This window comes from Metopolophium dirhodum, chromosome 1 (genome assembly GCF_019925205.1).
Source record: "Metopolophium dirhodum isolate CAU chromosome 1, ASM1992520v1, whole genome shotgun sequence".
In the NCBI taxonomy this organism is placed as follows: Eukaryota; Metazoa; Arthropoda; class Insecta; order Hemiptera; family Aphididae; genus Metopolophium; species Metopolophium dirhodum.
In genome coordinates, this window is record NC_083560.1 from 3,613,424 (window position 1) to 3,685,512 (window position 72,089).

At 28.4% G+C, this 72,089-nt stretch overlaps 3 protein-coding genes and 1 pseudogene across 3 annotated transcripts; 2 read left to right on the forward strand and 2 right to left on the reverse strand.

The window, feature by feature from the left end:
- Positions 1 to 318: 318 nt before the first annotated feature.
- LOC132933834 (uncharacterized) lies at positions 319 to 869 on the reverse strand. The gene is made up of 2 exons (XM_061000105.1): positions 736 to 869; positions 319 to 546 (listed from the first exon to the last, which is right to left on the reverse strand). The coding sequence occupies exons 1-2, from the start codon at positions 867 to 869 to the stop codon at positions 375 to 377; spliced, it is 306 nt and encodes a 101-aa protein (XP_060856088.1). The 3' UTR covers positions 319 to 374.
- Positions 870 to 27,845: 26,976 nt separating this feature from the next.
- LOC132936202 (G2/M phase-specific E3 ubiquitin-protein ligase-like) lies at positions 27,846 to 42,221 on the reverse strand. Its single transcript, XM_061002924.1, has 11 exons — positions 42,021 to 42,221; positions 40,779 to 40,948; positions 40,614 to 40,715; positions 39,786 to 39,910; positions 39,443 to 39,718; positions 38,634 to 38,747; positions 37,996 to 38,111; positions 36,883 to 37,011; positions 30,186 to 30,235; positions 28,474 to 28,618; positions 27,846 to 27,880 (listed from the first exon to the last, which is right to left on the reverse strand). Exons 1-11 carry the CDS (start codon positions 42,040 to 42,042, stop codon positions 27,846 to 27,848), a joined length of 1,284 nt encoding a protein of 427 aa, XP_060858907.1. The 5' UTR covers positions 42,043 to 42,221.
- A 2,594-nt stretch (positions 42,222 to 44,815) lies between these two features.
- LOC132936295 (uncharacterized) lies at positions 44,816 to 45,881 on the forward strand (annotated as a pseudogene).
- Positions 45,882 to 48,929: 3,048 nt separating this feature from the next.
- Positions 48,930 to 52,873, forward strand: LOC132937527 (E3 ubiquitin-protein ligase Topors-like). Its single transcript, XM_061004346.1, has 6 exons — positions 48,930 to 49,070; positions 51,007 to 51,149; positions 51,415 to 51,539; positions 51,625 to 51,681; positions 52,059 to 52,128; positions 52,531 to 52,873. Exons 2-5 carry the CDS (start codon positions 51,021 to 51,023, stop codon positions 52,123 to 52,125), a joined length of 378 nt encoding a protein of 125 aa, XP_060860329.1. The 5' UTR covers positions 48,930 to 49,070; positions 51,007 to 51,020; the 3' UTR covers positions 52,126 to 52,128; positions 52,531 to 52,873.
- The last annotated feature ends 19,216 nt before the right edge of the window (positions 52,874 to 72,089 follow it).

The following is a 72,089-nucleotide window of genomic DNA, read 5'->3' on the forward strand; positions in this document are numbered from 1 at the left end:
CAACTGTATAAACTCATCGTAATTTCTTGACAATTTTATTTTTATACTTTGGCAGTTTCTATTCAAAAAGCTAGAAAACAATCGAGTAAAGATTAAATAACAATAATCATTTAATTTTGAATTTTCAGAGGACACAATTAAACGACTTGGAACATAAACAATTACCTTATTTTATAGTTAGGAATTTAAAACTTAAAGTACGTAGTGCAAAAACACAAGAGTACAAGTAGGTATGCAAAAAGTTGTATATACAATAAAAAAATATGTTAAATATAAGTAAACAATGTATCTTAGTTTACTATTATCAGGCAAAAAAAACATAAAACTAATTAAATAACAATAATACGAAATACTACAGCCAATAAAACATAAAATTATAAACGTAAACTCCTAACAAAATTATCGTCGTCTATAAGGTATGCAAATTTGAACGGATTGTAATCTCCGATTGCTTTATGTAAATTATTGTGTCTACTCCATTGCTCTTTGTTATCGAAGTATCTACCACATGTTGAACAGCGATATACATCTTCCTTTGGTTCAAATCTAGAAAAAAAAAATTATAGTTAAATTAACTAGGAATATTTTAATCATATTATAATTTAAATTTAAATTTTTTCTGAGTAGATGGAATTTAAATTGCTTGATGAATTGTTTGCAGTATTAAATAATTAAAATGAAATCATCGATATGGATAGTAAGATGGTTAGACTTATAAGATCAATTTATACTTACGCGGCCAATACTTGTTTGGTACATTTACGATGCAATTCTGCCGTCTCTCTCGACAACATGAAATGTTTGCAATTCTTGCACATGAAATAGTCTCCAATCGCGGGGTCGTTCATTTTTATAATGCATCTCCTCATGGTTACTCTGGGCATTTCGGACTAAAGAAAATTGATTTTTAGTTAATTATTATATAAACTTTATCATAAAGAGAATAATAATAATAAATCATTAAAAATATTTTCAAAATGCTATAGTTCATAGAAAATTAAATATAAACATTTAGTGAGATTTTCATGTATTTTCATGTATTTACAGTTATTTGTTTTTATATTACAACAAAATAATAAAATCGCTATATGAGAAATCTAGTGACTAACTAATGATGTAAAAATATGGGTAATCGGAAAAAAAGTCCCGAAAAAAATGAATGGAAATATATCAAAATTGAAGAGTAAATATTTTAAAATTGTATTGAAAAATACATTAAAGTTACATAAAAAATCATATAATATCATTAAAAATAGTGGGGAGTTTTCAAGTTCCTTAATGAAGATCATATTTTTGGCTTTTGCTATAATTTAGTAGTTTACTATTAAGTTTAAGTGAAATGATAAAATGGTATATATCAAATTGTATAGATAATAATATAAAATGTTTCATATTATAAATTATTCATCATAAATTGAAAGGTAATAAGCCGAGGTAATTTTTAAAAACATTTAGTTTGTTATAATGGGAATCCATTCTGGATAGTTCTTCGAATATAGTAGACTAATAAATATATACAAAATTACTATAGATACTTATAATTTGAACTTTGATTAAGAATATTACATAGAAACAAACGTTTTTTGGTATAACAATAGGTTAAATGTATACCTATAAACGGGCCTTTTTAATAGCCTCAAGTCATAACATAAGAAAGAATAATATTCAATAATCATAATATTACATTTTTATAGCATTATTATTATAATCTTATAGGTACTATATTACTTTAATTGTAATTATTATTGACTATTGTATTACATTTTATTATTTTAGACTTGTATAAAATTTTATTTTATTATATTTAATATGTGATTTAAGTAAGTTATTAACATTTTTTATGATATAATATGATTTTTTGTGTAACTTTAATTTTTTTTTAAATACAATTTTAACATAATTATACTTCAATTTTGATATTTTTCATTCATTTTTATCGGGATTTTTTTTTCCGTGATTCAAATACGCTATACGCTCATAAAAATGTGATTTGATTTTCTTATAGGCATTTTTATTTTTGATCGAAGAACATAAACTTATGAGATATCTTGTATTACATTTTAAAAACGAAAAAAATGAGTGAAAATATATCAAAATTGAAGTGTAAATATGTTAAAATTGTATTTTTCAATACATTAAAGTTACATAAAAAATCATATTACATTATAAAAAATAGATGGGAGCTTCCATAAAATAGTGTATAAATATTATATATATATTTAATTTTCAAGTTTTAGTGTAATGATAATATGGTATATATCAGATTGTATATATAAAAGAATTGTCATAAATTAAAAGCAGAGATAATTTTTAAAAACATTTAGTTTGTTTTAATAGGAATTCATTCAGGATGGTTTTTCAAATATAGTAGACTAATAAATACATACGAAATTACTATAGATACCTATAATTTGTACATTGATTAAGAACATTACATAAAAACAAACGTTTTTTGGTATAATAATAGGTTATATGTATACCTATAAACAGGCCTTTTTAACAGTCGTAAGTCATAACATAAATAATAGGTGTACCTAATTATAATATTAAATTATTATAGCATTATTATAATAATTATATAGACACTATATTACTATACTAAATTGTATTAATTAAGACTATTGTATTACATTTTATTATTTTAGACTTGTATAAAATTTAATTTAATTATATTTTAATATGTGATTTAAGTATTTATTATATGATATTATATGATTTTTTATGTGACTTTAATTTTTTTTTTGGATACAATTTTAACATAATTATACTTCAATTTTGATATTTTTCATTCATTTTTATCGGGATTTTTTTCCGTGATTCAAATACGCTATACGCTCATAAAAATGTGATTTGATTTTCTTATAGACATTTTTATTTTTGATCGAAGAAGACTAACTTATGAGGTATAATCTGGTATCACATTTTAAAAACTTAGATTTAAAAAATAACTTTTTATGAATTTCTAACTCTTAATAACTTGCACGTTTTTGTGATTGTCATTGTAACAATATAAGTAACAAAACAAAACCAATATTTTGAAAATTTTTTCGTGTATAGAAAATGCTAAAATAAATAAGCAGTGCAAATTCTACGGTCAAAGAGTTACACCGAAAACCAAAATTTATTTTGCGTAGAAATTACTGTTTTTTCTTAATCATTGTTTTGTTTTTCCTGTTTGTCCCGATTTAAGTAAAATAAAATTTGGCAATCAAGCATTTGAAATGTAGTCAATTAAATCATTCTGTATTATGTTTAGTGAGTTAGTAATTTTTACCAAAGTATTATTGCACGGTATAATGTCTAAAATAAAGCAAAATATACTTACGATAAATGTATTTTTCTTGAAATCAATAACAAAACTCTGTACTGCGAGTAACGTCCGCTTCGTTGTGTCCCGATAAATATCAGTTATTCTGCCGATGGTTGGGAGCCGGTTTGAATAATGCTGTATGTCATTAAAACTGTAAATTGTACAATAAATATTAGACGCCTGTGATAGTTGGTACATAATATTATTAAATATCCATATAGAAATATTAGATACCGAAACGCGAAAAAAGGATATGAATGCGCTATAATAAAAATCTTGTCCCATTCCGCTTCCTGTCTAAATTACGTGTTTGGTAGCAAATTTTGTGTTTACAATGTTATGTTTTATAATAATAACTAAAACTAATGCGATTCCCTACAATTCACAGCCCTTACATAATATAACAATACGCGTAAAAGTAAATTTTATTTGGCCGTACTCACCAGTCACTCGTTGAAATCTCCAGCTCGTTGGTGCATGTGCGGACGTCTTACAGTTAGCTCAGTGAAAAACGCAATGAGCCGACTGCCCTAACACGTAGGACACTTGAGCTGCCAGTGACTAAGAATTTACCCCCCACCTCTTACTCATCCATCGATAGTCTGTTTTGATAAAATGCGCCCACTCGGCGGCACGGCTGACGCCGTCTCGATCGGCTTTGAAATTGTGCCCTTTAGAACGTTAATTTCACGCACAATACAATGTGTACATACAGGTACGAAATCGTTATACCCAACTAACTCCCAAGCAATAAAACCAGTTTGGTATGTTCCTTTTAAAGGAAAACGGTTTTTTTGTATTCCGCAGTAAGCCAGGGACACTTAATACCTATAATATATTGTAACGTAATATGGGTCAAAAAAGGTAAAACTAATATCGGTCTTTGTGAATATTTGCTCTGGAGTTTCTATAGGCCATGTGCCAGCAGCCTGTATCTAAGACGTGTACCTGGACATTTTAATATAACAATATTGTGATTTTAACGTCTGAAGAAGTTAGCTGTTTCTTAAAATATAATATTATAGTATTCTATATTATAACAAGTGTGCCCAAATTTTCGATGTTTGCGCTGCCGGCTATTTACTGACATTTTGCCGGGCAACTAATAAAATAAAAAGGTGGTGTTTACAACTTTGGATGGGATAGGTGACTCAATATAAATATAAATAACAAAACGTATTAAATATTTTACGATAATATATTAAATAACACAACAAGTGTACCAAGGTTGGCCCGTGAAGACGTCTCTTACCGAGCGAAACTTAAAATAATAATAATTCAGCGGAGCCCGGCGTCTCACGGACCGGTTGCCAAATGTTATAATAAAAACGGCAGCATGTTTGAAATAGTCTATTTGGAAGTAAATTTAAAAAAAAACATATTATCGCATACATTTAGTGGGTGGATATAAAATTATATGAAATGCGGTATAAAAATCCCCATGAATAAACACTCGTCTCCGGAAAAAACCCATATAATATTACTCACAACCATATAAAAGTTATAGAACAAATATTTTTAAACGATATTATTAGTGTAATATTTTACCACATTATTTATATTTAAAAAACATTGTTCAAGTCAGTATATCAACTATAGCTCAACTAACCTTATAACTTATGCCCCTAGCACTAATTATAGGTTATATATTCAAAAATGTTTTCGCACCCAAGCTATTTATATTTCATATATTATATTTTATGTAATAAATTGTAATATAGCGACGCTATATCGGTTCATAATATTATATAACACAGGCAGGCATGAAATTGTTGTGGATTGAAACAGTTTGAATGCCCCAGCTGGGTAGTTATTATATTATATAGGTGGGTAAGTACCTACATAGTACATAATATATCGTAGCAAATATAAAATATTAGTCCCTCGTTAGTCTGTTTTGATAAAAGGCGGCCACCCGGTGGCACGGCTGACGCCGTCTCAATCGGCTTTGAAATTGTGCCTTTTAGAACGTTTATTTTACGCAGAATACAATGTGTACATACAGGTACGTAATCGTTAATCCCACCAACCTCCCAAGCAGTAAAACTAGTTTGATATGTTCGTTTTAAAGGAAAATGGTTTATTTGTATTCCGCAGTAAGCCAGAGGACACTAAATACCTATATTATATTGTAGTCCGTGGTGATATAACGTAATATGGGTCAAAAAAGTTATAACGAATATCGGTCTTTGTCAATTTTTGCTTCGGAGTTTCTATAGGTGGTGTGCCAGCAGCCTGTATCTAAAACGTGTACCTTGGACATTTTGATATAACCATATTGATGATTTTAACGTCCGAAGAAGTTAGCTGATTCTTAAAATAATTAGTTTTATAGCACCGCAAGATTATATTAAAACAAGTGTGCCCAAATTTTCGATGTTTGCGCTGCCGGCTATTTACTGACATTTTGCCGGGCAACTAATAAAATAAAAAGGTGGTGATTACAACTTTGGATGGGATAGGTGACTCAATATAAATATAAATAACAAAACTTATTAAATATTTGACGATAATATATTAAATAACACAACAAGTGTACCAAGGGTGACCCGTGAAGACGTCTCTTACCGAGCGAAACTTAAAATAATAATAATTCAGCGGAGCCCGGCGTCTCACGGACCGGTTGCCAAATGTTATAATAAAAACGGAGAGACCCGTGTGGCGCTCCTTTTGCGATTTTTTGTATTAGCGTAAGAGACGGCTCATAAAAAACTTAGATGGGCGGTCTCGTAGGTCTCCGGTTTGTAATATTATATTTCAGAAAAACAAGGTATTTTTACGAAGAACTTAGAGATTATAAGTTTGAAGATGAATAGAAAATATTATCAGAAAAAAAAAGGTATATTTACGAAGAACTTTGTATTTATATTTAAAGATTAAAGATAAAAACTTTTTTATATAAATAATTTAGTTTATGTATGAAGATATCAATTTTCCGTCTTCGTTCGGACCTTATTCGCGTTCTCCGCTAAATTTACAGGCCGCGCGCGGCCGTCCTTTGTTCCCGGTGGGTCCGCCGCGGCGGAGATAACGTGCAAACCGAGTGCCGCCGTCGCGCGTGTTTATCGATAATTTTTTAGAAAAGTCGAGTTTTACCGCACTTTACGTCGCGTAGGTATTACAGGCGTAAATGCATACGTCGAAAAGTTAGGTTTTTATTGATATATTTACAGGTCTTTTTTGATTTAATAAACTGCGTTATTATTATATTATTATATTTGACTGCCTTTTGTCATTTTGCCTACTCGATCTGTACGTAGGCACATGTATATATTATAATAAATAATAAATATTAATTATATAATAAAATATCCTAGCTCGAGTCGAGTCGACTATACTATAGGTATGTTTAATCATGTGCATAAAATCAAATTAATAACTTTACTAACCTATATGTATACTATATGACTTAATGAGGATATATTTATTTATTAATATATATTATATAGTAACTGTATAGCAGTATTTGTATAATACATAAATTTATTATGAATTACCAAAATAAGAAAGTGGCTATTTGATTACCTCAACCAGTTAACTCACCTGACAACTGTAATATTATATTGATATGTATGTATTTATTAGTTCATATATCAATATATCATAGGTAGGTATACAGTATACACAATATGTTTTTTTGGGTTGTGTAGTTTATCGTTTGCATTGTGTGTAGTTATATACTACGGCGAATGTCATTCGAGGTGACTGACCTGCTAGACACTTGAATAATTCGTTGGCTATATGATTTGCATGGACGTCCGAAAATTTTTAAATTTTTTTTTCTCGTAATTTATTACTTATTTTTGCTTTTTTAGTGACAGTAATGAACGTTGTCCGCGATCCGACGCAGTCGGATTGCATACCTGATGACGTGACCTGGCCGTCGCAAATTGTCCACCTATTACTTCTATTACTACCCCTATTACTACGGCGAATGTCATTCGAGGTGACTAACCTGCTAGACATCCAAAAAAATACTGCGGTTATATGATTTGCATGAACGCCCAAATTTTTTTTAATTTTTTTTCATGTAATGTCGCGTTTTTGGCGGCAGTAAAGAACGTTAAAAAAAACTCGCGGCGACTATATGATTATTTTACGGAATTTCGAATTTCCGGCGATATAACCCGGGCTACCACGTCGAACCGCGGTGGTCCTAACTGTATTAATGTTCTATTTACTATTATGTACTATATTATTATTTCTATTTACTTTTATTGTTTAATGTAAAAAAAAAAAAAATAATGTTATTTAAAAAGATTTTAAAAAGAGGATGATGTTATGATGTTATCATATTATTATTATTATTATTATTATTATGTTATGATGTTATCATATTATTATTATTATTATTATTATTATTATTATTATTATTATTATGTTATGATTATAGTCTAACCTAAAATTGTAATAAAGTCATTCCGCACTATGTAACGGTTGCGTACACATGTTTAATACATAACACTAACCTTATCACCTGACTCCTTATCACACACCAACCGGCTCGAGATCGACGACCAGACCAAAAGACCACTGCAGCTTCCGACATCGGTTAAAACTCTTCGCCAACTCGGGGGGTTTTGGGGTCTCTCCCAGCGACGCTCGAAGAGCTAGTATTATTATAAATCAAAGGTATTATAATGAATAATGTGTTTGCTATATTATAGTATATTGAATCACTGGTTGTCGTTTGCGCATCACTATTGTTAATACATTTTCACCTTTTTTTAATGACAATTTCGCATTTCAAGATTTTTAGGTTAAATATACATATAGTATGTGCACTGAAAATATAACTGAAATATAATTATTATACCCAAAGTCGCTAGTTTATAATCGCTGTTATTGTTTTAAAAAATATAAAATCTAAGATATTAGATCATTATACTAATGCTTGGCTAAATGTTGACAAAAAATAAAATTACAATAATTTCATATAATATTTTTTTAGTATCGTATATTATAAAAAAAAATTAAATGTAGTTTAAATAATTTAATGATATAATATATTATTCCAATAATCGCAAATAAATGATTAGTCTATAGGTTCTAGTACTACAATATTAAGTATTTTTTTTTCCGCATAGGAACTGACATTCAACGCCCCACGGACCCGCGATGCACACTTGCCTATAAGGCTATAACCAAATAATTATGATAATATAGCGCATTGTTGTCATGTACATGCTAATATAAATTTGGCGCATATAAATATAGCTGCCCTAAGTTCTCGCATTTTCCCAACTCAGTAATAAAATATTGTAAACAGATATGGAGCGACGGCTGTATCCTAGTAAAATTACAAACCTATTATATACATTCGTAATAATAATAATATAACAGCCCTTGCTATTGTACTTGCGATGTGTCGTTAATAAATTGTTATATTATATTGGAACCGCCACCGCCCCATGTGTTGACATCTACCGACTTGTGTACCATAAAACAACCTCTATAATAATAACTATTACTGAAACTGATAACATTTCATTCGGAATACGATTTAAGATAGTACTAGCTCACATCAGTATCTGTGCCTTAGATAATAATATTATACTTATGATATAATATAATATAATATACCTATGCTCTATGATCTATGAACTAATGTGACATCAATTTTTTTGGACACTAGTTTGTACCACCCCCCCGTCCAAGTAAAAAATAATAGTAGGGGTACGCAAAAGAAAAATAAAAATAGTAGGGGAGCTCCGTCTTCCTGCGCACCACCCCCCCCCCCCCCATTTAATTCGAGTTCTGCCCACCTATATAATATCATTACTACCAGCCAGAGACATTCAAACTGTTTTAATCCTCGACTCTTTTGTGCCCGCCTCTGTTATAAAATATTGTTAACTGATATAGCGCCGCTGTATAACAGTATATTAATAATTATTTTATTTAATAGCACATTAAATTATTTTTAAAAGACTACAATGAACACGAATTCCAATAATATATTATAACAACCTTCACTATTATACCAGAAGATGTATTGGTAATCGTAATCATGAAATTTAATATCGTGAAATATCCACGAAATATTTCAGTATTTTAATAAATGTAATTTTTAGTAAGTTAACTGTCATAAATTACCTTCTTAATAATTGTATGGTATATTTATACCTAACATTTTGTTCATTACTGTTTCTCTCTCTAATACCTTACTGTTGAGGCATAATAATTTTAATATTGGAATCTAAATAAAAAAAATAAAAAAATAACCTAACCTTTGGTATTAAACATTTAAAATGGTACCAGACATTTTTATATTGACGAAAAACATACAAAAATGTTTAAATGATATGAATATTATATACTATATTATGGTAATAATATGTCAACCAGGGCCTTCATCATATTCCATTCATTAATATCAATGATTGTACCTGGTACTCTTTAACTATATATAATTAATAATTGATAAATAATAAAACAACCATCATTAATATTTGTATCAACGGCAATTTCAAAGTTTCACATTTTTGTGAAATACTTCATTTTTCATATACAATAATAACATACATGGTTTTTATGATACAAATTTACAATATCATGAAATAATTAAACGAATTAAATTTAACAAAGCGAATAATTCGCGTTGGTAGCCCGGTAATAAATAGTACCTCTAGAACAATACTGCCACAACTCAAAATCCATTGACTGCTTTCGAATAATAAAAATGTAGTTCTATTAAACGCAAGAACGCCAACAGTGTTACAACAATTATTTATAGGTAGGTGCCTTATTTATTATTATACCATAATTTTATCGTAAGAAACTAAATGTAAAATAATATATACATACAGGTAGGTGCACCTACTTATTGGAGTAGACTGTTTACGGTAAACAGTGAAATATACTCAATTTTATTATTCCGTGATAATAACTACATTTCTGCTGTTATAACCATTTTGGTTATCGAGATGGGAAAAGGGGAAATATATTTTTGTATGTTGAAGATTATTATTTTAACAAAAACAATGAAGGAAATGTATGTGTTGATCTGCTTTCTACATTTTATTAATTATTTTGATATCATAGATACCACCTCAATAAGGTGGAACGTGTTGTAGTGTCGTACTACTGTCGTCTTTCGCAGTTATGCCGGCGTCAGCGTTCGGTATTATATTTTGAGGGCAATAACAAAAGTCTCGTTGCAATACGGCCGTGTCACAGTTACATTGGCATTATAAAATATTATAGTATTATTATTATTTATTTAATATTATATTAACAAGTAGCAATGTTTTTTGGAGTCGAACAACGGCTTTACTCATCTTTAGTCGTACCAGGCGGCGTGCGTTAGCCGCCGGCGATGACGTTCCGACGTATAAAATTGTGCCCATAGTTATAAACAATACGATTGCGATACATTGTGCAGAACGGTAATTTCAGAGGCAATTATTTCTGAGATTTTTCTTAATAAAGGGGTGGATATAGTAGCCGGTGGGTACCCAAGTAAATGTATCTAATCGTTTCTCGTAATATTATTATATTAATTTATACTATAGTGAGTGAGACGCGTATAACATGCGTTAAGTAAGTAGGTACGTTACATTTCAATATTGTCATTTCATCTATTCTTTCGTAATGGAATCCAAAAAAATCAATTCCGTGTAATATAATATATGTTACAGGCAAAAGTCGAAATCGGTCAAACCTCAGAAATGCCCGGGCAAAACGCGAACTGCCCATAACCCTTGGGCAAAATGACACATTTCGGCTTTTAACTGTGCAAACCTAGTTATGACCAACCTCATTTGGGCAAAACCGTATACTGACTTTTATCGTAATGGCAAAACCGTAGTGTCTTATAAACGTTATTTATTAAGTACTCATATAAAAATAAACAAATAATAATATTATGTACTCTTTTAATGTTAAAAATGTTAAAATAAATAACTAAAAAAATTAATACATAATAAACCTCATTTGGGCAAAACCAGCGTCTTAAATAACATCACTAATATTAAATACAAATAAATAAAATAAAATAAAATCATAAAATATTGTAGAAATATAATTGAATACACATAAACAATAATAAAAAAATAATATTTTTGTTTATTTGTTGCTACACATATTAGACCTATGGCATTTAGAACTACACAATTTTTTTATATTCTGAGCGAAGCGATGAATGTATTGATTTTACAATGTGTATTTTTTTTTTTTTTGTGTCTGTCATCACAGTAAAAATGCTTGGATTTTCTTCAACAGTAAATTTACTGAAAGGAAAGTGAATCTAGTTGGTACAAAACAAGGCTCCAAGTAAATAGGTTATATAAAAATTACTTTATTCACAATAATATCATCAAATATACTTGGTAATATCATAGGCTGACTGACTGTTTTCGCTCAGAATCGTTTTTCTTATACAATGATATTATATCATTGAATTCAAATTTAACACTATCCATTACAGTGACCCACTTGTAACCTACTGTACAGCAGAGCGACATCCACTTATCCACCTTTCAATCAATAATTTCATTTTTTTCGCTTGCGCCAATCCAATTATTTATAGAAAAAAAAATAAAAAAATTGAAAACCGACAATGTCCGCAAACAGCTCAAAAAGATTTAAAATATTTTCAAAATTGTATGGTGTATAGAAAATTCTAATATAAACATTTAGTGAAATTTTCAAGTATCTACAGTCATTCGTTTTTTAATTACAATAAAATAAGAAAATTGTTACATGAGAAAACATAAAACCTTTGAAAGTCGAATATACTTTGATGTACTGGCTAGAGCAATGGAATCAGTATATACTCTTTTTACATGAATGATAAAATAGTGTACTCAACAACAGATAATGGATCATATTTTGTTAAGAGTTTTATGTATGATTGAATTGAATTTATATGTAATTTATTATTTATTATATTTGGTTCATAGTAATAACGGTCTTAATCAGAGTAAACTATAGTTGTTATATCCTTTTTCAGAGTTTATGGTCAAAAAATTATGTTGATTGTTGATTCACCAATTGAAAATAATATCACTATTTTAACTGATAGTGAAGATTCGGAAAATTTAATTGATGATATAAGTGATGAAAATACAAATGGTTCAGCTTATATAAATATTGCAGACTTATTTGATAAAACAGAAGATCTAAGGTAATGAAATACGATATAATGTAAGAAATAACATTTTTATTAACGTATATCTTTTATCTAGCAAATAGCAATTTAAACTGAATGATTTATCTTATACTTTCAGGACATAGAAAAAGAATTGGCTTCTGTAAAAGGTAAATTTTCAACACTATAAAGCTGCAAACAGCAAATTAGAGCTATTTTTACTAAGACTAATAATCTGTGGAACAAACATACTGCTCCACTCAAGTTGCAGAAAGTATTAAAGAATGTTTTGGTGTGTATCTAGTGACTCCAAATGAAACTAGATGGAATTCCACTTATGATTCCATTACCTTTTTATTGAATCATATTAAAGTGAATTTTTCAAAATGTGTAAGATTGTGTGACTCAATTGGTATTATGCGTTTTAAAAAAGAAGATATTGAATTTATGGAAGATTATATAACTATCATGGAACTTGTGGCAGTTGCCCTCTATGGGTGAAAAAACATATATTTAGTTTATTACTGCCTACTATTTCTATATTGTTATCAAATCATGATGATATTATGCTTACAAAAAAGAGATTAAATTATTGTGCAACATTTGTTAATATTATCAAAACAAGCATTGAAACACGTTTTCGAAATCGAAAAAAGAACAAGGAAATAAGTTTTTGGATATTGCTTTTTTTATCTCATCCATATTTTAAGACATTGTGGATAAAAAATAATATAATCAAGATTTGGCTGCTATTTTTATTATTAATTTGAACTGACTGTTTATATTTAAATAGTATATATAACTGACACATGTCATTACGATTTAGTGTAACACTAACTAAAGATATAATTATGTATTAATTTATGAAATATTGTATGCGACATAATATTATTATTATTTTATTAAATGTTTTTAAAATTTGATTTAAAAATATGCAATGTATCTAATTAAATAAGTATTTTTATTAATATTCCTTTTTAACTAATTTTTTAATTGGTTATTTTGTCCTATACCATTGGTTATTTTATCCCTGGATATTTAAACTTAGTAGGTAGCCTATAATGTGCACTAGTCACTACCATCTACCCCAGTGTAACACCCACCACTGACCACCACGGTTCATGGGCTACAGCACCACCCACCTTTATAAGGTATGCCCGTAACCTCACTCCAAAAAAAAATTTAAACATAAGTAAGGTATTTTTACCTTTTACCTGTATTAGTAGGTACTTCTCTCAACCGTTTTACACCAATGCATCATACACATGATATTATTATGTATTTATTATTTTCATTAATTGTTGTATATTTTCATAGTATTTATAAAGTACATAAATCATTATTAAAAAACTATTTCAAATTTGCTAAATTGGTTTTATTTACTGATTAAATGTAGTCCCTGGGTAATTGTTTTTATATATTTCTATATATAATATTATCCCTAAGCTGTTGTTATTGTAATTCAGTAACTGGTAATGTTAGCTGTGAGCAAAATCTTAATGCCATACCTACATTTTTATAAACATTACCAAGATTTTACTATAGATTTATTGTAAAGCTTAAATAGGTGATAGAAGTACCTTTTTGGCTTTTTTTTATTATTTCTGAAATAAGGTTAGGTTAAAGTTCATTGTATGGTGAATACAATTACACTATACAATTCAGTTTCAATTACCTATATATCCATGTTTTTAACTATCTGCAATAGAATCTGTAGATCATAGCAACTCTTTATCAATGTTCTAAATCAACAGCAGATAAATAATTACCAATGTCAATGAGAAATTCAATATTAATTTTGCTTTTTTTCATTTCGAGATAAATATTACCTATACTTTTCACAATCTTTTGTCATGCTTTAATGTTACCTTAATATCTAATTTAAAAAATACAAATTCCAAGCAATACACAAATTATGTACTTTTTAAATAATTGTTGTGGCAAAATTAAAAAAAAACAATTAGTTATTAAACAATTATTAATATTATTTTAATTAGTTAATTAATACAAGAATAAACTAAAATTTAAAAAAAAAATTAAGAAAAATAGTTAACTGTGAATCAATCTGCGAAATTGTCAATTGTCATAAGGGAAGCTACTTTATGGTAAAGTGACTAACAAAAAGCTTCAGACATTGTATTGACTCTCTTAAACTGTCAGTTCTATCAGGTAAACGTTCAGCCATGCATTAGGTATTCTCATTGCTTGACCTGAAATTTAAAGGAAATGTTGAAATGTATAAACTATAAACTGAGATGCGACCACAAATTATTATTATTGGTCTTGGACTAGAAAAAAAACATTGTAAATTTAATCATTATAATATTGTATTAATGAGTTTCTTACGATGGTTATTGGTATAAGTCCAATATGTGACCTGGAACCGTGTATGTTTGAGGGATGTTCTCATCATTAAATGAATGGAAAATGAAGTTGAATTCCACCCTACATACTGGACAAGTTGGATAACGCTAAAATATATAAAAACATAACTGTTGTTTAAAGAGTAAATATAGGTAAGTATGAAACTATTCAATAAATTCCTAAATGTTTTAACAAATAAAATTTACTTAATTTTCTTATTTATAATGAGAAAAAAATTAAAACATTTTTGATACAAAATGATATGAGTATGTTCAATAATTAATAACTTTTAAGTTTTTACTAAACTTACAAATTTGCGTAATTTCCAACATTTCTTAGACCATCTTTTCAAACATTTAAAACAAAATAAATGCATACATTTTTCTGTATAACATGTATTGTTTAAATCAGATAAACAAATTGAACATTTATCCATATTGACAATTTAATTCTAAAATAAAAAAGTTATATTAACTATAAAGTACAATATACTTCATTAACATTAGTATAAACATTAATTTTTACAAATTAATTTCTACACATTAGAACATGAATTAGATTATCTAATGACATTAGTACATAGTATGACATTGCTATTTTTTTAAAGTTTGTTTATTTCTCCAATTCAAGAACTGTCAAACATTATTGTATGTTAATATAATATATTTTTGTAATGCTATAAGATTATATCTTATAATCGTTGACAGCAATAAATACAATGTTTATTATTATAATTATATTATTATTAAAATAAAATAAAAATACTACACATCAAATATTTTAGTATAATATAGTAATTATTAGTCTAGTAATTTACCGGTGAATTTCTATAAAGATTTTAAATTCAAAAACTCATAAAAAATTAATATTACATTTAATTTTTAGTTAACTTGACTGACTTAAATATTAAAATATTATAAGAAACTACTGACAAAACACAAATAATGTTCTTACATTTAAGTTTTGATTATTAGATTTCAGTTCACTCTAATATTTAAGCTATCAACACAAAATTTGAACTGCTAGTACATTTTAGTATATTATGCATTACCTACAGTGTTCGGAACGTTCACTAAAAAATTGAATTTGCCCACGTTCACGTTTATGTTCTTTGAAAATGTGAATGCGTTAATTTAATTTATTTTATCTTATTTTAATGTATCGTTTAAACATGAATATAAATTCGTGGAAATCATAATATTATTGTTATTTTATGTGCAGGCATGTCCACTGGAATTTCATTTATTTTATTTTTATAATTCGTAATATATTATATCATAATAGTATCAATCAATAATTATTAAATAATAAATAAATATGAACGTCTTAAAAATTTAATTAAATATATAAACGTCATTCACGTTTACGCTCTATTTGAAAAAAACGAGTTACGTTCACTCGTGAATTCGTGTTCATGAACGACGTTCTTTCCAAACACTGATGCGTTCGTATAGTAGTATACTAGACGGAAACAACATACGGTGGTACGACGTTCGCTTAGTCTAAGTGACTTAGATATACAAACCTGAGATATTACCGTGGTAGTAGTACTCACAATGATTTAATATAATTTAATATTTAACACAAAATATATTATAAATTTTTTAAGGATTTGTTTGTGTACTACTCAATAAATGGTGGTTCCGCTGATGTCACCAATGTAACAAATGACACGACAACCACAAACTACGTGCACCTTCGCATAAGTCCTAATGACCTAATAGAATAAAAAATATCCATACCTGCTAGGTTAGGTCACCACACCCCCACCATATGAGTGTGGCAGCATTACCCAACCAATGGGAGGCGACGCAAAATTGGGTTGCGATGTTTGTACGCTAAGAAGAAAACTAGTTTTGTTGGTTCTAAAAAGAAAAAAGAAAATAATTTTAGACGTAAATTTATTAAAAATGTATGTTATATTTTATTTCATAACTCAAACGTCTCAAACCTACTCAACTATAATAATAACGAGAAGTATACTGGGCCGTATATTATTATGTATTATATACCTACCTATTTAAATTTATTATACATAATATTATGATGAACAACCCACCTTTTAAATTAATTATTCAATCTTGATCAAAATTAGTTCTGGCCTGTTTATAGTAGAAAATATAGCGTAAAAGGGCCTAATATAAATGTTGTATTCTAGGAATAAAACAGAAATTAATTAATTTCGTGTTATTTTTGTCTGTTCTTTCGAATTAATATTTTTTTTCTTCGACCAGCTACTTATTATTATTGTTTTTTAAAAACTTTGTACCTAATTCATCTATAAATATTAGTAATATTATTTTATATTATTATATTAAACAGTATGTTTATTTCATCAACTGCAGACAAAACCATTTTATCGATCGCGGTTCGACTGAAACGACATAAAACGTCGTAGGTGGTTGTGGGCTGGGGCAACTATTCGGTCCAGGAAATTTATAATTTGACTGGTCCGTGCCATTTCGTCGTCACAAAATGTAAAAACTTAAATATGGTAGGTACCAACGTTTTAACAAATTAAGGTTGCATCCTTTACTCGTCTTCAATTTTCTCAGGAAACAATTTAAGATTAAACGTGTTTAGTAATTTATCTCAAGTACAGTATATTACTTTTTTTCTATTGCTAACTAACTGCATTCTAACTTGATTTTTCTGAGAGTTTCCTTTCTCTCTCTCTGATATTATATTTTATTATTGTGTGCAGTACCTATATTTATATTATATTTTTAGTGTGTACGAAATGTTAGGTAATATTAAGTAAATACCTACTCATTGCTATGGCTAGACGACGTGAATATATTAATAGATTGGTAGACGTGAATATTACAAGTGAGGCGACCCTCTAAAACCGCCACTGTAGCTATTAAGCACGGTTTTTTTTGATAATCATTTTAAGAAAAAAAATACAAAATATACCAAAATGGCAAAATTTACAAATAAATTATTTTTCATTAAGCAATTTAATTGATATTACTTTAGCAAACCTGCAATTTCCTAAACCAATACAAAAACTAGCACAAAATTAGAAAGAATAGTACAATTTATTTTTAGTAAGTATTTAAAAAAATTTGTATATACGTAGGGTTATACGTAGGCTTATACGCAGCAAATTATGGCGGCGTCTAAGAGTAGTACCTAATCAACTCAATCAATGAAACTGCGACTGCAGTTGAATTAAGTTCCGGGAACCTATAGTAAATACAATGCCAAACTATAGGTGTGCCAACGGACTAACCAAATTTGTATGACTTTTTTTTTTTTATTAATTTATGTCATACAATGTAACTTACTCCCTACTGATTAAAATGAAACTGTTTTAGTTAATGCTTGGTTAACTGGAGAAGCAGATGAATTAAAATTGTCATTTTTTTTTTTAAATGCTCGTAACTTTTTAGAATACCTAGTCATGATTAATTCATATTATATAATTATAAGTTTTGCTAATTAGAAATAATTAGTTTAATTTACCTGGTTGAGATTCAATAGGTTTTATTTTATTATTATCAACTTGTAAAAATCTTTCATATTAATATCATTATTATTTCCAACACTGTACCAATCATTACCAATTGCATAGTCATCGTTTAATAGTTTTTTAGTAATAGTTTCTGTAACTGAAAATTAGATTATAGTTAATAAATTATAATATAATGTTTCCACATTAATATTATATTATGTACAATGAAAGACAATAATTGGCAAGGACGTCATAGGTGGTAAATGTTTGTAAATGCCTAAAAATAGCTATTTATACTGGCAAATGTTGTACTAAAATGTTCATCTTTTACTTCCAATGTCGTCATTACCAACAACAATATGCGTCTTAAACTGAGTATTATATATTTACACCAACATTAGTTTTTAAAATGGTGAACCATTTTCTTGCGATAGCTGTTTACGCTTTGAATAATTTGAGAAATTGGACTTATCAAAACTATATACAATTGGGATGTATTATTTTTATTTATTATTTTTTAATAGGTATTTAAGAAAAGTAAGTATTTAACCCAAATTTCTTTTTTTTAGAGACTGACCATCCCCTATACATTAGTGTATTCCTAGCTTTAGGTTTATCGATACTATTGTCATCATAGTCCTCAGACGCTAAATTAAAAAAAAAACTTATTTGCTTAACAAATGTCCAAGTACTTACTTTAATATATTTAATGAACCTGAGTCAGTTGGGCACGAGGACTTGGGCTCCATTATATTTTTTTATGTTGTAGACTTACTCTTCCGCTTGGTGTTTACATTATCATAGTCTTCGGAAGATGATATATCTGCTCTAGTTAAACTTTTTTTTGTAATTTCTTGAGCTTTAAGCAAATGAATCTATAATATTGTAAGTATAATGTACAACAACTATGAATATGATTATAGTATGAAATATCAACATGGTTTATTGATGTTCTTATACTGATTATTTATAAATTTAAAATATAAGTTACTGTTAAGGTTATTTTATAGTAATATTATGTTTATGTTATAAGCAGGACTTATTGCTGTTTATATAGCTATAAATAAGTGTCATATGGAAATCAGATTCAAGATATAAACCTTTTAGGGCTTATTTATGAATTCTTTTTTTTTAGTGCACAAACTTACAAGTTATGGTGGTTTAAAATAATCATTTCTCACTTGGAATGCAAATTAAAAATTACTAAGATATCCATAGATAATAAGCTATAGCTAAAAATATAACATATATACCAATTAAAAAATAATTGTTATCTTGGCAATTGAAAAATATTAAAAATACATTGTCACTAAGAAAAAACGAGGATTTTTAAGGAAAACCTGTTTTTGACAAAAACTATATAGTTTTTTTTTGATTTAAGTAAGAAAATAATAATAACCGTTGATACCTTAAATTTACACCAAATATTTATATGACACTTTAATATACATGATATTCAAAATATTTTGCCTCTTTTTGAGCGGTTTTAGCTAACCATGACAAATATTAGATTTTTTTGAATTATTGTCGATAAATAATTTTAAAATATCTTAAATTTAATAAAGGGTTACTCATAATAGTTGTTGTTAGTGGAAATTAAAAAAAAGTTGAGCGTAAATCCAAAATAATAATTTATGTGCGTATGAAGTTAGAATTTTGATAATTTCGCTGAAAAATGTGAAAATTTTATAATTATTTTGTAATTATAAATTCATATTTTGTTATAATTTAAAAATATTATTTATTGGTACATGCAAGTTTTAAGTACCTATATTATTATATTTTATACAAACAATGATATTTTTAAATGCGACTTTTTATTATTTGTCGGATGTCGCCACACCCGTTTACACCAAATAGACTTATTTGACGCAGAATATCTGGTATAATACAATAATAATAATTATTTTATAAGATATATTTTAATTCTTATATTTTTAACACAACAAATAATATATATTATATAGAAATTATATTTAAATGTTTTTGAAGGGGTTGTTACGGATGTTTTATAAGAAATTAGATCTCCTCTACAACTTTTAACCAAGATATTTTGCTCTAAAACCATTCAGTAAGCCGTATTATTGAAACGAAATTGGTATATCTTTGTACGGTATTTTCTTCCGTGTGGGGTCCTCCTAAGTTCACCGTGCATCACTTTATCGCGTTAATCGTCGTCGTATACTTGTATTATAATGTATCTACTATGTCATTAGGGTGACAGGTGTTGTTTATGTTATGCACCTATCTTAATTGACAAATTGCGAGTTCGATAGTTCCTACGTCCATATAAGTCTAAAATAAGGTTTCAGAATCTTATACGATATGTCATTCCATATAATATAATATAATAATCTATAATAACTGATGACAACTCGATATCATATTGGAAAATTAGCTAGATAAATTACAATTCATTACTTTTGTAGGTAAAGATCATGGTACTGACTTTGTTCGAACTTGCCGCCGTTTTCATTACGCCGTGTGGCAACCGGTCCGCGAGACAGCGCATCGCGCGGCCCGTGGACGCCGCCGGCGACACTAAATTGTCTTTCTGTAATTCTGTTGCGCTCGACTGCTCGAGTCGAGCTATCGCGTCCGGCCATCTCCAGCCCCTGCGCGTTCACCTCGTGTCGCGTATCTATTAAGTTTCAAGTGCGTTGTTGGTTTTCGGCGGCCGTGTCCACCGTGTACGGTTTTGCGCGGTTGTTGTCGCCGACGTTGTACCGACTGTCGTCGATCCGTCACCAATTGTGTCCAGTATTATAATCGGGTCTCGCGTGTTCACCGCGCAATACCTACACGTCTGTGGTGGTTCGCTGTGCGTTTTGGTCAGTTTATCGATAGAGACCTGGGCCCGACGCGCTGCAGTCCACGACGAATTAGGCGAGTTGGTATCGTGTGTGTGCAATTCGTCGCCCACCGTCGAAGTTGGAGTTTCCGCGTATCTCGTACGACGCCGTCCATATCGCTGGGATTACGTAACATGGAGCGTTACGTAATCCGGTCCTTCGTCGTCGTCCAGCGCCCGCCGCCGATAGTCACCGCCGCTCACCGCTCATCTGCGTGTCTTCGACATCGTCGCTGCAGCTGTTGCAGTCACCGCCGCCGATACACCGCCCCACCGCGGCGCATGTGCCATCAGGTAATTTATTATTATTATCATTGTTATTTATCGTTGTTATTATACTTATTATTATTGGAATTTGCGCTCGGGAAGAAACGTCTTCACCGGCCAACATTCGCACACTTGTGTTATTTAATATATTATTGTCAATTATTTAAAGCGTATTATTATTTATATATATATATTGGTTACCTATCCATACCCAGGGGGGCATTAAGGGTTTATATATTTGGGGGGGGGGGAATGTGTATTTTATGAATGTATATGAAAGTATAAAAAACTTACAGGTAAGTACTTACTATACCTACAGGCTACATAGAAATATTATTAAACTAATTAGTAAATATCTATTTAGAACATGGAACAATAATCCTTTCTTTTTAATAGTACCGGAAATTGGAATATTTATTATATTTCATTAACTATTAAATACCTACCTAGTAAGTAATTCCTATATATTTTTAGTTATTTATGGAGTGCCTATGTATTAAGCATTGACTTGTAATAATAAATGTATCTTTATTAACAATAAAATATTATTACTTATTATAAAACTATTTAAATGACAAATATTGGAGAATAGTAATTAAAATATTTTTTTTTCTTATTTTTTTGTTCACAAACTCTTTTATAATACTTGACCAATCAATACTTCTAAGCATCTCATTTTATATTGACAACTATGAAAGGGAAGATATTTTATCTTGAGATAAGGTAGATTTTAAATAATTTTTAACGCGTTTGAGCACTGACAATTATTGTTCCCCTCTCGCATTGATGCAAGGCATACAAGCAAAGATTCTTAAAATTATAAGAACATTGTAAATAATTGCCAAATTTATAAATAATACTTCGATAATCTGGAAATGTGAGAATTTTGAGTGTATTAATTGTAGTATATTACGAGTAATACTGCAGTAATAGCACACCCGTTGTTAATGTTGTTATAGTGTTATATAGTGTTTTTATTAGACTATGGAAAAATTATATAATTTTTGACTAATTTTCAATCACCCTTGTTCTATTTTTATGAAAACTATAATTTATTTATTCATAGTTTTCTTAGAGATTTAAAACTATTTTAGGTAGTTTTTAGGTATTAATTATATTTTATAATATTACATTTATTAATGTAATTCCTACTTAGCTGAACTGGTGTATTATATATTTATACATTCAAAGATAATACAGTTTACGCCGTTATTAAAATTTAATAGATATTTTTAACAACTTAAATAAAACAAATTAGATTTAGATTTAAAAAGATAATGTTTTTATGAATTTCTAACTCGAAATAATTTGCACATTTTCGTGATTCTTATGTGTTAGGACAAAAATCCAACTTTAAATGCTTATAAATACAGAGCGGATTTTGAGATTCTTAAAAGCTTAACATTCTCTAAATATTCTTTAAACTTATAAATATGCAGTTAATATGATTTTTTTTTACAAAAAAAATGTAGTTGTATAAGTTATTATGTATAAGTAAAATGCTAATACAAAACAAATATATGTACTAAAGAATTTTATTAAAATTGTATTGTTATCATCATTATTATTTTATTAAAACCAAAAACGTAATTCGACGCCTCAGTTTGAAACTGCAACAACTCGAGTTATAACAAATCCGAGTTATGTACACCATCTTATGAAGATTTCAGTTCAAGAACGCAATAAAATATAGTTACCTAAATTATTGACCACGAGAGAGCATTTTCAATATTATAATTTACATTACGTTACACAGAGAAACAATATAGAAAACATGGGAATAGGACGTTTCGGCAATATGTCAATTCGACGATGTCCGTTTCGGCGCGTGCCGTTTTGGCGATATGGCAATAATTTACTTATCTGTAACATAGTCTCGCCGTATGGTATAGAAATGTTATCTTTATCGATATGGATGATCTGATAATTTAAAAAAAGACCTTCATTGCGAATCTCAAAAAAATTTTAGCCGTGCGTGACACGTACTATGAAAATCTTGTGTCGGGAAATAGTCCTCGAAGGAAGTTGAAAAAATTTCAAGACAGATAAAAGATTAGTAAATAATTATGATAGGCAAAATAAAATGATATTTCTAAGAGGCAGTCCCTAAAATTGTGTGTAGTACGGCACAATTTGTATAGTACGAAAAGTGTATAGTGTGTAGTACGAAATTGAAAAGTGTGTTATTCTAATTAAACCTTTATAATAATATAATGTATAATTTTATATCTTCACATTTTTTTTATATTTTAATGGTTTTTTGCCAAACCACATTTTAATTATTATCTACTACACAGACACACAGTAAACAATATTTTGTGTTGTTATGCCTTCTACTCTTATTATAGTTATTATTATGACGAAATAACTATTAAATAATTATTTCGTCATGGTTATTATTATTCATTGTTAGGTATTAAGAGTAGCTATTTTTATTACTATCAGCCTAGTAGTGAACGGTGGTATATATTATACTAGTGTTTGTCTAGAAATAATTTAGATTTGACCGATTTGGGAATATTATGTGTGTAGTACGGAAATTTGGATATTTAAGAGGCATAGCAAATAATATTGCTTAAAAATAAAATAAAATAAAGGGACTGTGGTATACAGATATCTATATACATTTTACTATATTAATTTAGTAATTATAAGTAATAAATTATTTAAGTATAAAACTATAAAGATTTTTATTTATTTAAGATTTAAAGTGACTGTGGTATTTATACATTTTTAACTGTATTACCTATAAATAATTATAATTATTTTAACTTATTTATGATTTAAAATTACTTATTATATTATATACTACGTTTTTACATTATATTCCTTTTTTTTTTTGCTATTAATTTTCGCCGAAATGGTCACTCGCCGAAACGGACATCGTCGAATCGCCCGCGCCGAAACGTCCTAGATCCAGAAAACACATACCCAAAGAACCAATTATTTTATATATTATATAGTTAGTCATAAATTTATATATATATTAAAATATAGAACAAAACGCGATTTTAAATCTTGACGAAATAGCACCATATATGACATTATATGCATTTACTATTTAGATATGATCGCAAACGAACAAATCGAAATTAAACATGCTAACATACGTGATTAATATTATTGTATTTTATTTGCTCGTGACTGAACATTCGTCTTTATTTCGTATAGGTATGCAATGTATATTGTATATAATGATATTGATAAATGTAACGCCCCTGAGCACCATTCCTTTAGTGAAAAGTATATTATTAGGATATCATAAATAAAATTAAAGTTTGAGATCAGTTTGAGAATATTAGGATTTTTTTTTCATTTAATTATAAAAAATTATTGAAGTATGCTATAAAAAAATTAAAACGCTACGACACAGATAAAGTTGTTCCCTATGCGCTGTGAAATTTCGGTAATTCTACTATAAATGCCAAGGGAGTGGTTCTATCCCGCGCAAAACAGTTTTTTGCTGTGTTGTACTTTTGTAAGACAGAGACAACGCATACGGGTATCACGTCCTCTTAACTTTTAACTTAGGTATTAACTCGTTAATACCCAGCCTTACATTTTATGATATAGAATCGAAAATAGCATCACCAAGAATTATTTATTATCTGTATTAGTTAGCCATTTCAATTAATTAAACAGCAAAACTAGTTACCAGTTCAGTTGTTGTCGATTTTTATTTCTAGTTTTTCATGAACACAAGCACTTACTAACACACAATAGACATTTAATGCTGTGGTTACCTATTTAATGTACCTAATTCGTCTGTCAACATTGTTAATGGTGGTTAGTTGGGCACGGTAAATCCAATAGATTACAATGAATTATAAACTAACAAACATGAATATTATGTTCTTAAAATATGCGTCATGCACTTAAAATTAATAAATTTCATTAAAAATAATTATAAAACAAATTACCTACAGCTAAATGTTTATTTATTAATTTATTATCGCTTATCTAATTATAATTTCCATTGGCCTAAATTCTAATATTATTCTAATAATAAATATTTCTAATTTTTGGATGAGTCTCGTATGGTATAGGTGAATATTTAGTGCCTATAGGTATTATTGTAAATTCGTAGATTTTAGTCGGATTGGTTTTAGTTCGGCCTTACATATTATTATACAATATTTCGTTTAGTCGACTTCAGGGGTATGAATACCGATGGTTTTTAAGGTGTTCAATATAACCAATTTTTATTTGTGTGCATGCAGGTCGTGTAAATTGTGTGCGTAGTAAGTGATCATTAAAGTCTATACCATTTTAAATGATATAATATGTACCTACCAACGAGCATATAGTAAATATTATAAAAATAATATTAACGTTAAATAAGTATACAAAATTCGTGAACAGATCTACAAACATCTGCGATGAGATGAAACCCAACAATTATTATTGAACCGTCGAAAAGTAAGTGATCGAGTGGTAAGGGAGGAGGGTGAAACAATATACCTTGGTATTTAAAACATCTATGTTTTGCTGATTATATGACACCGTTGTCGCTCGTCCAAGTCAGTAAAATAATTGTCACTTGTCGGTGAGCTTTTTTACGCCGTGTTATTATATTTTAGCAACCCATTGTTTACGATTAAAAAGTTAATGCATTTTATAATGCTTATAATCTAAAAATAATAACAATTGTTGTATTGGAACAAATGCAGTTTAGTTCCCACGTGATTTTTTCGATTTTTTTTTTTTTTAATGTGTGTTTTAAAGTACCAAATACAAAAGTCCAATTCCAAAATGCTCGCATTTTTTTACTTAAAAAGTTATACCAAAAAAACAGTAAATTTTTCAAAAATACGTGATATCCACGATAAAAACATCGAAAAAAATTTTTTGATTATTTTTAAAAATTGTATGATTTTTTATGATGGATGGAAATATGCAAATATATTTTAATAATCGTATTAGCTGTTTAAAAACTCGTAAATTGAAACCAACATTTACACAATATCACAACTCGATATCACAATGTGATATTAATATCCCTCGGCAGTGACTGCGCGTGTATCGGCACTCGTCGCTTCGCTCCACAAATTGAAAATATCCCCCGACGTGCTATGTAAAACCACCTCATATAGGTCACACTAGTCACAGATATATTAATTTACATTTTTCATCAAAACTACTTTAGAGAATATTATAACAAGATAAAATAACATAATTAATAAGAGGTGACAATCCAATACGAAAACTTAGGAAAGCAAAGTGCGTGAATAAATACGTAAAATCGTAAATTTTGGAAAAATATAACTTCCAAAATAATCGTTTGCGAGAATTTTTGAATTAGACTTTTGTATTCAGTGCTTTATAACACACATTTTTGGTAGAAAAAAGTCGAAAAAATTGCATGGGAACTAAACTGCATTTATACCGTTCTATTAATTTGTTGCCTCATTGTAATTTTGTTGAATTTAGGTTTTGCTATTTAGTTAAAAAATATGATATTGAAATAATTATGGGGTGGTGGTGGGTGGGGGAGGAGGTCCAGACCCCCTGGACCCCCCTCAGAAACAGCCTTGCCTATGGGATATGACCAATAACTATATTACATATATATTATAGTCTATAATATTAATGTTTATTGCAATCATTATTGAACTGTCCGTTCAATCTTCCTAACAAATTAAGAATCCAATTTATATGAATAATATACGTAACCCAAAACTAGTAAACTACAATAAAATTTAAAAATATTCTTTTCAAATAAACGTCCTAATAAAACCTGTGAATATTGTTAAGCTTTAATAACTTTTTGTTGAATGCTAATAAATATTTTTTAAAAAAGTGGATAAGTTGGTGTCGCTTGCTGTACAGTAGGTCAGAAGTGGGTCACTGTAATTGTATGGTATTAAATTTGAATGTGGACATGTAGATACATAAAATGTATTTTATTCTAGCATCCTGGTGAAAAGTTCAAACTACACCGCTAGGTACTTTAATTATACATAGCTCAATAGCTGTCATACGCGCAAAATATGGCCCAAATACTACCCAAAAGCGAATAAAACACGAATTTTGAGCACAAACCAATTATGTTTTAAACTACGTCCATGCGAAAATAATATATATTTTACTGCCGAGTGCGTATACACAGAACGGGTTTTGTAATTGGATGCGTATCAATTAGTATTAATATAAATTGTAACTAAATGATTCACCTAACGAAAATAAAATATATGCTTAACAATAGGTAGGTAATTAATACTTGATGCTTAATTAATCTGAGAAATCATTATTATATTTTAAATAAACAATAAATTAAATTAAACACATTTTTATAACTGAATAAGTAATTAGCTACAATACATAAAACTGTGTAGAAACTATTAGATTTCATTTCTGATTGATGAATCAAATTAGTAATTACCTAGCTTATATTATAATATACATTTAAGAAAATAAAATGATGTGAAAAAAATCTATCTATTGTCTTCAATTGTATAACTTGCCACATAGTATACGTCATTTAACTTGAACATTATCACAATATTTAATCATTGTCATCATCTGAAATTAAATCAATACCTGCAAAATGTCAAAATAAATATATATACTCAATCTTATCAATACTAAATAAAAAACAATATTCGCACAATCTATTTAAATTTTAAACATCATATGCAATATCAATATTATAAATTTGATATATTCTGAAAAATATGCGTTTATATTTTCTAGATTCTAGTATTCATACAGATTAAAAAAAATGCATTTTCCATATTTTTCTTTTATAAGAGTAACCTCATAGAAATAGGTTATGGAAATTGGCAATGCTAACGCGCACTGAACTTCACTTCATTATTTCAATCGCCTAGCTAATATTAGTATGCCATTTTCCGCCCATGTACAATTGTCGAAAACTAATGTAAATGAAAACCGATTTAATTGAGAGTATGGCATGTCAATCTTAAAGTATTAACTGGGCCTATTCATTCTGGGCCTGATGGAACAGGATAAAAATTGATCGCTTCCTGAAGTGACTCTTATATGAGACGTTGTATAGTATAATAACATACAATTTAAATTATACTGAATATTATCATACGTATATATCATACATAATATTTTATTACCTATATATTATAAGTATTTAATAATATTTTAATTAGAATACTTACTCATTGAGTGGTTTGCAAAAACAGGATATCCATGCCTGTTAAAAAAATCACTCATAAATCCTTCTTGAATTGATCCGTAACTAGATATTATTGGCAACTGTATTTGAGGCATTTGCTCATCTTGTTGTTCATCGTCAGATATACACTAAAAATAGTTGAACAATTATAGTATAAAAATATATTATTTGGTAGTTAACAGACTGGTAGGTAATTTAAGCAATTAAAAGCATGTATTTACATATCCAAACGCTATGTTATCTGAATATCTATAAGCGCTGTAGTAATTATGTTGACATGTATAATTACATATTTTCTGTATACTATATTATAATAAATATTAAATAAAATTTAGAAAAACGTGTTTACAAATAGAATGTCCAAATGTAAATTAATACAATTACATAGATTAGTAAATTTTTTTATAAAAATTAGCTCAAATATTAACTTATAAAATTGCAAGAATGGAAAGTAAAAATATGTTGTATACGAAATAGATAATTATTATTAAAATACTCATGTCTAAAAGCACACTATTATTGAATAAGATTTCCAATTAAATATAAAATTTTTTTAACATTAATAATTCAAATTATCCACTTGTATTGTGTTATATTGGTACTTAGACAATATTGTCAATGTGTAAACTATTGTAAACATAAGCTGTTCAAAGCTAGTATCAATGTATATAGTAGTACATTTGGCTAAAATGTAATATATGGTAAATTAGTATGTGGGCCGGTACTTTTTTATTCTCCTGGGCCGAAGTCCCCCCTCCCCTTTCTGCCTCAATTTTTATTTGTTTTGAAAACAATGATAAAAAAATAATAATAACAATGTGTTTTAATATACTATTTGACTATAACGACTTATGTTTGTGGGTTATATTTTGTGATTATAGTATATAATAATATGCTATTAAGAGGTAAGAATATCGACCGTTTCTAAAGATTTCAATATAGGCAATTTTCTATTTGTGTGCATGTGGGTCGTGTAAATGTGTGCGTAGTAAGAGATCTGTGAGTGACTGTGTATAAAATAAATAGCGGAGCGCTCCGGCATGACGTGTCCACACATGTCAGTAACAGTAACAGTATTTTCTATAATAAGGAGAATATGTGTATTTACTATCAAATCGCTCAATAAACTATATTATTGGAAATACAAAAATAAATTTTCATAGAATTTTTTAATACTATTCATACCCCTTAAACTAATGTATTTACTATTATTAATACAGCGTAAGTAGGTTGATTTAATTTTAAGAGCTTATGTTATAAATTAATATTTAAGCTAATTTTATAAGAAAATAAATATGTTATCTTGCAGGTAATCTACATGATTGAATTATTTTGCATTTTAGCCAATATTTTATTTCTTATTATTATTAAAATGTTTTTCATGTAGTTTATAAGTTATCTAACCTAAAATAATTCTAACCTAACCAGAGCAGACGCTGAATGTACATTTTTTATAATACTAAGCATGTTAATTATACTGTGTAGTATACTAGTATCCGATATACACAGTAGTTGCTGATTTATATTACGACTCATAACACTGTTATACATAACATATAATATGGTCAAACTTTTTATTATATCCTATAATATATCCTATCTTATTATAATATACATTTAGCTTCAATATAATATCTGTGTACTTCAACCACAACATAAACTAGAAATCGGCTGAAAATATTTTAAGTGTATTACCTGTACACTGCTATTACTATCATTGCTGTCATCTGAATCCAATATAAGTAGTGTTTAAAAATTTCATGAAATTTAAAAAAATGAAATATTTCATGAAATATTTCAAATATGTGAAATATTTCAGTATTTTAATAAATTTTGTTTTTTTTTAAACAAGTTTTATTTTTATGTATGTAGTTGTCATAATTTACTTTTATAATTTTATACTACTGAAACCAATCACTAATTACCCATTACCTACTCATTAGTGATGGTTTTTTTGGTATTATACATTTAAAATAGTATTCAACATTTTTAAATTGATAAAAAAACATACAAAAATGTTTAAATGATACTATATGTCTATATGTCTATGTCTATATTAAGTATACTAAATGCTTACATTAGTGTACCATACACTTTTATAAAATTAAATACTTATAATAGATTTATATATACAAATATAAATGTGGTATGCAGGTAAATGGCCAAGTTTTTAATAGTTATACTAGTGATAACTAGTAGATAACTACTGAATATAGTTTAGTTTAGTAGATATACCTAAAGCCTAAAAGGAATTGATAAATTATTATAATATAATAATTTTTATAAATAAAAACCATAAACATAATATAATAGTTATCATAATATTATTATTTTATGAATTTATCATATTCATAAGTTCATCTATTTCAGTACTATCCATATCAATGTCTGAGTTCTGTTCTTCTTCATTTTCCAAGTTAACACTTATAACACTACAGTCACTCTCTTTAGTATTGTCTTCACATTCAATTTCTTGTAGTAGCTCATTATTACTGTCTTCTTCAATTTCTTCTAGTTGTAGCTCATTATAACTGTCTTCTTCAAATTCTTCTAACAGTTTTTCATAATAATCTTGCTGGGCAAGTGGTAGATTTACTTGTTTTTCTTGTTCTTCCTTCAACTACCAACAAAAATATATTTCAAATTGAATACTGTAAATAATAATGAAAATACAAACTATGTTTGATTAATCTCACCTTTAAATTGTGTTTAACATAAACTAATTTTCCTGCTCTGCTGTTGGTAAGTCTATTTCTTTTGGACGAATGCACATCTTTATATATAATGAATGTTCTTTCGGAAGCAGCTGATGTAGCAGGTAGTGACAAAATCTTTGAGGCTAACTTTGAAAGTTCAGTAGATGAACAGTAAGCATTCCACCACACAATTGGTTCTAAATTGACACACGCCTCCCATACATAGGTATTTGAAAAAATCCCTTCTTTAACCTACATTAAAAAATAAATTATTAACAAAATGGAAAATGTATTTACTACAATTTATATTTTACTTATTTATTATTTTATCTCTTTGAAGAAATAAAGATTCATTGAAAAAACCATCATTTTTTAAATTTACCTTATACTGAGCGAAATCATACATGACTTTCTGTTCATCAATATCCAAACATATTGTAGATAGTCTATGAATGAATGTAGCAGCCTCAATATTTTCATCTGCAGTCAAATTATTTCCACGATACTTTGGATGTAGTACATTTGCAGCTAAATGAATTTGTTGAACACTAAATTCTTTTCTTGATTGAATTTTATTTTTAATTATATTTTTTTCAGTCTCAAAACAAGAAACATTTTTTATACAAGTATCATATTGTTTTTTAATTTCAACAAATATCTCTGGAACAATACTGAGTTGTGGTAAATCACTTTCTATTCTTGTAATCCAGTATGCTATGGGCTTTAAAAAATTGTGTAAATTTTTTATACGGTCCCAAAATGTATCATTATTTATAAATTGTTTCACACTTGGTATAATGTCTTCTTCGCACCGCTCATCTATGTTTAAGAGTCGTATTATTTGTTTATTAGCTAAAAGACTGTTAAGAAAAACTACTACTGAACCCCATCTGGTTTGAACAGGCAACATCAGCGATTTTTTTTTATTTATACTCGATTCTTTTTGCTTTTCATTAAATATTGCGTGTAACACGTGTCGTCTTCTAATGTTATTGACAATTGCAACTCCACCTTTTATGACTATTTGAAATGATTTTAAAGATATAATATCATTTATTAATAAACTTAATGCATGCGCAACACAGCCATATGTTGTAATATGCTCATACTTATTATTTATTTCTCGCCAAGCTTTTTTCATATTAGCAGCATTATCAGTTACTATTCCAAATACTTTTCCTGGTCCAACTTCTTCAATAATTTCTATCATTACTTTTGCCATATAATTACCTGTATGTCTTTCAGTTAAAGTGGGTAGAGATTTATAAAACACAGGTTTGGGTGTTGTTATTACAAAATTAATAATGCTTTCATTTCTAATATTCGACCAACCATCACACATCAACCCTAGACAGTGTGATCCAACAATAAGTTTCTCAACAAAACATTTTATACCATTAACTTCACTGTCCAAAAGTTTATTCGATAGTTGATAAGAAGAAGGTAATACATAAGCTGGCCTTATTTTTTCAAACAGTTTCGTCCAATAAATATTATCAAGAAGTGATAAAGGTGATCCACTTGCATAGATAGCTTTTGCTAACATTGAGTCTAGTTTTAATTTTTCATCCTTAGTTACTTTATCAACAAATGTTTGCATCGTGGAAATATTACTCAAAGTAGATGATGTAAAAGAACTTGCAGACAAGCATTTTGTATCAGATAAAGTACTATCCCTTATTCGTTTAAATTCTTTATTAGGGGTGGACGTGGTACCAATATTAGTGATCCAAGAGTCCAACGTATTGCAGTTATTTGAACTTGAAGTTGGCTCAGGTTCATCACATATATTGTTTTCAATGGTATCATCAGTATTTTCCACATCATTCACTGATTGGAAAGATCCTATTAATTACAAAGAATATATCATTATATTATCAGGATTACAATTTACAATACATATAGCCCATAGGCTTTACGGTGACTAGACATACCTATTGGCTGTTAATGAATTTATAAAGACAATACCAATTTGCTTTTGGAAACTTATACTACTGTCCTGAATAAGAGCCTTAGCACTTCAGTACATAAAAATGTATTGATTTGAAAAGATTTAATTGCAAATGGAAAAATGATTTAAATGGCCCGAATTGATCAATTTGTAGACATTTTTAGTTTTTATCAATAAGACAATAACAAAATATGATAATTGATAAATATATGTATTATAATTTATATTATTATGACTAATTTTTGTTATTAACACTAAATAACTAATATTTGCTAAGCAGTTTTATAATATTTGTATTGATTTATGTAATGTGTGGTCTACAAATATAAATGTAAATTCAATCTAATAACTAAATAGGTACCTACTTAAGGTGTTGATTAAATTTTATTATTAGTGAAGTTATGTTTTTAGTCATGAAACTCACAGGATTTATTGAAAAGTAAGATTAAAAACTATATTAAGTCAATATGTTAAGTTTCAAAATAAATAAAGGTTAATAATTTATTAATGTAAGTAATATATTTTATATAATATAAATTATAATATGTACTTTAAAAAAAAAAATATCTGGACATCTATCTAATCACCGTACCTATAGGCTATAGCCACTATAATGTCTACTTGTACAATTTTACACGGTGAGTCGTGACGTTCAACGGTTTTAAATCTATGAATAACATTATATATTTTTCCATTAAGGCGGTTGAAAGTGGGTCGTTTTTTCGTGCATTTAGACCAATAAGCAAAAGAAAAAAAACACACTTCTAGAAGTCCAATTTTCATTTTGAAAAAATGTTTGGATTTGTTTACTCCTTGTCTGTGTTATGTAGGAAATTAATTTTTAATTTTATGTTTTTTAGTAACAATAAAGTAAAAGTGAATTTTGGAAAAAAAAGAAAATTAATTTGGTACTATATTAATTAAACAATAGAAAAAATCGAAAATCCATTTCCTACATAACCTAGAAAACAGAATAATGAATTTAAATGTGTTTTCAAAATTAAAATCGGGCTTTTGGTACTGGGTGAATTTTTCTTCCGCTTTTTGGGACTTTCATAGCCACATAGGAGTTGAAACATTTTCAATTGCAAAATATAGTGACGTGTGACTGCGCGTAGGTACGCTATACCGATTTCCGAGAATCTTAGCCGCGACTATTATACGGGCGATAAGAAATCAATTACATAATATTATAATGATACACAGCTGCTAAATAAAATATTATTTAGTATATTATGCCATCGTGATTCAGTCCGTGCACTATTTGTACTCACTACCAATTTTATTTTCTTGTGGTAAAAATGAGTAATTGGCGTTTTGGTAATAAAAAACGAGCTAAATTATTCATAAGACGAAAAAAGTTGAAACACAATTTGGCAAATTTACAAAAAAAAAATGAAGAAATTCAAGAACTCGGCAATGACGACAGCAATAACGTTTCAGAAATAAGCAATAATCAGTTAAAAAGTTGTTCAATAATGCGATATTATAATTATTTTAAATCTCAGTGGTATTTTAGATTCTGAGCGAAGCGATGAATGTATTGATTTCACAATGATGTGTGTTTTTTTTTTTATTTTTTTTTTTATTTTTGTGTCTGTCATCACGTTTTAGGACAGTAAAAGTGCTTGGATTTTCGGCCATTGTCAGTTTTCAATTTTTTTAGATTTTTTTTCTATAAATATCAATAAAAATTTATCTGTTGAGTAAAAAAGCTTGAAAATTTAATAGAAGGCTCCTAGGTTATTGTTTCAAAGGCAGATGAAAAAAATTAAAAATCCTTAGTCACAGTTTTTATTTATAAGCATTTAAAGTTCAAATTTTGACAAAATACGGAAAAATCACGAAAAATAGTAAATTATTTTGAGTTGAGAATTCATAAAAATTTTTCTTTTTAAATCTAAGATTTGAAAATGTAATATAAGATTACTCATAAGTCATAAGTTTGTCTACCTTTATCAAAAAAAAAAATGTCTAGAAGAAACTTAAATTAAATTTTTATGAGCGTCTGAAATTTATATTTTTACAACATTTGATATTTACTCGATTTCTCATGTAACAATTTTCTTATTTTATTGTAATTAAAAAACGAATGACTGTAGATACATCTATAATTATTTATTTTGTTTTTACTAGACACTTGTTACGTTGATGTTTAATTTATTATTTAGGCGTCTATCATTGGGTATAGGATCAACAAAGTTCTTTTTATGGGCGTACGTAATAAACACTGTTCAGTTTGCTAAAATAATGAAAATAGTGAAAAAGAATCACCATTTCATCAGTGTTTTAAAAATTGGAATGGGACTTCTACTGCCATGGAATCCGATATAATTGTCGAGGGATTCTGTCAAAGTGTGACTATGCATAATTTAATATATGATAAATTAATTGGAGATGGAGATTCAAGTATAATTAAGAAGTTAACACTTTCTAAACCTTATGCAGATTACGACATAGATGTAAAAAAAATAGAATGTATGAACCATATTTTAAGAAACTATTGTAATAGAATTATAGACATGTCAGCTCGTCGTAAAAGTTCTTCTGGAACTGTAGTCCCGGGGTTTTTAAGGAAAACATTAAAAGATAGAAGGCTTAAATTAAGGTATATTAAGAATATAATATATAATTATACATTTATGTAGCAATATAATATAATACAAGCAATTGTTTTTTTAAAGACTTACTGTTGTCAATATATAATTTATAATGATTATGTTTTTGATAAAACTATGAACTAGGTACATTATACTTTATGTAAGTACGATGTTGTATAATTTAGTTTTGTCAATACAATGCGCGGTGTGACGGTAATAAAATTATTGTTGAACTGTTTACTGATAAAACGAAATAATTACGCGTTCGGGGAACTAACGCACACCAATGATCAGTTATTACACACACACTCACACAGCAATTCCCAATGAATATAACATATTGCCTATACTCAACCCCTAAAAAACGGTCCACTTTCAACCGCCTTAAATAAAAACACTGAAACTATTAACTATCAGTAAGAAAGTGGTATTCATGGATTCAAAAACGTTTTAACGTTAACTGATAGATTTAAAAAATAATATTTATACATACCTGAATCCGATTGAAAGGCGTCTTTTATATTTTTTGGGCATTTATTACACTTTAAAATGTGGTTTAATTGACGAGTTGCGTTTTTAACTGTGGTCCAATTGCAATAATTACAAGTTTTTTTAATAGTATTATTTTGTTTTTTGTCGCTCAATTCTCTAAACACTTTATGTATTTTTGCACTATGTTTTCCCATGATGACATATGCTATACTATACGTCTATACTACATAGGCATATAGCATGTAGTATGTCGATAAACGTTCGTACAGTAATAATTATTATAAAAATTAAAAGATTATATGATAAATATGAAATGTCTATAGGTCTATAGGTCGTCGACGATAAGAGCCATTCCTGGGGAAAAAACCAATTTTTGCTATAAACAGCCGAAAACAAGACCCTAATATAGTATAAATAGTATAATATGTCAACCACGGCACTCATTGCATTAATATTGTTAATATCAATGATTATACCAAGAACTCATGGAATGTACTGTTAATAATTGATAAAAAAAACAATCATTATAATTTGATTTCAAAAAAAAATACAATGTTTCACGTTTTTGTGAAATATTTCACCATGTAGTGAAATATTTCAAAATGAAATATTTCACATGAAATATTTCATACTTCAAACACTAAATATAAGTATTGAATCATCTATGATACTATGACGTCTTTGAGATACTTCTCCGTTGTGAGTCGAGACTTCCCCTTCAGACATACTCGAACTTCCACTACAATTTTCTAATTTAATTTTCTTCTTTGCTGCATCCTTATCTGAAATTCAATATTTAATGCTTTATAAAAATTGTTTGAACAAGTTAAAATCATCAAGTTACCAGTGGCAAAAATATTTTCTATGTGTTACATTAAATAGTTGAATACTAGACTTGATATTCTCGTTTAATAGCTAAATGAGTCAGTTTTTTATATCCACTTAACAGTAAAATAAAGAACAATATTTAATATTAATGAATATACAGAGTGATTATGTCGTTGTAAATGTGTTGTATTCTAACCAGGCAAAATTATTTACCTCAATTTCATAGTGTTTAACCATGTACTTGTACCAAACAGCAAATTCAATGATAATAACTTTATTTTTTAATGGATTCTGTTCAGATCAGTATAGAAAGTGTTAGTCGTGTATTAAATAACCAAAAATATAAACCATTGATGGTGTTGGATGATTACAATTACAATGATATTTGCCAGACTAATTTATACCCAATGAACGCTTAAACAATAATTATCATTTTTTATATATCATTGTCCATTGATGATTGATAAAATTAATAATTTAACTCTTATAAAAACAACATCTGTTGTTCATTCTGTTGTTCAATTCATGTTGAAATGTAGATGGGCTTAATAATTAAAATTTTAAAAGAAAACCTATGAGGTTCACTAGATAATAATATTATTCTTACACCTAAATTTTATAAGAGGTCAATTCAATCTAGCTTATAAACTAACAGACCTAAATGTATATTTTGTGAGCGTACAATTTGCTATCTTATGCATTTGTAAGACAGAGAGAATGTATGCGGGATAGTGCCCTCTTAATCAAAGATAAAAAGTGACCACACCATTATTATACTACATTGTTGTGCCTGTTGGTTGACTTTTATTTCATTGGACTTTATTTTGGGAATTTGTGTTAGGTTAGACATGTATTAATCAGTTGGTTATTGATTTTTTTGAGTGAGTTTCATATATTTAGCATATATAACAAATTAATTAAATAATAATAAATCATACCTGTAACTCTTTTGCAAACTGCACAGCACCACTCTTGTTCAGCTTCAAGAAAACTGCACAACCTATGTGTTCCATTTGATCCACATGAATTGCACAAAAGAATTTCCCATGGTCCGCTGTTTAGAAAATAAAAAAAATATATATTAACGCAACGTGTATTATTATTTTTACATATTTTTTTTAATTTTAAATTTTTTATAATTAAGTTTATCAATATTATAACAAAAAGTTGAATATTTTTGAATAAGAATCAAATTTATTTTAATATATCAATGTCACAAATATTTCATACGTTATTTAGATACATATGGATTATTTAATGCTGTTAGTTTAAAGCTGGTTGCTTTTTTGTGCATTTAATCCAATATGCAGAAGATAAAAATATATACAGTAAACTTTCGGTAACTCGAAGCTCACAGAAAAAGAATTTTAAGTTATCAAAATCTTAATGTGTTATTGGTATTTGGTAGTGAATTTTATTCGTTTGAGGTGTCGAGAATTTTGAGTTATTAATGTTTAATTACCGACAGCACACTGTACTTCCAGAAGTCCTATTTTAATTTTGAAAAATATTTGAATTCCCAATTCTCTTTGCTTAATAATTAAAACTATTATTGTTATAAAAAAAAATTACTTACGATGGGAGTTGATACTCTTCGTTATGTGGACATAGACATGTTTCTATATTGCATTTTCTTTGCCTTTCCGAGAGCTCGGCAAAAGCATTGGGTACAGTTTCCCAAGAGGGGTCCCTGTGAATAAATTTTTTGTTGAAACTTTTTATAGTATTAAATAATTTAAAGCGTAGATTAAATAACACCATAGATAGTACAAACTATTATAAAATCTGAATAATGAGTGACAAATGGCTGCATTGGTGTTGCCTATATCATATTATATTATAGTGTTATTTAATCTATGGTATCAGTGAATGCATATTAATTTTGTACAAGACTTAAAAGTTATTAAAACCATTTATTTACAATACAATTATAGAAGGATCATCTTTTAAAACTACTTAATAGGTAATTATTAAATTAGTAACTTCTAGTTCCAAATTTACTTTAAAAAAAAAATGATATTTAATGTATAAAGCATCTTTAAACAAACAAGGTAATTTTAAGTGCTTATTAGTTTGAAATATTATTCCATTTGATAAAAATGTATTAGTTTTTTTTCGTGTTTTCTTTCGAATGATGAAAATTTTAGTTTCATATTCAGAAGTAGAATATTTATCGTAGTACTCCAAGATTCATGAAAATAACAAATCATATTTGAATCGAGCCCATGAAGTAATATAAAAATTGAATTCTTCTCATATGAAAATTAAATTTTTTATTGTTTATAATTTTGTACTTGATAAGGGAAACTTAACACTTTTTCTTATGGTTTCATACATACATACTTATTACATTTCAATAATTGGGATAAATAAGACTCAATTTACCTTGATGGTATGTAGATTCCAAGCGTTAGCATTCTGGATTTGAATTTTTCAACATCGTTGCATAATGGGCATTTAAAATAGTAGCCTGTATTTAAGGCCAAATCTTTAACACATTCTCGGTGAAACCAAGCATCACCTTTGCAACACGGTGCCCAAATAGAAGTTGGTATAGGGGACGGTACAACAGCATCTTTACAAATAGCACATTGGGCAGTAGACTTTTTTAACGCAGATAAATTAACAGTTTGCGTAACACAATGCTTTTGGCAAAACGATCTAAAGATATTTGTTTCAATAAGAATGATATAGAAATAGGTTTACAAATATAAAATTAAATACGTACTTAAATGACTGAAAGTATTGATGTATTGATCCGTTTTTCATGCCACAAGGTAGATGAAACACTTTTCGACATTTTCCTCGACAGCATGATATGGAAGCGCCTTTTTTTTTGCAATAAAAGCAATTCTAAAACAACAATCATGATGTAACTATAATCATAACAGCAATTAGGTTGTGGCTTGGGGGGGGGCTTAGCCCTCCCTGATTGAATTTAAGCCCCCCTATATTTATTCATATATTAAACCTTGTTTTAGTTAATCTAATATTAATTTATCATGTTTTATTGATAAATTGTGCCAAACAATTTTATTAAATGTTTGAATGTACTTTAAAATAATATTTGACATTTACTTTTTTACTTTTTAAAATTAATTTGTAATGAATAACTCTAAGGATTTATGAAGTGTTTGGAGGATTTCATAAGATCAGAAATTGTTGTTACCAAAAATGTTTTAAAAGTTATTGGCTTGGAAATTCTGCAAAACCCCTTAAATTCGTTGAAAAACTAACAAATTTTTCCAAATTATTAAAAACTATTTATTATAGCAATAACTTTGCTATTTAATATGAAAGTTTATTTTCGGTCTATGCGAATATTGAAAACATTGATGAAATAAACAATTTATGCTACAAGAACGATTTAGTTGTGTTCTTCCACCCTTTCTCCCTTCTATTGCAAGTTTTTTCAATTCTTTGTAAGTTCCTTTATCTAAATCTAACATGATTTGTTTCATATAAGACCGTCTTCCTGGTTTTCTTTCAATTTTCAAATATTTTTAACTATTTATGTCTATAATACTAGACACTGTAAAATATAGGAAGAACATACTTGCTTAGATGCTCGAGAAAGTTCAGCTCTAATGTCTTTTAATAAAAATCCATAAATGCCTTCATTGTCTGCACCATTTTGAAGGGATCTTGATGATAATAGCTGAAAATAAGTTTATAGTTATATTTTACTAATAATATATTAATGTTTTATAAATCCACTTACAATACAATAATGATGAATAATAACATCATCTAATTGGTATAATAATCCATATAATTTTTCACTTATTTCTTTATGTCCACACAACATACATGCTTTGTTATGCATTAAATTCAGCTCTACCATCACATTTTTGCGTATGGGTTGACAAACTGTTGGCTTCGATGCATTACCTGTTAAAATTATAACATTTCATTAAAATTCAGTTTTAAAAATTAATAATAGTTGTTATATTTTAGATAAGTAAATCAACATTTTCAAGCATTTGATTATGCAACTGTTGCACATTATCTATTTGGAGTAATCATTTTTCATCACCTTTTTTTTTTTTAAATTGGTGTGACAGAGAACTTATTTTCTAAACTGATAAGAATACAACACTTTCTAGAAATTGAGAAAATTATATAGGATAGGATATGGAATATGGAGACGGCATAATGAGCTAAGGAGTAAATAGAAATATCATCGGGACAAGGTGACTTAGAAATTTAAAGGAAACACACTCTATCGACCATCAGTAACTGAGTTAACTGAAATGCAACCATGAGAGGGTAGATACTGAGAGAGTGTTCATGCATTATAGGGTTGGATTGGGGAGGAATTTTTGTTAGAGGTTTAGTTTTATATACTGATGAAAAATATTTTATGATGAGGTCGGATATGCCCTCACCATTTCTGGCTATTTCCACATCTAAATGTAGAGACTTAGAAATAGTTTGGGAACGCGTATTGTAAGATACCCACTTCCAAAAATATTTAGGATCAGTCCTGTACGTTCTGAACAATGTATTAAGTCATTAAACACTAATTTTTATTGAGATTTCTCTTGTGATCTTTTTTTTTTTTTAACTGAAAACCATGTATAAAAGAGAAGCTTTTAATAATAGAACATCCTGTAATAGATGTGAGAAAATGTGTGCACTTAGTTATACCTGATTTTATATTTAGCCCACCAAAGAGATGTAATAATAATATGTTAAGCAATACATACTATATACATATATACTTTTTAACTCAATATTCAATTATGTCCTCCATAGGTACCATATTAATTAATTAAAATGTATAATGATACTTAAACCAAGAATTAATAATGTTTATGCAAACTTAATTTAAAGTGATATATTTTTAACTTAACAATTTATTAATATGGATATTATGGATAATTTAAATCAAATTTAACAATATTGATTAGAATTAATTTTGAAAATAAAAATTCCGGCAAACCGGACGGTGGATACTCACGTGTTCTAGAAACTGGCGCCATGGATGTTATGAATATTTGTCCTCGTGTGGATACCCGTTCGTCGCCGCTTCTGCTGACCCTGTTGCTCTGACGGCGATAACGAAGAAGAATGCAATTTGCCACGGCTGCTCGACTTGTAGTGGCTGATTACGATTTCTGACTAGGAACACTAAAATTACGGTAGAGGTTACTGATGAAGCACTGACACTTATACTGATACTGATGTACTGGAATTCTAAAATATTATTATACATTTCTTTGTATTTTCATAAAAAGTGTACTGTATTTCATCTACCAGTACGATATTATTATATTTTACGATTAAAATTAATATTTTATTCGGATATTTTTCACTGAGTACTTAATATCTTCGATTTTAGAAACCTTTTTTCTAATAATATTCAATATATACGAGTACCCTTAGCTAAATTCATTTTGATACGCAAATTATATAAATTACAACACAAGAATTTTTACAATAAAAAAGTGGATTTACATTATTGTTGTTTTTTTTCAAAAATCGTTGTGTCGCAATTGCAGTAAGATTTTCTCAAAAACACAAAGAATTGCATGTATTTTAAAATGTTAAAAACGCGAATATTTCCCAACTTCATTTTTTTAAATAAAAATATAATACTTATAATGTATCCGTATATCTGGGTTATGTTTATTTTCCATAGTTATTTTAGTTCATACTATTCAACTAGTGTTTTATTTGTTATAATAGACCCTGCTAACGTTTCGTGTTAATTTTAATCATCATAACGAACAGTAACATTTTGTCAGCGTAGGATATTTTATATTATATTTATATTGTAATTCTTAGTACGGTAGCCAGTAAGTTGAACGAATATTATTTGCACATAATCATATAATAATTCTTATTTAATAATATACTTTAGAAGGTTCAAGTATCCAAGAATAATATTTTTAAATTATAACAAAACAACTAAAATTGTTATTTACTAAAAATAACTATAAACAAATTGTGTTTACATATTTTTTTAGATTTTTTGGTTACAGAATAATTAGTTGCTTACATAAAACATTGTTTTAAATGTTTAATCCTTATCTATAAAAGTTAAACATTTTATAATTATTCAATTACTAAATAATTAGTAATTTTTGAATTTGCTTAATTTTTTATAACATTTGAACATTAAATTCTTATAAAAAAAATCTTGCCTATGTACTTTTAATATTTTTATACTGATAATGTAATAATGTGTTAATAATGCCTTGTATTTTCAAGCTTTTTGACCAACAAATAAAATTGTATTGACATATTTAATTGAAACAATAACTAAAATATCGGGCAAGTGGGTGACGCACTGACGCTCTGCAATATATTATGCAAGTGGGAATGCAATGAAGGAGATACGCGCTGCCGGACGAAGACCGGTCGTCGCCTCGTGTCTTCTCTTTTCGATCAGAGTATAATAAACTATATTTCGAATATTATCAAAATCGTTTATAAACTTATATATTGAACGGGACTGTGATTACTTGCAATCAACAAATTTGTTACAGTAAAGGACACATATTAGCGAACGGTAGTCACTCGACGAGAATTTTGTAACCAGTTCAATACTAATAAACAAAAAAACGAGTAGATATAACCAACTGATTACAATGTGATTTTAAACAAAGGTGTGTAGGATTGCAAGGGGTGCTTAGTTTCGGGTTAAGAAGCTTGAAAGACGGCACATTATTAACAAATGGCGTCGTGCACAAACGTGCTCAAAAAGACATTCCGGCCGTTGGCTTGTGAATGTACAATTGCCTGGTCAAAAGGTAAAAACAAAACGGTAAACGAGATCAAATAGTTTTACTTACCGTTAGTAGAAGACTTGCAATCTAAATTTCAGATTCGAACGGATGGAAATTCACCAGAAAACTATGATACCGATACGGGCATAAAATGACGACCGTCTCGAACAACGATATCGTAGTAAATGCCGACCGTGTGGATGTGCGGCTGTCGTAGCGCCCCTGTCTGGGTTAGGTGAGGTAAGAAACATGGCTGCCATCGCGTCGGTACCACACCGATAGATAAATAATTATATGTTTTTCTTTTTCTGGTAATGTTTAAAACCAAAATTTTATTGTTTGTGATTTGTAGGATATTTTTGATTTCCGAAAATGTATTTCGTTTGGTCTATGATATAGATATTGTCCCTTTTTTAAGTCCAAATTTGCGGTTTCTGGCAATGGGTACGAGATTAATATTAACGAAAGTAATTTGGTGTCTACTGTAACTGTAGAGTTGCCAACCCAAATCACACGTAATTGCCAAAAAGAGGTGCTCCTATTTTCATCGATCATCTTAAATATTATATATTATTGTTAAGTCCTGAATATACTGAATATTTATATTTGGCTCGTCAATTATTGGATAGTTTTATTCGGCATTTTGAAAGTATATAATAATATGGTCGTCACTCAATATCACACAATATACACAGACTTTTGCATTGATGTGATGATTATGCCAAATTTGGTCCATTTGACCAATGTTCTACTTTTCCCTTTGAAAATTATATGGGTGTTTTAAGACATATAATACAAAAATCTTATTAGCCATTAGGATAAATTTTAAATAGATATAATAAGAAAACAAGTGTTCCAAAACACATAGATTTTAACCAAGATAAATTTCATCTTTCTGGTCCTCATTACAATGGACCAAAACATGAAAGTACTACAAGATATTCTCAATTTAAGGTTCTTTAACGTTTTTGCAGCCGTGAAGCTGTACCGCAGTCTTCTATAACTAGTGTTGAATGTATTGCAGATGCCAACCAAAGTCAATCAAATTATATTGTAAATCATGTAAGTGTACAAGATTTGTTGAAGATGTAAAAGAATTTTCATTTAAATGTTCCTTTTTTAATGACAACTGTAGTAATACTTCGATAACTACACCAAATAATTTTATTCTTGGACAGAAAAAATATGTTAAGGATCAGTCTTATGACCATAGTTCTGTACACTACAGTTTATGTGTAAGTTGTGAAAAATTTCATGGTTTTGAATATATTAAAAATGAAAAATCTTTAAAAGATTTGACTGGGTGGGTCTTCGTACGCTCTTTTTAACTTACTTTTAAATATGCTTCCAGATGTAGGTATAAATAGTACCTTAACAAACAGTAAGAAGCTTCTACTAATTTCAATGAAACGAAAACTTGGTGTTACCTTTTCAGCTCTTGGAGTTTTATTTAATATTCATCGTACCACTGCCAGCAGAATTTTTATAAACTTACTTTCTATCTTATGTGATAAAATTAAACATTTTATATTTTGGCCTAGTAAAGAAACTATCTCAGAAACTCTCCCATATGCTTTCAAAACAAATTATCCAAACTGCTGTTGTATCATAGACTGTACAGAAATAAAAGTATAGTAGCCTACAACAGTTTAACAAAGAGTATGCATGTACTCTAGGTATAAGAGTGCCTACACCATACAATTCCTTGTTAGCATAACACCAAATGGTGCCATTAGCTTTCTCTCTAAATATTATGGTGGACGTTCTAGTGATACATTTATCACTAAAAACAGTGGATTTCTATCAAACCTAGAACTGGTAGATCAAGTTTTGGCTGATAAGAGCTTTCCTGGTATTAAAACGAATTGTGAATATAATAGTTCTATTTTAATTATGCCCCCAATCTTACACAATGGTAATTTTATTGAAGAGGACGTTATAGAAACTTATTATGTTGCAAGTTCTTTGCCCTGCTCAAAACATTTGATATATTAAATAAAATTCAAACAGAGCTGCTCCCTTATATTGATGATAAAATGCATATCTGCTGTTCTTTGACCAATTTACAACTACCAATCATTAAACAGTAATTCAGTTTAATTCATAAGGTAATATACATTTTGGTTTTGTAATATATTTTTTCACATTCTTAAATACTAAATTGAGAAACATAAACATTCACAATTAAATAAACTAGTATAAATAATAATAAGTAATAATTCGTATTATTTTTTTATTCATACATTATTTAATAATTATTATTGATATAAAGTAATATGAACATGAACATCAAGTAAAATTTTTATTGTAACACATTGTTTGAAACAAAGAAAACAAAATAACAAGTTCACACAATATATAAATACTATTAAATATAATATGATAGTGTAATATTAACAATTTAAATACATTTGCTCAATTTTGGTACGTAAAAATTAAAGTAGAAATATTCAATTTTAGGCAATAGAGAACTCATAAATTTATTATCTTGATTAATAGTTAATAAAATGGGTTAAATGGTATTATAAATAAATGAATCACAGAATTTTAAACCAGAACAGTACATCAATAATTGGACTTCAGTGTAATATAAAGATCTTTTTAACTCAATTTAACCTTTTTCAATATGTAAGTATTTTAAATTAGGCACATAATTTTCAATTAGTTGTTTATTTTTACATGAAATAGAACATTCTATCTCAATTATTTTGTAGATTTCTCCATTGTGGAGAACAAGGCCATCAGGGCTTGCAAAAACCCATGATGTTTTACAATGAACAACTAATCCAGAATTAGTACCTCTACTTCTTTATTTTTTAAAAGCTGCAGGCTCAATTTCTTGACCATATTTGACATTAATACTACCAGTTTTACCTAAATTAGTTTCTTTTATAAGAGTGTCTGTAAGCTTGTTGAGGCCAACAGATGTCCAATCTCTGCATGTATTAATTGTATGAGCCTTAACACTTGCTGGAATATGAAAGTGCCTACAAGCTTTACAAATAGCCAATAATGACTGAGCCATGGTTTCATTATAGATATTCAAACAAGTTTCAGATGATAAAGCAATATTTTTTATGTAAAAATCATTTTCTTTGAAATGAAGTGGATATTTTAGGTAAAAAATATTATTTATGAATTGTTTTTGTTTTGGTTAAGTATTATGATTAAAAAATGTTTTCGGTTTAAACTATATATGATACTTTGTTCAACTTGTGCAATAATATTATTTAAAATTTGTTTACTCTCCCTTTCAACTGTAGTAAGGCTTTCTTCTTTTAAAAGTTTACTAAAAGTAGATGGTATATTTAAAATATTATGTTTTAAAATTAGATATTCATGACTCACAGGTTCTACAACACCTATAGTTGGTTTTTGTTTCTTACGAGGAAATAGTTCTTCGATGGTTTTTCCTTTTTAGTTCACCCACCTTCGATGGTTTGCACCATTGCTGCGGTATATCTGTTTTTGAAGTATTTTGTTCATTATTAATGTAGTATATCAGCTACATATGTGCTTACATTTCCGCCTGCCCTTGCAGGACAGTCACATGACTTTTGATTCACTTGTCTACCTGAATTAATCTATTAAATAAAAAAATACTATTATTTATAGGGAATAATATTGTTATTTTTATTATTATAATTAAATGTAGGTGTAACTAATTATTATAAATATTTAATTTAGTACCTATGTGTTTTAAAAAATAATTTTTAACTTACCTACTTCAAGAGTATCTTGCCATGGGTTAGAGGACACAAAAGTTTGTCTAACACAATGTCCATTTATTCTAGAAGTAACATGTTCGGTTTGCTGAGGTTTTATTTCTTTGACATCAAACAAATGCTCACTTTCAACTACTAACTTTTGTCCATTATTGTTAGAAAATTCAAAATTACACATCACAGATTGGAAACCACATCTAATAATAATTACATCTACCATTTGTTAAGTGATTTGCAATTGAAGGTAATTAAATTTAAAATAATTACAATTTAAATTCAAAAAGTATAACAAGTATAATAATAATTTTAGCTAATTTCATGTTCTATTAATGACATATGTTTATTATTGTTCAATACATAATCATATAAATATATTTATATGTCCTATCAGTATTTCTATGGTTCAATACTATAATTTATATTGTTATTACTGATAGGTACCCATATTTAAAGTATTGAATGAGTTTGAAATTTTACTTTTTTTAATATTTTATAGTTAGTACAATAATACTGCCAACAAAAATAATTTATTGCTGATTAAATTTAGGTAATACCTACTGTCCTACTACAAATTAAATATAATCATAATATGCATGTGTGTATAGAGTGAGTTATATATTTATGAATATAAAAAAGTCATTGCTAATTTTTTGATTTTACGACTTATTAAAAATTACTAAAACCTTAGGGGGGTTATTGACGATTTTATGAATGAGTCTAATATTGCGCGTAAAATCGGCGCTACCAAGTAGTACGCGAGTTGTCTCCCCAGAGCGATAGTTGTTTTCCTGCACTGTGTGTTATCCTCGTGCGACGCCGCTCCCAGTGCCGGGATTACGTCATATTGTACCTTACGCAATCCTGTCATTCATATAGCATACTATTTGTATTAATTTGTTATTATTTATTGGGCCAACCAGGCAACTACTGCCGTGATTATTATACATACCCGCTTGTTGGGACTCAATTTATTAATCTTATTCAAATTATTACTTTTAATACTTTATTACTAATATTACGATGTAAATTCTTTGTATTATTTTCTTTTATATAAGTAAAATAATTACGAAAATTATATAATTAATAACATTAATAACTATATAACATTCAACAATCATTTTTTTAACTTCGCATTTTTAAAATAAAGTTTTCATAGTTTGGACTCCAATAATACACAACTTTAACTTAAAATTACAAAAAAATAATACTAAAATAATATTCTTCATGTATAATACATATTATTACTGTCAATAATATAGTAATAACATATTATACCAAATAGTATTGTTTATGCCTCACATGAATATAGTATGACGCATGAAGTAAACGTCTGACAAGACACAATTTCAAAGCCGATAGACTCCGCTAGCCGCGCCGCCTAGGGGACGAATTTTATCCATACAGCAACAACAACCCCGTCAAGAGCGTGGTGGGGTGAAATTCCTGAGTCATTGGCAGGTCCAGAGTGCCACGTTCTTGGCAGTCGCGTCATTGTGTTTTTCTCTCTACAACAAGTAAGACGCATATTGACGCATCCACTACAACACTTAACTGGTGAGTATACCTACGGCCAAATTAAAATATACTTATACGCATATTGTCATGTTATACCTATAAGGGTTGTGAGGTATAGGAAATTGCATTCTTGATTGCTATTATTTGAAAAAATACCTTTCTTAAGACTTAAGAGGATGTCAGCGCACTATTTGTTTTCTCTCTCTGACCCACGCGCAACATAGTCAAAACGCATTTGCGCAGAATCGTTTTTTCTATGTTTTTAAGTAATCTTAGAGTAAAATCCCTCATTACAAAAAAGATAGAGAGTAATATTTTAGAGGGAATGAATCGATTTTATATTTTATTGTTATTCGACTTTCAAAATAAACAAAAACAGGAATTTAGAACACAATTTTAATTTCTTTCTTTGCCACTGTTGGCAAACCCGTTTCATGCGCTTATCGCACCGCCGGTCGCGTACGTACACGAGGTATAATTCCCACCAATGGGCCGCCGCTGCCGTGTTCTCCCGTTATCAGTTATAGTACTTATACCATACGAAATAATAGAAATTCTTAATGAATTGTAGACTATCCTTAAAACTTTAATATCTAATAATAGTCTTAAGTGTTTTAAAAATATTAAAAAATGTCCTTACTAGCTCAGTTAAATGCTCCATATGGTATTTTCAATTTAATTTATTGTCATAGACCAATCATAAATATTTTATACTTGTTAGTTATTTTAATTCAACATAATTACAGCCAATCGTATGTTTACAATTAGCATTATGAAAAATTTTTTGAAATTTTTAGTACTATTTACATTATTATAATAAATATTACATTTTATAAAATAAGATTTGTTTAAATTTATTGCCATATAGTTACCATCAAACTACTTTATAATTTAATCGATGTATTACCTAATTTAAATAACAGGCCATTTGATTTTCCTTTTAATAATACTATGGTGTCATCACAAAAGTGTCTTGTATACGGGTCTATGTCGTTTGTTAAATATTAATATTAATCAGTTTGATAATTTAATGTCATTTAAATCCCATCTTAAGTCTAAAGATTTTTCAAAGATTATATCATTATAATAAGACTGTTATAAAAAACCGTACTTAAATAACAGATTGTTTTTTCAATTATATTTTTTTGTATTCTTAAGGTGATGAAAACTCGCTCCCCCAGCACAAGCTTTGCTTTTATGGCCAATATGTAACCTATGATATTTCATGTAATTCTTTTTTGTATTATTTATGTTGTTGTTGCTTTAAATTGCATTATTATTATTATTATATTATAACTTAAAGAAATATAAAATATATAAAAATAAATGTATAATATTTAAGAAATGGCGCAAAACTGTTTGAAATTCCGACATATTATTAAACTGATAGAAATAGTTTAGAAAAAAAATATATTTAAAAAGTTAATACAGGCAATCATTTTCAATTCAACCAAATAAAATAATTATCATTAAAACCCAACGTTTTTTTTGAACTTAATATTTAATGTGTAACTTACAGTGTAATATCTAGTGGTTAGGGATGTTATGATTTTATTTTAATAATATAATAATAATAATAATACACATACTTACATTCTATAAAATTAAATAAAAATATGTTCAAATTTTGGCTTAGTTATAATTTTCTTTAATAAGGTAAAATTGTAATGAGAGTATAGATTAATATTTAATTTTTACAAAAATAATATTTTTCATTTCTTAATTCTTTGTTGCCAACCTAACCCAAATAAAACAATGTAAAATTTAAAATGTAACCGAGCATATAATCATGATATCAGAATTTATGCTTTATCACAGATATTAAATATATCTTTAATTGTGTTCTTTACTATTCTGTTCTTATTGACATGATGGCAATAAGGGGGGAGGGAATTAAATTTTTGCAGTGGTATTCAAATTAACATTAAATTATTATAATAATATTATGTTCTTTAAATTATTTTTTTTGTTTTAGACTAAAATTTCAACATGTCCCAAGATTGTCCAATTTGTTTAGGTGACATTGACAACAAAAGTTATACAAATGTGTGTAAACATTTGTTTTGTTATACATGTTTAAAACAGTGGTCAAAAGAAAGTTTATTTCTACGCCCAAATGTAAGTTTAGATAAAACATAATAGTTATTAGTTGTTAAACGTAACCATATCATATTATATAAAAAATGTATGTAATTTAAATTTAACTTCAGAAAAATGTCGTATTACTTGTTGTCTGAAGTATTTATTTGGTACAACAGAAAAAATCTAATTATATTGATTTATGCAGATAATATAAGAATTAATTTGATTATAACTAATTAGAAACGTGTTGAGTAGTTTGTGTCTTATCACAAAAGTTATGTTTTATATTTTTGTTATTTAGTCTGAACCCACTTGTCCAGTATGCAGAAAGAATTTTATACATATCTACCATTCTTTTGATGACTTAGAAAATCATAAAAGCACATATACCATCATTCCAGGAATAAACCATGACATTTTACCATCGTAAGAAACACATTATTTTTTTACATATGAAATTTATATTATGTCTAAATTTACAATATTTTAATCACAATGCTTGTTTTTCTAGTGCAATACCTAGAACTTTAAGTGTAAGAACCTTTAGTTCTATGTCAAATGGTAATAGGTAAGATATTAATAATTATTAACTATTAGATAAAGACTATTTAACATAATTTTACAATAGTTGTACATTGAAATTTCAAGATAAAAAACGTGTCATAAAATTTTTGTAAATATATTTAAAACATTTTTATTAATGATAAAGCAATTCACAAATGATTCCAAGTCTGTTAACACAAGACATCGATAATTTTATTAGTATATTGCAGCATACTATGAACAACCAACTAAACATAACAATATTTTTATACTATTTGCTCAAATGTATTATATTACACCAATAGTCCCTATAATTATAAATATTATGTATTTGAATATTGTATTGTATATAAAAAAAAATATTTTTATCTTAAAATATCTGAATTTTTATGTTCTGTCTAGAGAGTTCAGTGGAATGAACAGGTTACTTCGAAATAATGGCTATCCTGGACAAAGTGGACACCAATAATTGGTAAGTACCTTCTTATTATAATTTTGTTAAGAGAACTCCATTCTCCATTATGTGTTTGTTCTTTGTTATAAATGTACAACATAGCAAAATGTACGTTCCAAATAATACATTTAATAAATTATTTTAAAACTTATAGTGGATTGAGGTACCTATTATACAATTTAATAGTAAGATTGTCTAGAGCATCTCTGAGACTTTTATTGATATTATAGTTTTGAATTTTGTTTTAAAATGCTCATAATTTTTAGTTGAAAAGTCAATGATTAAAAAGCCTCCATAGTTTCCTGCATATTACCTTTAAATTTGAATAATATAGTGTTTTAGATTCTGATATGTGTGTGTTTCTGTTTATATAGGATTAAAATATTCCTAATTAATATAACTATTATTTTTTTTTTCTAGATATGAACCAGAGGAAGAAATCTACCGCTGTGATTCTTTAGCTGAGATTAAATCAAAATCGTCAATTTCTTCCCACTTTATTAAAAACATCAATTCTCCACTAGCATCAGTTGCACCAATAATTCTCTCAGCTATTTTTGAAGCGACTTCTTTTACACTGGAATAAAAATACATTAACATGTTAATAAAAATAGATGTATCATTAATTTAAAAAGGTTTCCTGCAGATGACACCATAAAATATCAAGTAAACAATAGGCCATTATTTTTAACTTTGTCAGTATAACAACTAAATTATTTGTTTTTTATACACTATACCAATTGTACCAATAAACATTATTTTAAATAAATGTTGAAATCAATATTTATATACTTAATTAGTGTACACATTTTGTTTGAAAAAAACAGTTAAGTATATTCCACTCGTGTAAAAATATAAACCACAACAAATGTATTAAATTATTGTTATCAATCTGGCTCCGTTGTGTTTGGACCTAGTCTGATGCTTTCTGCTCGCTTATCTAATCAAACATATTTTATTACTATTATTGTTACTTTAAAATGATCTGTTCAATATACCATGTTGGAATTTCCAGGGGAGAAGATACAAAATGCAAATTATGTACTTGCACTTTGCGTGGGCGGGCTTCAGAGAAGCTGTTTTTAGAAATTGAAGCCTTAGTAAATTCTGTTGACTTTATGAGCGACCAATTTGATAGTTTTAAAAATCATGTTAAAGAAATTTTTTGTTCTTTAAAACAAATTCAAACAGAAAATAAATTGATTAAGGATCAGAACATTAAATAATTCGAAATAGTTTTACGCCTTAACAAAAAAATTAACTCACTGGAACAGAGGTCCATTGAAAATAATATTGAACTTGTTGGTGTCCTCGAATCCCCTGAAGAGTCGTGTGCTGATATAGTTAATAAAATTACATCAAAGATAAACGTTGAAATTGTAGTTCATAACACGTACAAAATATTCACAGGTAAAAATAAAAATCCAAGAAAAAATGTTGCCGTAATTAAGTCAAAAGATTCCGGACACCAATTCTAACTCAATCAAAATAAATGAAAATCAAGGCTAATCAACTTCACCAGAACTGGGATAACAACAACATTTTAATCAATGAGCCATGACACAAGTAAACAGAAATCTCTTTTAAGAGGCGAAAAAATTTTCACGAGAGGTTGGAATTAAGTTTAAATGGTTTAAAAATTCGAAAAATTTTTGCAAAAAAAAGTGAAATGTCTAACGTTTTTAATATTGATGACGATAACTCACTATCTAAAATAGTGTAGTAAATGCTTGTGGAATTCGGCTTTTATTAAATTCAAAAACATGTATAATTTATAGAGATTTAGCGAAAAAAATACAATTTGTAATTCTATATAGGTACTAGTCATTTTAAATGTTTATGGATTTTAAAGTATACTGATCCGTATATTATATATTATATATTTAAATTTGTTATACCTTTGATTAGGAGGGATATCAAATTAACCAAATTAATTACTTAAATACTAGTTTGCTACGTAGATGATACAGTACTTTTTGTTGATGGCCAATCCTGGAATAAAGTATTTGCTAGTGTTCAATCAGAGATGAGTAAAATACAAAAATGGTTATGTGAAAATAATTTATTCCTAAACTTAGAAAAAACCTACATATTACCACACTACATAGTTAATTTGAATCAACCAAATAAAGCAAATTTATGTACACATGAGAATGACTATTTAAATCACAATATATTTACATGCCAAGCCTTTGTAAAAATAGTTAAAAACTGTAAATATTTAGGTATAGAAATGTGTCATAATCTTAAATGGAATGACCACATAAAATTTGTAACAAATTAATTAAGAAAACTTATGTATGCATTTAAAAATTTTAAAGATATCTTAGAACTTAAGACAGTTAGAGTAGAATATCAAGCATTAAGAGAGTCCATAATTAATTATGGTATTTATATATGAGGAGGTATGTTTGGTACAACTAATAGATCTATTAAAAAAAAATATAAAATAAAATAATAACAATTATCCTAAAAAAAGACTCAAGATACCATGCAAAATAATTTATACAATGACAACCGATAAAAAAATTATTTTATAAAGCGGCGGTACTTTACATAATTTTAAATAACCTTACTTTTAAAACTGAACTGGGACATAATACTAGACAAATATATAATATCAAAGCACCAACTATGCACAAAAAAATTACAATAAACTACCATTAGAAATTAAACACAGCAACTCTTAAAAAAATAATTACACTTTGGCTATTACAAGAACAAAATATAGACAGACTCTTAACAAACGTTTATTATTAGTGCATTATTTATCATATTCGTTGTACGACTTTAGTAATTATTGTTAATTTTAGTTTTATATTACCATATTATACTATTTTATTTAACTATACAACATTTTACATAATACTATACGAACATGTTCAAAATAGGTTTGATACAAAATAATATTAATTTTGATTATTTATACTTTTATAGAGTAAAGAGATGCGCTAATATATAAATCTAATTGTAATGTGTATTATTATGTGCGTTACATTATGGGTGTATCACTATATCGGGGACATATACGGACGTATAATCAAGTCAGGATATTAAAATATATTTAAATAACGTATTCATATTCCGTAATCCTTGGTAAAAAATATAAATTTTATTTTGGTAATTCAAATAGGCAATAGTAAATAGTAAATACCCGATCAATACGCTGTTTGTTGAAGTTAAATAAAATAATAATGATAAATTCAGCTGCTCTGTGTTCGTCATTAGTACGCTGAGTGTCTCGTAGTAAGTTACGTGCGTTGCCCATATTATGTAGCCTATTGTAGGCTGTATCAAGATTATTTTCGCAGTTCATTTCAACAATATTATAATTTTTGTTTATAATTAAAATAATATTATTATACCATTTGTACTATGTTATAGGCCAGTGGTTTTCAAACTGGGTGTCGCAAGCATTTACTAAGTGTGCCGTGGTCTTCTGAAAAATTTCAACTACCTCTATTCGTCCGCGAATAAAATTATAAAAATATAATTAAGAGGACGCCACACGGATATTTATTTATTTGACTCCGTCTTACAAGTGCGTAACATACCAAATTTACCTACAGCAGATAGCATATAACTAAATTACTTTAAAAATTAGTGTGAATTGACCTATTATTTAGCAAGTTATGCGTATATAATATGGCGTAAATTAAAAATGCTCGTAATTCACTTACAAACAGCTGAATTCGAAGAATAAATAACGATTTAAAACAAAAATAAAACAAACTTATTATGGTTATTTTGATGTCACGTATTACCGTTTACTAAGTATATTTAAATAACAAAATAAGCCTTACACGCCGTTCTCAGCGGACGGCTAGTACAGATAGACTGTTTTACTATAATAGCTAATAATAGAAATGAACCAATAATTGTTATTGTTGTGGTCTACGCCAAAGTTTTTACTACTATATGAACCCGGGCGGTCACCCATCCGGGAACTAGTAGCAGAGGGTGTTACTTACTCTCAGTCTTATTCCTCGACTGGTAGCAGTCAAGCCACACTTTTATAAATAGTTTTGATAGTTCCAACAACGCTACTGTATGCGTAGACGCCGACACCGTGCAGAGCCGTCCGCGACAATACAACACATAATAAAGATAATAATTCCATTCTAAAAGTAACACTTTTTTTATCAAATAGTCAATAACTATGACAAAAATATTACAGTTCAGACAATTTTACTTATAATACTTATAAGTTATATGATATATTTTAATATTTACACACAATATTATCAATACGTTCTAAAAATGTATTAAACCAAAAAAAAGTACCTATGTCCTAAAGGTAGTAATTTACTTATAATTACAACAAAATAGTAACTTAAATTAGGTACATATAAATTACTTACAATAAAATCTAATTAAATTACCATCAAATTATTTAAAAAGTGATTTCGTTACAGTAACTTGTAACTTAAGTTAAGTTACTCCCCAACACTGGATATACCTAGGTACTATATAAATACTATAATATATACAACAATTAATGAAAATAATAAATATAGGTATATAATAATATGTATATATGTGTGTATGATGCATTGATGCAAAATGGTTGAGTGATGTAGGTACCTACTGGTAAAGGTAATAGGTAAAAATACTTAAAGTATTTCATAGTTTGAACTTTAAGCTAGTACTCAACAATTTGAAGTATATTTCAAAAAGAAAACAGCTTTATCTTACAAAAAAATGTTGGCAAGGGCGAGAATTAATCGGTGAGATCCTTCGCAATCTAACATTCGCGGGTTTCTATCACAGTGAAAGGGAGAAATCTGGTCGAGCAGTAGTAGTTGTTCAATGCACACTACAACCCACAGCTAAACAAGACAACTACCTAACCTGCTCACTACATCACAACAGTGGCCAGCCGTGCTGCTGGTATGACTCCAGCTAGTGTTCAGCGTCCCCTGTACACCTGAACAGTTGATCGTGGTATATATATGAATCATTGTGCGGCGGTACGTTACAAGGTAGAGTAGTTTTTTGAAACCGAATACAGCGCAATCTAACAAAGTAGGTACGCGCACCACTCCGCGATTTCATTTTTTAGAAAACGACAGATGGACGTATGGGAATGACATGAATAATGCTTTTAAAAATGCATCTTTTAATTTAATTAATGTCTCTCGGTGTTTGTTTTCCCAAATCCATATTTCCCCATCCTTAGTCAGATCAATTAATGATAGTATGATGTTTGCGAACTCTTTCATGTATTTTTTAACTACTTACTGTTTATGTGAACCGATTTTCATAGGCAGTTTTAAGTATTCTACAGTTATTTGTTTTTGAATTATAACAGAATAAAAAATCATTAAATGAGATAAGTTAATTTACGAGTGAAAATACAATACCAAAAAATTAGAAATTTCAAACTTCAAATGCTCATAAAAATTTATTTGACTCCCCTTAACTTTTTTTTTTTGGTTAAGGGCAGGAAAATATATAATAGGAATCTTGTTTAAAAATTTAAAATCTATTAGATATAGGTAGGTACCAAAATAGACACTGTTAATTAATATATTACAGAATTAATTCAATGTATTCTAAATTACGAACAAACCATTTCCAAAATCCGTGATTTTGTTTCAAATGTAGAATCTCAACCTGGCATATATCTATAACAGTGAAATTAAATAAATACAAAATGTATTAAAATAGTTAATATTTTCAAAACTAACAGTACTTATTCTTGTTTAATGTTTATGAATCCTAAAATCCTAACATCTTAAATGATTTTTTTAACTAAAGTATTAATTAGTAATATATTACAACTATCAATTTTATGATAATAATTATTATAATATGTAGGTAATAAAATTATCTAGCTGAGAAAAAGTAATGACACTACAATCACTATGTATATATATTTAATGGGAGGTCATTTTGATGACTCCAAGTAAGTAATTTGCCTAGTCTAGAACTTACTGTAAAATTAAAGTATTAGTTTAATACTTTTAATGGTCAAACATATTTAACATTTATTATAATATAAATTTGATGTCTGATCGGATACAATGTAACTACTACTCGTATACGAAATCGATTTATACATGAAAAGTTGTCCATTTCATGAAGTGTGGAAACGTTAAATAATATACTGTGCGTCGACAAAAACAGTTACACAGTTATAAAATATATAAATTGTTACCTAGGTAATAATATCATATGCTTTTTATTATATTTTGATTTTTTAATCTAGTTATTAGTATTTTAAAATGTGCAATTATATTATATACCTAGGAATTTCTTTCCTATTAGGTACCTTGAGATTAATATCTTTGTATAAGAAAAACGATTCTGAGCGAAAACGGTCAGTCAGCCTATGATATTACCAAGTATATTTGATGATATTATTGTGAATAGAGTAATTTATGTATAACCTATTTACGTGGAGCCTAAGAGCCTTGCTTTAAATTTTCAATCCTTAGCTAGAAAAGCTGAACATTTTATAAACTTTTAACTACAAAATAATTATTAAATTATAAATTAGATAAATGTTGTCAAAATTTGAAATTTTAAAGCTTATGAAAAAAAATTGTGCCTATGTATTTTTAATATTTTTCAACCGCTAATAGAACGATATATCAGGAGCCTTATAATACATTTTCACGCTTTTTTAACAAACAAATAAAATTTTATTGATATTTATAGAAACAAAAACTAAAAAAATTGAAAACTGACAATGTCCGTAAACAGCTCAAAAAGAGTCAAATTATTTGGAAATTGTTATAGTGTATAGAAAATGCTAATATAAACATTCAGTGAAATTTTCAAGTCTCTACAGTCATTTGTTTTTTAATTACAACAAAACAAGAAAATCGTTACATGTTAAATCGAGTGAATATCAAATGTTGTAAAAATATGAATTTCAAACGTTCAAAAAAATTTAATTTGAACTTTTTGTAGGCATTTTTTTTTTTTTGATAATGGTAGGCAAACTTATGGATAATCTTGTATTACATTTTCAAATCTTAGATTTAAAAAGAAAATTTTTTATGAATTCTCAACTTAAAATAATTTGCTAATTTTTGTGATTTTTCCGTAAGTTGTCAAGATTTGAACTTTAAATGCTTATAAATAAAAACTGTGACTAAGGATTTTTAATTTTTTCATCTGCCTTTGAAACAACAACCTAGCAGCCTTCTATTAAATTTTCAAGCTTTTTTACCCAACAGATAAAATGTTAGCACTTTTAATGTCCTAAAAGGTGATGACAGACACAAATAAAATAAAAAAAAAACACACATCATTGTAAAATCAATACATTCATCGCTTTGCTCAGAATCTAAAATACTTAATTACTATCTACAAATTAGTTTAATATTTTATTCCTTTCATTTTTACATTTTTTTTACACATTACATTTAGATTTTATTTTACAATAGTACAATATGTGAACATAGTTTAAAGTTAAAATACTCATGGTTTAAACAAAATTTATTGAAACTATGACAAATATTAAGACATATTTATAAGCCTCAGTGTTTGCCTTAAAAGTAATATTGAGTTGTAGTATTTTAAAGGTCTGGTATCTAATCAAAGATGTTACTAATTCTTCTTCTTGTGACTATAAAAATATTAATGGTATTATGAATTTAACTTATTCTTTAGCAATGTTGTAAATAATATTTCATATTTTTATTTTATGGTGTACAGTGGTCTATTATGCATGATAAATGTCCTATTAGTGACTCAATCTTCTTAACACATATTACTTTAAGTTAAATAGAAGAAAATATTATAAACATTAAAGAAAATTCCTCTTTTTTTGATGGTAAATAGAATACATGCAAAACTATATCGATACCTTTAAATATTTTTTTATAATGAAGCATCTGGAATATTTCCTACAAAATTTTAAAAAAATCCCTCATAATTTCTTCATATAAATCAGGGGCTTCTGAAAATATAACTGATTATAGAGCTACCTCTCTCAGTCTCAAACGCTGTCTATTTAAAAAATGTCTTAAAAATGGATTATTAAATTTCTTAAATGATCATGATTTTTTTTTCTAATAGTCAGTTTGGGTTCAGGAAAGGTATATCTAACTAATGGTGATCTACTGCAGACTTTGAATTTCATTCATTCAAGTCTGGATAGAGGAAATAAGGTAATAGGCATGTTCCTTGATTTGAAAAGAACATTTGAATCGTCGGTCAACTATAATATTTTTTATAATGAACTTAAAGTATTGTGGTATCCGTTAGAATTCTCTATCATTATTCTCATATTACCTTTCAAATAAACACTCAACACAGGTAGTTAGAATTAATGAGTGCTTTAGTTTTTCGATTTCTGTTAACTGTGGTGTTCCTCAAGGTACCGTCTTAGGACCTATACTATTCCTTATATACATTAATGGACGTATTAATTTAAAAATTTATGGTAAGGTAATTTGTTTGGCGTATGATCCATCAGTGTTACCTTGAACATGATAATATTGACAATCTATATAGCTTAACTAATAAATGTATCAACAACATTAGCCTGGTTAGATAAAAATTTTCTTGAACTTAATGTTAACTTAATTGTTATTTAATTTATAAGAACTATTTAATGTATTTATATTTCAAATTGTGAACTCATGGGCCCCCACACGAACATGTGATTTATTGAAGAATAAATGAAAATAAAATAATATGTAGATTAAGCTACGACGTGACATCGCGGGTCAACGTAGGCCGCCGGTATCGCATACAGTTCGCTGCAAAACGGTCTAGCGAAATAATATTGTTGTACGTGTGCAAATCGCAGTTTTCGGTATTTTGATTGTTTTATTTGTGGGCGCGAATCACCACAACGTTTTATTGTTTATATAATAGTTTATAGTGTGGGCGCTAATCGGCACTTCGCGAGTCTTCGTATATTGTTGTTATTTTGAAGGTGTGCGCACTAATCGCTGCAGACATATTATTACCATTTTGTACCAAAGGCGCTAATCGCCGCAGAATTAATTATTGAATTTGTAAGCGCAATTTGTGCATTTTTATTATATTATTTTTAGTGTTCGCTAATCGCCACCCTTGTGTGTTTTGTACGTGTGTGAATCAATCACCGTATCTTTTATAACTGATTGTGTCAACTATCAAATTATTTTATACAGGCACAGGTATAGCGGCTGGCCAGCAGAGCGCCGACAAATTGTGAGTTCTTATTATTTATTATTATATATATATTGTTTTTACTGTAATACAGCAATTTAATACTATTAAGTTTTAGTTACCATTTTTCTGAGTTACCTTTCTGTTGTTGGTTTTAAGTATACACACATATACACGCCTACACACCCACCACACACTAGCACTCGGGGTCTTTGCTCGGCAATCCCGTCCACTACTCTCCAGTCGCTTATCATACATTATTATACACTATACAGGTTGGCCGGTGCTTGCGTGTTGAGCGCATACGAAATATTTCGGTACCGGGCGCACGTATTATTATTGTATGTTCCCGGCCCAAACAACTGGTATAATTGAATAATTTACTAACAAATCTCAATTTGGCATGTTTATTCAGGTAGAATGTTATGGAACCGAATGAGAAAACATTTAATAGAACTCATAAAATACGGCAGTCAGCAGTAAAGTATTATTAATATTAACAATAAAAAATAACACGACAACACAACTTAAATGATAAATGCCGACCATCGGCGTTCATCACCGGCCGACTACCAGCCGGTGTGCGTCCGTAATAGAGGAGAATCGATGGGCCGCCACGTACACGATTTTAGATGCGAACTCTCCTGAGCCAGAGTATATATTATTAGCATGTTTAATATGGCAGTATGATGAGAATTAACTTTAATCTAAAATCTATTCCTAAGATAGCACGCTTTGCATTAAATAGTTAATGGCTGTTACTAGTTCACAAATATACCTGTGCGTCATCATCATGGCGCCTATAGGTGAGTAGCAGTCACCGTACTCGCGCATTCCTGCAGGGCGCACAGTGTCGGCAGAGCGCGTTAATTCAACGACAATTATTGTCTGTTCTTATTCTGAATAGAGTATAGGTAGTACATTTTACAATGAATTAAGTAATTATGTCTTATTACAACCGTATTCGTTAATCGAACATAATAATGAAATTAATTAATAATTAATTATATTCCCTATCATATTGCATCAAGGTCAACACTGCACATTAATGTTAACAACCTTCCCTAACCTATAACCACGTACCCTACATTGGCTGATGGACGCCCTCGACCACGTCATTGCGTCATTGGACCTGTTGTTGTGATCACGTTTTCGAGTATCGTTAGCTTTGCTCAAATCATAATACATTATCAGACTCATTACAAAAACATTAGTTGGAATTCGTCACTTATCCCACATTCTTCAGTAAGTACAAATTGCTCTATCTAGTCTATCTTATTTTACGCATTGAATAGTGATATTTTACTATTGCGGAACATATAATTATTATACAATATTTATACAGCATGGATCTACTATATGATTTGAAAAAAAAAATTCTCACAACATCCAATTCTTTAATACCTATACAAAATTAATGTGTACAACTATCATTATTGATCATGGTGTAATATCATATCTCCAAGTGGAATAAATTAATGTAATATTCAACGTAGATAGTAGATAGTACTGAATATCAAATTTTCTCTTTTTTTATTATTTGTCAGGCGTCAACAAACACATAATTGCTAAAGCCCTGAAATATATTTAAATTTTAAGCACAGTATAAGCCATATTGTTTAAATTTAAAAAGATTTTTTCTTATTATTTTTCTTATTATAATTGTATCATATTCAATAATAAATTATATATTATTATTAATATTTTTATTATTAATATAATAATTTGTGTTACCTATTGTAAAAGCGTTTTAAATGAAATCCCATTAAGTTGATTTGTCAATTGTTCTGATGTTCAATTAATGTCAAAATTCAGCATTTACTAGTTTAGTTCATAATCTAGTTTGTAACTTTTGGTTAAACTTTTATATACCTACCTTTGGATAAATTAGATTCAAAAAGTTGAAATCATTTTTATATGTTAATAAATTTTTACACCACATGATTTTTTTTTTTTTTAAACTTTTGTAGGGTTTTCAAAGAATAAGGGTTAAGATAATTAACCTACCACGGTTGTATTAGATGTTTTTAGGGGTTTCATTACCACTTGTTAGATAAATAATAAGTATACTTCAGAATACAGAATAATTAAAATATTTATTTTTTTGGCAATCGACAACAAAATGGATAATCAAGCGTAAAAACCATTAAACTGTAAAAAAAAATTTGATAAGATTAAACGATATTAAAAAATTGTTATTTTTAAGTTCAACCCTCAAATGTTTAATCCAATAAAATATGAATATTATATAATAACTATAAATTGAAGATTATAATGAAAATATTATGTTCAAATTATCTATTCATAACTGATCCTACATAAAATGTATGTTTTGTTATTAGAATTACAATGATGGCAAACCTTATAAAGGCGTTGCTGCTATTTTGTGTGGTCGGGTTAGGACGTGCGATGGTAGTGCAACAACTTGACCCCTACTGGGATAATATTGACAATTACTGTGGCTCGAGATTAGCTAACGAAATGCAAGTCATTTGCAAAGGAAAATACAACGAGTTACCTGGTGAGTTTTTAGCTTTAAATTTTTAAATACTTTAAGTTCCTACAATTATTTAACCATAGTCAAATCTTTTACTCTTGCCATGAAGACGGGAAGTTTGAACAGATGACTCACATGTTATATGAAATAATAGTATTATGAATGCACTCTGGGCAATATTTTCTAGGATAATGAATATAGCCCTAATACCTTAGTACCATATTATGCATTTGCTTTTGTTTTTGGTATCTCTAACACTGTTATATTGACATGCAAATTTATCATTTATAGCTGGAGAGGAACAGATTTCAATCGGACAACGGAGACGATTAGGACCACTAATCGCCGATGAATGTTGTACACTGCCCTGCACTAGACGAACACTCAAAATGTATTGTGCTCCGGATGCTTAAAAGGTACTTAACCAATATCAATAATAAATTATCAAATTGTTAAGATTCATATCGATCAGCGTCAACTAGTTTCATTCCATTTACTAATATTGATGATTTTTTTTTTTTCAGATAACTTACAAAATGTTTGTAATATGTTTAGGATATAATTTGTAAATATAATTTTGTTTTGATTTTAATAAACCATGTACCTATATTGTCTATCATTTATTTAATTGAACTTGGAAATTTTAAAGATTTTGATACCATGTATTTTTTATACATAGGTATAAAATATAGGAGAGATTATAATAAATTAGTATTCGAGTTTATGGCAGCACTAGTATTTATTATAACCATATAATATTAACTGTACTATAAAGATTCTGTCAGGAGTCAACAGACACAATAGGGATAAAAAAAATGGTTAAAAATGGTTACCTACAGTTTAATTAAATATTATATCTGGATTAACATATTTTTATTTTTAGTACTTACAGTATTTTAGGTACTACTTAAACCAAAATGTGTAAACAAATACAATTATATTGTTAATTCTAGAATAATAGTACCAAAATCGTCTACAGTCAAAATGTACTTGAACATTGACGAATCGTATAAAATGACAACAATGTTAATTTTGTAAAAATCTGAATAAACATTAATAGACAATTTGTTATCATGATTCTCTAAAACATTTCAATCACAAATCATAGGATGAGTTATTAGACTGAATTATTAATCAATTTATTAAATTAGTTATTAGTTTAATAGATTACTAAATAATATTATATTTTTTGATTTCTTATATTGTATTTACATAAGCATGTCGAATTGAGATGAGTTCATTAATACCAAACTACTCGAATTTAAATTAACTGGTGATCAGTACCTGTGGGTAGGCTGATATTACCATGCTGATACATGCCGTTATATATTTTTTTTATTTATTTCATTTCATTTCATTCATACATACATACATACGACATACGTACATATGAGAATACTGAGCCCCACTGAAAGAACTCATGCTGGAGTCCAGGAGTTCAAAAATATTGTTACATTAAAATTATAGGTAATTTTATAAAAATATGTATAATATACCCATGTTAATAACACACATTAAAATATCTTTAATATTTTTATCAGCATTGTAATTAAAACAACTTATGAGGTACCTTGTATTACATTTTTCAAGCTTTTTGCCATAACTTAAAAAGTTATTTTACACATTTATAGGAATAAAATTAAAAACATTGATAATTTCAACTGTCTATAGGTAAGCTCAAAAGGTGACAAAATATTTTGAAAATTCTACCATATTTATCAAAAACCGATTTATTAGAAACCAATATCGAAAAAATGTCCACTTATAATGCTTATAAAAAAATGAAAGTGAATTCTCGGTAAACTTATTTTTGTTATAAGTGGTAAATCTTAACTAGGAATTTTGTATTACATTTCAAATCTTAGAGGTAAAAGAACAATTTTTCACAAATTTATAAATCAAAATATTATGCAAATTTTCGTGACTTTTACGAATTTCATCAAAATTCTAACTTTAAATGGCTTTTAAAATAATATCTTTACTGAGGTTCGGATTTGAAAGCAAAAGCCTTTTTTTTTAATAATAATAATGGAGAAATAATTTTTATATAAAAATGCTTGTCATTTAATATGTAAGATGATCAACGTATTTTTGTTTTTCCTTTTTTGCCTTTTTTACTGATCAATGCTTTTATTATGTTTAATTTTCAATTGATTTAATAGTTTTATACATGACTTACGTATAAACGGTACAAAAAGATACGATTTTCTGAAGACTGTGCATTGTCAGCTGTTAATTAATTTTAATGGGTTTTATGAACGACGATATTTCCTGATATATATTTTATAGAGTATTCGGTTAGTTAATTTAACGTTTATAAAAGTATCCATACTACCTATGAATAGATTAAAATATGTTCATAATGCGTATATACTTACTATAGATTCAACATTTTTCGTCAGTCCGCTCTGATTACATTAATTTCTATATACAAAAATATTTTAAGCCCAAACCGTCAACGTTTTACTGAAGACAATTTATCTAAGTACATGATAATGATTTTTTTTTAGTACACACTGGTTAAATATTCAATATAAAAACTAATTAATTTTTTAGTAAATTCTTTTTGTAATTGGTTTTTATATAAATTAAATGTTTTTTTCGACATTTAAAATTTTTTTTCACTGATTATATTGCCTTTAAATCTAAACCCTATTCTTTACAATGAATTTTCGATAATTTTTGAATTGTATAATCACGTGATCAAATTATGAGTTATGAGCAACTTTGTATACAATTTTCCAGTTCTCTGACCAAGAAAGTATTGACATAACAAGTAGCAAAAATACCAACATAAAATAGAAAACTTCATTTTATGACTAAAATAGCTTTCAATCTACAAAAAAAAAATAATATTGTTTTTGTCCAAAACCAGTAGAAGGTACCTATTAAAATGTATAAAAATACCCGTTTCTTCATTAATTTATATTTCTTTTTCGTGATTATAATTAAAAAAACCTGAGAATTTTCGAATTTTACCTTTCAAAAGTACTAGCTCCATAGATGGAAATCAGGGGGGGCTAACATACTAAACATAAATGTGAGTGGGGGGTTTCGATTCCACAAAGCTAAGAAAGGAGGGGACTTGACGTGCTAAACTCTCGTAGGCCCCCCTTCACGACCACTGTCTATGACTAACTGGGTCTGCTCAGAATTTAAAATAATTTATTTGTTATAATTGGATGTAAAACACGGGTATGATAAATAATTACAAAAGAGATAACATTCGTAGGTATTATTGTCATTTGCCACGTACAAACACAATTGACTCCAATACAATTTATAGTATGCATAAATATTTTGCTCTAATTCACCACTATTAATCCTGGTTAGTGAAATATTTGTCAAAGACTTCAACACATTATTACATTAATATTTTGGGGTAACTCTAAAACAAATGAACGAATATACATGAAGTTTTCACTGGTTGTTTATATTAGCATTTTCTATACACGATAAAATAATTTGACTCTTTTCGAGCTGTTTACAGACATTGTCTGTTTTCAATTTTTTTAGTTTTTTTTTTTCTATAAATATCAATAAAATTGTATTTGTTGGGTAAAAAAGCGTGAAATTTTAATGCAAGGCTCCTGATATATTGTTACAAGAGCAGTTGAAAAATATTAAAAATACAATAGCACAATTTTTTTTTAAAGCATTTTAAAACAAGGTTCTACGTAAACATAGGTTATAAATTAATTACTTTATTCACATTAATATCATCAAATATACTTGGTAATATCATAGGCTGACTGACCGTTTTCGCTCAGAATCGTTTTTCTTATACAATGATATTATATGATACATTTAATTCAAATTTTACACCGCATCCATTACAGTGACCTATTTGTACCTACTGTACAGCAGACCGACATTCTTTTACCCGCCTTTTTATACTTAGGATTACGATTACCCACCAATTTTAGGGGTACACCCACCCCCTAAAATAGGTGTGGTAGCCGCCACACCTAATACACGAGTTCGGCACCACTGCTTCCATACTACTGAATACTTAGGTACATCTTATAGGCAACTTCTTATACATTCGGCAATCAGCTTTGTCGTTGTAATAGTTGTAAATTATCGTTAGTAGTAGTAACCCGCATAGAACTGCCTACTCACCACCCAGCCAATAGATACTAGTCAGACGTTGATCGCGGCGGTCTTCTTGAAATAAGTCCCGTTCATTGTTTCCGCGCGTAATGATAACAATAATAGTCACTGGGCTTTTTTTTGTTATTCAGTATTGACCAATAACCATCGAAAACTCGTAGCTTCGACCATTCCGCGTGACCATTTAAAAAATCAGCGCGCAACCAGGATTTTTTTCAAGGGAGGTGTCCGCCAGTAGCGTATACAGTTGTTCTCCAAATTTCAGATGACATAAACATTATATTTAGATAAAAATCACATATAATTTTGATAGTTATAAAATATATAACTTCTTAGGTATAAGGGAAAAATATTATAATACTAAGTTTATAATGATATATTGATGATATAATATAAGTAGGTACCGAAAAATGGGTGCCCAATCAAAAATTCTGCCAAACTAAACACATACGTGTTCCTCCCCCTACCGACTTAATAACCTACAGTAAAAACTAAAAATAGGTAATGGCCTCAGCTGCCGGGCTCAAGATCAATAAAAAAAACATAAAATATTCATTATATTTTAATAACATTATAATAACATTTATGTAATTGTATAGTTTCTAGGCCTATGTCGACAATTCTACGTCCGAATAAACTTTGTATTTTGGGATCATTGTTTTTAATGAGTAAGGTGCTAGTATTTAATTTTGTATTTTCTACTTCAGCAAACAATTGAGTTAGGCTGTCATTTTGCATTTCAGAAATCACTGGTTTACAACTTGTATAAGAGTTTTGATCAAAATTGCCGTTTTATCTGTATAATCCAAAATTTATTAAAATGCCAAAAGTTAAAACAGATGCTTTTTTAAAAAATTTAGTGTAAGAATTTGGTGAATAATTTTTTCAAACAGATGGATCGATTTTATATTGCAAACTTTGTCAAACAAAAATAAAAATATAATATATACGTTGTTTATTTAGTCGTCGTGCCGTTTCAGCTCGTACCCGCGTACTTTTAAGTCGTTTGTTCTGCAGAGGTCAGGCAACACGTCACGCTTATTGGCATTTGTATTTGTCATTGTTCAGCGTGATAGAGCCAAGCCCGGATTAAGAAGTGGGACAAGGGGGGCACGGTCCCGGGGCAAATTGGTTTGGGGGCCCATATTTATCCCTAAAATATATTTTTTTAACGTGATCATTTTACTGTCAAAATGTTCAGAAAAAAAGCTTTACCAGAATCCATCAAAAAATATAGTAGTTACCATTTGAAAAAATAAATTCGATTTTATTATTGGTACAACTGCGTGTTTAAAAATTTTGAAAATGTTATTAAAAATTTCCTGTTAAAAATAGAGAAACACGTCTTTTTTTTTTAAATAAAATTCCATATCATCGATCCTTAAGAAATCCTTAAAAAAGAAAGGCCCCGTACAATGACATAAGATACATCCTGTTTATTTTTTGTTTAGTAAAAAATTATAGAATTATATAAAGTCGTTAATATCTAATGATACAATTATTTTGAAGTTAAAGTTGAAAGGGGCCAACTAAGTGTATGGTGTCCCGAGGCCCAATTGATCCTATATCCGGGCTTGGATAGAACCCGACGCAACCGTAAGCGTCTGTTCTCGTCGAGCCGCTCGACGGGCTATTGACATAATATATAATATATTATACTAGCTGAACCCGTGCACTTCGTTGCCGGTAAAAAATCGCAACTCTTAAAAAAATCTTGTTTGTTCAACTTCTTTTGGGTGTAACTTGCGGCAGTAAGTGCAACTCAGCCACCTTCCGACTACGTCGGATCGCGGACAAAGAGCATAACCCTTTCACCTTGGTAGGCAATGTTAAATAATATGATTTGATGCAAGCTTGTACCTGATCTGCCCGAATATACAATAATAAATAAATACTAATTTCTACTGTAGACTATAACCAATGGCAACTATTAATAAATAAAAATAAAATTTAAAATTTCCACCGTGAACCTCAATGTCCCTGTTTCAGCACCTCTTTAAAATGCAAAAACACAATCCCCCTCTCCCCTCCTTCTCCAAAAAAATTAAAAAACAATTATAAGGACTATCTAAATGTGTATACAACATTACAACGTCGATACAGACGACCATAGACCTATAAATGGACAGCGCTTAGAGAGAGAGGACAGGGGTACGATATAGAGTAAAAGAGAAAAGAGAACGTGGGGGAAATATAGTATTAGTTTCATACGTCAATGTTATCCCCTTTATGTTCTCTCTCTCTTTTCTCTCTTCGTTATTCTTTCTTCTTTCTTTCTCTTAATATATATATATATATTATCGATGGCGTCGTCTGCATAGACCTATAAACTAATGGAAAGCGCATTCCACTTAGCCCTGCCATCAATGCACGGGAATCATATCATATATATATCCGTTCAATTGTAGGCAACTTTACTGTGGTCCTGTGTGCCGTCCGTCATACGGTATCTATTATCACGTACTGTATATTGTATAACACTGTTGTATTTGTTTATATTATGTATTACTATTATGTAAATCATTTGGGTGCTCACCTATTAAGTATTATTTATACTATTGAAGTATTGCTTATTATTATATGTCACAATTTACGTTCAATGCCATTTCGAACCATTCATTTTTATATAAAGCTATACACATAACTTTGGGTAACCTTTTCTCGTCCACAACACATCGCGAGTCGTGTCCGATAACCGCGAATACCAAAAGTAGGATCGGATTCAGCGTCAACAAGTGGGTCACTGTATAATGGATGGTATTAAATTTGAATTCAATGATATATTAATATCATTGTGTACGAAAAACGATTCTGAGCGGTGACGGTTTGTCAGTGTTGATTTTTTATATTATATTTATGTTGTTATTACGTATTATTAATACGGTAGCCGGTAATCAAATTAATATTATAAAATTACAACAAAATAACTAAAATCGTTATTCTTGGTTATTTAATATGTAATTTCCTCCAAATTTGAACATAAAATAACTATAAAAAAACTGAGTTTTTATATTTTTGAGATTTGTTGGTTACAGAATAACCTACTTACTCTACGTTACGACCCTAACCTTGTCGTAAGTTTTTAATCATTAGGTATAAAAGTTGAACATTTTATAAATTTTTAACTACAAAATCATTTTTTAGTTTTAAATTATTGAATTATTGATATTTATATCTGCCTAGCTTCCATCGTATGACACGCATAAAACGTCTTTGAATGCGCTCATGATTTTCAACAACTGATATGGGTTCCAAATCGCGAATCCAATTTATATTATAATTATTTATTTTGTGTACAATACAGCAACTCATTTTTACCAGTAACCGTGTTACCATCTTATAGTTACCTCTTGTCCAATAATTTTAAGCTTACACATCCACACATAACCCACCTACACACCCACCGCATACTTGCTCACGGGGTTTTGATCGGCCAACCCGTCCACTTCTCCTGAGTCGCTATACCTAATAACACACAGATACACAGTTCGGTCGGTGTGTGATTATCACTGACAATTAATATACGCTGACCGGGCGCACGGTCTAATATTGTACCGTACCCGGCGCGAACAAGCATACTGTAACTTGTAAGAATATATAGCTACGATATTGTATACAATTTTGCATATTTTGCATTCATCCCTATCTACTCAATCAGGGGTGGACTGGACCACTGTGCTACTATGCAATTGCACAGTGGGCCGGTGTCATAATATTATATGTCTCCCATAATACACAAAACAGACCAATATGATCCACTCTGCTCAACTATACTTTAAATAGGTACTTATATTTATATAGGGCCCTCATTTTAATGCAAAATGCTATAGTTTTTAGAAAGTCCCCGGAAATGCTTTGCAAGTATAAAATCTATTTCATACATCAAAAACTTAAGCTTTTATTTTGCATTTTTATCAATTTTAGCGTTTTTTGAGCAATAATATTATTGTAATTTTTAGGTTATTTTGTTAATTATATCTTTTACGGAATAAAATTAATTCCAATTCTAACAAGACAGTGTAAGTAATACAGTTGCAGTGTAATATGCACCGTTGTAATATTTAACTTTAACACATAATATATTTATAGAATAAGTATTTTCAAAATAAGACATAATAATATAATTATCTATTATAAGTAGCCAAAGTAGGTACCAACCTATAGATATAAGGTATATGAGTTAAGTATAAGAATACAATATAAAACTATGTATGAAATATGAATAGATAAAATTATACCTAATTAACGCAATACT

Bases quoted from the DNA above. Each gene is read 5' to 3' on its own strand.
- LOC132933834 (XM_061000105.1), bottom strand. From the start codon at position 869: ATGAGGAGATGCATTATAAAAATGAACGACCCCGCGATTGGAGACTAT. The intron at 547-735 runs GTAAGTATAAAT...TTTTTTTTCTAG, and splicing joins ACCAAACAAGTATTGGCCGC to ATTTGAACCAAAGGAAGATG.
- LOC132936202 (XM_061002924.1), bottom strand. From the start codon at position 42,042: ATGGCGCCAGTTTCTAGAACAC. The intron at 30,236-36,882 runs TACTTATATTTA...ATTTTTAAACAC, and splicing joins TAGTATCATAGATGATTCAA to TACTTATATTGGATTCAGAT. The intron at 27,881-28,473 runs GTAAGTATTCTA...GACATTTTGCAG, and splicing joins TTTTGCAAACCACTCAATGA to GTATTGATTTAATTTCAGAT.
- LOC132937527 (XM_061004346.1), top strand. From the start codon at position 51,021: ATGTCCCAAGATTGTCCAATTTGTTTAGGTGACATTGACAACAAAAGT. The intron at 51,150-51,414 runs GTAAGTTTAGAT...TTTGTTATTTAG, and splicing joins GTTTATTTCTACGCCCAAAT to TCTGAACCCACTTGTCCAGT. The intron at 51,540-51,624 runs GTAAGAAACACA...TTGTTTTTCTAG, and splicing joins AACCATGACATTTTACCATC to TGCAATACCTAGAACTTTAA.